The sequence below is a fragment of the Clytia hemisphaerica genome, unplaced genomic scaffold (assembly GCF_902728285.1).
Source record: "Clytia hemisphaerica strain Z4C2 unplaced genomic scaffold, Clytia hemisphaerica genome assembly, whole genome shotgun sequence".
NCBI classification, from domain to species: Eukaryota; Metazoa; Cnidaria; class Hydrozoa; order Leptothecata; family Clytiidae; genus Clytia; species Clytia hemisphaerica.
In genome coordinates, this window is record NW_027104370.1 from 1,133,948 (window position 1) to 1,205,603 (window position 71,656).

Below are 71,656 nucleotides of genomic sequence, written 5' to 3' on the forward strand. Positions count from 1 at the left end.
TAGATTGACCCGCTCCTTCAGAGCTTTAGCGTGGGCGGCCGCCAATACACCATCGGAATATCAGATAACTTCTACTCGCTTTAGGCTCCCTGCGGTGGCAAAAATCTAAAATGGTACCGTAGTTGTGAAACGACGTTTCGAAAAATTAACCGCGAAAAAATTTAGATGCTGGTCCACCGTCCACATGACAGCCAGACACTTGCAGAGATCAGACATCAGAGACACTGATTGATAAAGCATGGGGACTGGGATATTTCAGGAAAGTTTTGTTTTTACAGCATTTTTACAATGAGGCCAGCGCCAATGCAGTTCATAGTTTCTACCCACCCTACTTAGGGAGGGGGTGGGGGTCTTGGGTTTTGATGAACCAAAAGCAGGGGAAAACATAAAAGACAAACCTCCAAAATGTGATCGGCTATTGCTCATTCCGATATTTTAAATTTTCCGGCGGTTTTGCTGTTTGGGATTGTTTAGGTCAGGGTTGCTAGTAACGGCTTGTCACTGTGTCGGGTGCATACTCGGCGCCTTGGGCCCCGCAGGGTTGCTAGTATTAGTAACGGCTCGAATTTCAGTCAGGTTTAAAAAAGGGGTACTTTTACCCATATTGTAATAACATTACCCCCGTATTTTGCCAGTTTGGTATAAAAGGTTATGAATTGCGTGCTTTGTTGTGCGGCGATGGCTCAAGGGATAGAGCGCTGGCTTCCGGATCCGAAGGTCTTTCTTTGGTGGTGGTTCGAATCCCACTCGGTGCGAAAATTAGACTGGTCGAAATTGTTGAACAAATGATTGACAGGTATGAAAACTCAGTCAGAAATGAGAAACTAAGTCTCAGAAACTCAGAAGCTCAGACAGTCAGAAAAGAGAAGGACGGGATCAGAGATAAGGATCACATTTCGGAGGTTTGTCTTTTATGTTTTCCAAAAGCAGGTGGGGTGTTAAAAGTATGATCTCTGGCCAGTTTTAAAGAGCATGTCATGGTTGCCCCCAAGGAAAATTTCCAACATAAAACTCTGCCCCTAAGATCCGTTTTCCACCACAAAAAAAGCCAGAAAAACAGGTAGCTAAATATACGTAATGTAAATATGGCCAGTTTTCAATGATTTTGCCCCTGAACTGTAGATATATTATCAAAATTTTGCCCCTGCCCTTGTAATCCAGGAGCTGGAGCTCAACTACTTTTTGCTTTTACTAATTCTGATGGGGGAAAAAGTATCGCAGTATAGATAGATATTATTATAAATTTTTTTTCTCCCGTGGGCAAACAATTTTCAAAATGTTGCAAAACGTTCGGCATTTTACCAATTTGCCATCTAGCCCGTGTCCACAGTGTTATATACCGCTGGAAAGCTAAGATCACGGGCTTTCATTTAGTAAAAACCAGAACGCTTTAGCATACATAGAAAAGAAGTTCCAAGGTTTCAAATTTCACGGAAAAATGAAACATTTGGTTTGACGTCAACGAAAGTTGCATGACTTCTGGAGTCGCTAATTCCATGTAATAAAATTTAAGATTCCTTTCGAACTTCAGCCACAATAGCCTTTTTTCCAAAGGTACTGAACTTTGTTACTTCTCAAGAGACCTGGCGCCATCTAGTCTTCCTTCTTGGCTTCGTTTGAAAATTTACAGACCCGAATAAAAAATATATACAAAACAGTTTTTAATATTTTAGATTTAGATTTTATTTATGTTTTTAATTGTTATTTCTGTGAAGCTGTAATTCGATGATAATAGCTATGGAATCGCCTTTGGGCCATATGATCTCTAATCTTGTCATATCTTAACAATCCTTTGTTATTGAATCTATTGTTTAATTTAATTCATGTTTAGATGTTTCAAACAATTAATTCCTTTCAAATTTTTTAAATATGGCAGCTTATAATAGGTACAAAAAGTCTTTTGAAATAGCTCTATTATAACGAAGCTCTATTTCTTACTCCTCGTGCATTAACACCTGGTAATTTATATCTTTGTTTATCTTTGGAATCATACATGATCAATCTAAGTATCAATCAGATTCATACTCCCTGGTCAGTAAAATGTGGTTCTTTGCATTCATTTTCGGTATTTCTGTTCTGGTCTGTAAAATATTTAGGTACCCCACAACCTAGCCCAATTGGCTAGCCCAATTGGCTACCCTGCTTTTTAGACCAACCCCTTAAGATCTCAATGATTTCTGCCATACGTTCTGAAAACTGGATCTCTGGGACAGTGTGTATCAGTTTCAAGAGCAGGGGCAATTTTTTGTAAATTTTCTGGTCTCAGTGACAAAATCACTAAAAATTGACCAATTTTGTTTTTTTTAGCAGCCTTTCCCAAATAACTGTTATGAAAAAAAATTATATACGTTTACAAACATTCCCTCTCCAAGTTGAACAATAAACTATTGCAAGAGCTCTTGAAATAAAACACTTACAGTAACAAGATTACTATAATGCCAAGATGTCAATTAATGTGATCAAAAAAGTGTGAGTTGTAAAAATAATTACCTCTAAATTATTCTGAATCTGTTATTCGTGTTTAAAACGTTGAACCATTTTGTAATAAGAAATTATGTTTTGTATGAGAAGCAATTATTGTTATTTGGTTCAATTGGTTCAATTGGTTCAGTCAGTGTATCAAATCTATCAGTTTAGTTGACACTTTGGTATCTTCATTGCGTCACAGCGAAAGGTTTGTTTTTATTTTAGTTTGTATCTTTGAAAGACCCCATCGGATTTAGGCAGGGCTGTCGGATTTAGGATTACTGACGGTACTTACCGTCAACTGTTCTAACTTGGGACTATCTGATACCGTGATTTGGTCTAATATCGACATCCCTCTTCTAATTCCGACACCCTTCTTTAGTGTTAAGAAAAATATGAAGGTCGGGAATAGCTCATGGAGACTTCTTTGCTTATCGCTCAGAGAGGAATAAATCTTTTGTCAATCAGTGATTCCGACCTTCCTAATATTAACATCTCTAAAAAGGGTGTCGAAATTAGAGGAGGGATGTCGACATTAGACCAACTTACGGTACAACATGGGACGGCAATTCATGATATTCATGATGTAATCTTTGCGCCTAAACAGTGAGGCTGGAACTTCGATTTTTGAGGATTACGATTTTACCAGCTTTTTAGCGATTTTTGCCTCGCTAACCCAAATCTCGCAACCTCTTTACCTTAAAGGAAGATCGAAATTAGAGTTTTTTAGCGTCCTAAAAAAACGCATAGTAGAAATTTTTTAATCTTCACAGGATCGATTCTCAACAACAAAATACATCTTTTGGTCTTTGGGTTTGTTTCTGACGTTTTTCCTTCAAAGAATATCGATCACTTTCCTTTTCCCCTCGAGCGCGCGAGAAAAAAATGATTAGCTCGCATTCTCGCGCGGGCGATTAAAGATGAGGCGGCAATCTTGCACTGAGGGTGCTACTTAGTCTCCGCCCTTTTTTGCGCCCCCAATAGAATGATCCAAATACGGGGGTATTCCAAATGATAAACGATGTTGTTTTGTAAGTGTTTATTTTCTAAGAGATACAAATAGTATATTGAATATTATTAACTTATTTATTTAAAGTATTTTTGAGCCCAAATTAAATATCTGGTTGAATAAAAAACAAATGATAGCAGTTCCGTTTTTCCTTAAACCCCCGGGAAAAGTTTTTTTGCCGACTTAGCTTTTTTACAAATTTCGGAAAAGAACTCCCATAGGAATTCCGATACATAACCAGATTGGTTCATTTCGGAACGGCTTCAAGAAAGTCATAATGGCAGATGATTTTAAAAGTTTCTGAGGAAATGTGTGGAATTTATCGATGTTGATGGCTTGTTGATTCTAAGAAAAAAGATAACAGGTATACCTTTTTCTAATCCTGGAATATCGAGGTTCCAGCTACACTGCTAAACAATAGATGTGACGTAACAACTTTGCCGTCATTATTGGTGGCAAAAAATTTGGCCCGCTAACCTATTTTATATTGAAACCGGGGGTTTACGAAAAAGAAAGCTTTATATATCTTGTGATGTAATATAATAAAATTAAATATCTTTTGGAAATCTATTGTAGATAATTTAAAGAATTCCAATGAAAGAATTTTTTCTTTGATTGGGAGTATTTGGACTTCTGTGTTAATCTTTTCTAATTTTTTCCAGGGGTCCTTGCTCAGAAAACATTGGGTAACGCATTTGTTTTACCACCAATAATGGCAGCCAAATGTTTTGATTTGGAGTGTCAATCAACAAAAAGATTATATCATGAATATCAAGAATTCGGCTACTATTTCACCGAACCTCCAAAGTCATTTGATTTGACTTAATAAACAGCGTATTGAAAAATACAGGAAAGCAAATTTTTTGTCAAAGAGATTCAACAGTAAGTGAAAATACAGACCAGATATCATTATCAACCAGTCCCATGTTTCGACCAATCGAACCCAATTAGAGCAGCTGAGGGTACCTCTTTATAGTACTGTAATTACCTTTTTTTCTGAATCCGTTGTCAAGGTCTGGTCTGCTTGTAATAAATATGCATCATTTAGGCATTTGACTACTTTGAATAAGTAGGAATCATCAGCAAACAAAGCAATATTTCAATCAACATGCAAGGGGCATATCGTTTATATAAACAAATAACAAGAGGCCGGGACCAAGAACTTAGCCTAGGGGGACACCTGAAGTGACCGCTATCCGCTTTGATAAAGTTACTCTTACAGCTACACATTGATTACGATTGTTCAAAAAATCTGCTATCCATTCAAGCAAGATTTTATGTATGCCATAATGTTCTTTAAGTTTAAATAAAGCTTTTTGTGACAAAACTTGTCAAAGGCTTTACTAAAGTCCAACAAAATGGAGTCTGTTTGTTCGCAATTGTTCAAAGATTGAGTTTTTTATTTATGGTTTGAATTAGCTGCGTCTCACATAAACAAAATTTTCTAAAGCCATGTTGTGTATTAGGAAGTGTATGGTCCTGAGTGATCAAAATGAGTTATTATAATTGTGCTCCATAACATAAGCGTGGAAATGATCGATGTTAGGCTGATCGGCCTATAGCTCTCAGCTTTTGATCTGTCTTTATTCCCGTCTTTATAAAGTAGAGTCACTAATGCATGTCACCAATCGCTTGGAATGGCTCCTTTGATTTCAGGTAATAAGTCTTTGTCTTTGGAGAAGACACTTGCTAATTGATTTATATTTCAGCTATGTCGTTGTCATTAATGCGTGTGATATTATCTGCATCTACAGAAGAAGAGAAAGAGAAACTCCAATAACATCGTTCCTTTTTGATTTGATGTAGCTGAAGAGTTTTTTTTTTTTTTTGCCATCATCATTCATGATACTTCGTTTTATATAGTCATTTTTTACCTTTTCACATGTTTTATTTGCTTCTTTCTCACATTTTATATATTTTTATATTTCCAATCAGTAGGGTCCTTTGGCAGTTTATATCTGCGGTAAGATCTTTTCATTTTACGGACTGCTTTTTTGCAGGCTCTGTGAAACCATGGTTATTTAATGGTTAAAACCACTTATCTAGGCATAAAATTTGTTCTTAGATTAGAACAAATAAAGTTTTCAGGATTTAGTGTAGTAGTAAAAATAATTGCATTCCCAAATCAATTTCAGAAGGTTCCACCGCCTAATTTTGATTGAAAGTGAAAGTTTGAGAACAAGAGACGAGCGGAGGTTCGAGCTACAAGTCATGGACGAATGTTCTTGTACTGTGGCAAACATGCGAAACATTCATTTGTCAAAATTGACGTCATTTCAGTCTTTGCTGTCAAACAAGGCGAGGGTGTGCTTGTTGTACATGTGTACAATTTCATGGCTTCACCCCCCCCCTTGCTCGCAGGGGGGGGGGTTAAAAGGTCTCAGGGCAACTGGTACCTACAAATAGTCTTTGGCCAGGGGCCACCTACTGAGCTAGGGGGACCTAATTTTTTACATAATGAACTGGGGGCTAAATCCTGATTGAGTACATTTTTTCAAAATTTGTGTGTTTGCAAAAACTTTCTTTAAAAAAGATTAATTTTTAGCTTTTTTCGATTTTTGAACTTTTAGGGGCCACCTAGAATATTTTTCCAATAGGGGCCACCTAAATCCTAGGGGGCACCTAAATTCTTAGGGGGGACCTAGGACCTGCTTATAAGCCATGAATTTGATATCAGTTCAGATCTTGAGTTCATGATGTCACCAAATTTTGTGGCGATTTCAAGCTTCTCATTTAAGCAAAGATTACATTTCATCAAGGCTCGTTGGAATCCTGGTGGATTCGTCTAACAATTTTTCACGATACGGTTGGGTTCTTGTTTTGGACGTTTGAATTTCCAATATTGTTTCAAAAGTTCTGTTTCGTTTTCATACCGCTCGTGATTAAACAACTTCTTGTGGTTGCTGAACCGTTTTTTAATGTAGTTTCAGCGAGAATGATGTACACCATTGGCACAGTATTGTCATTAGTATCATCAGCGATCTAACCTAAAAATCTAGATAGGAGTATTTGTGAAATAGTTGTTTTGGAGAACGCGACAGCCTATTGAATAACTAATTACTCCACAACAGTTACCTAGAGACAAGATAATTTATCACCTTTTCATGGCTCCGAATGGGGTTCTAGGTCCCCCCAACAAATTTAGGTCCCCCCTAAGTTTTAGGTCCCCCCACTTTTCAGGAAAGTTCAGGTCCCAGTTGAAATCTAAAGGTTCAGGTTCCTGCAAAAAGTACTTTCAAGGTTCAGGTCCCAGCAAAGAAAAATATTTGGCACCAAATTATTTCGATTTCAATATGTTATCTATTTTTAAATATTTCTTAAAATAAATCTAAAGAAAAATTATATATATTTTTAAAAACATATAAGAAGGTTCTGATTGAGAAAACATATGCACCCTTTAGTTCTTAATTGCCCTCTGAAATGTGCCAAAAGGCCTAACTTTTTCCATAATAGAAGGTTATTGTCTAGCATGCGGCTCAGCAAGCCACTTTGAGTGAGGGGGACAACATTTTGGAAAAAATTTCGCCCACCGGTTGGGTGACGAAGAAATTTTTTTCACTTTTTACACCCTCAAAACACCTTAAAACAATATCTTATTGGGAAGAATAGTAGTTTTTTTGTGGTTTGATTTGGTCTAAAAACCAGGTTAAAATAGTAACTCTTAAAAATGCATGGCATGGTCTACCAAAAAGTGGGGGGCCATGGACCCCCCAGCCCCCCGTTGACGGGGCCCATGTCTAGTTGTGAATCAGTTACAATTTCTTAATTATTGTAATTAGCCCCCAGAACTTTAGTGCAGCCCTTCAGGTCCCCCCACTTTTTTAGGCCCCCCTGAGTTTAAAAAATGAGACAGCTCCCACCCACTTTTAGGCCAATTTTAGATTTACACCCCCCCCCCCCAAGTAAGGGGGGGGGCGGAGCCATGCTTTTTGGGGGTTAAGGGAAAGTAATGTATGTGGAGTAATTCAATAGGCCATCGCATTCTCCAAAGTAACTATTAAAAAATTTGTTTCTATCTAGGCGGATACTCCTGACTGATCTCTGGATCTACAATCGGTGCCATAACATATTGGCACTTTTGGCTAATTTACCATTTTTCGAAAATTGAAGTTCGAACAAGAATGTCAATTTCGGGCCTTCAACTTGATTTCAACGATTATTTCGCTCTGGGAGGGATTTATTGGTTTCTAGGCTATATTTCAAGCCCTACTTGACCATTTTTGAACTTTTGGATCCTCAGATCCTAAGGTCCTAAGTCTTAACTCTAGTGTTAAAACTCAGAGTTAAAACTCTACCCTTCGAACCTACTTTAGAGCACTTGCAAATCGATTGTGGTTTCAAAACACCCCGGTGGATTTGCTTTTTGTGCCAAGTATTTCGTCACCGATTGTAGAAGGAGTAAGAAGCTCGTTTATGGTTCGTTGGATAGCTTAGAATCTCTTCTTTCTTTTAGGCGCCTTCGGTGCCACTTGATTTAGGAAGGGTGGGTTGGGTAGGAGTAAAGGGGGGGGGCTGCTTAGGTTAGGAGAATTAATTAAAGCACCTGGATGATAGGAAGGTGCCCAGTAGTAAAATCTCAAATTTTAATTCGCTGGAGGACAAAATCAAGTAAAACAGGGCCAAATTTGGAGGTTCTTGGATCACTTATTGACCAAAAATGGTCAAAAAGGAGTCAAAATCTTAAAAAAGTAGATTTTTGTCAAATCTTTGCATCTTTTTTTACTTTTTGGCTTAAAATTTTGCTGGAAAGAGTCACTTTTGATTGTTTTTTTTTGCTTAGCCATGAAGAACAATCCAATTCCTACGAGTTAGATCAAAAACGATGATTTCTAACTCAAACTGGGCATTACAGGAGGGCCTCGCCCTCCTACATAGCCCATGACCAATATACTCGTCATTGACATTGGCACTTAAAGGGTTAAGTGATTTCATTTAATAATTAAATTTCATTTCTTTTAAGATGTTGAAAACAGAAAAAATAATAAGATAATATTTTAAGACAATGTCTGACGTCAGCGAACATGATTCCGACAGCGACACAGAAATTCTTAAAAAAGAAGAACAATCTAATAAACAACAACTGAAGACCCATGTCATCTCAAGTGGACCACAAATTATAAATGCGCCTCAAGGTATAAAATAATTATGCAAGTATCAAAAAAGTGTCAAGTATTTTTCAAAATTTTGAAAATTGAAAAATGAGAAATTTTATAAAAATTATATAATGGTTTCGTTTTTCATTTTATGATACTATTAATCATTATTTTTAGATCTCTTCAGGTATTTCCTTTTGATGGTTATCTCACTATTCTATTTCTTTGGGTTTTTGCCAAACAACAACTTGCATATATTGTTTTTAAATATAGTAAATCAAAATGATAAAAAATCACATTCTTCTTCACCGTTCAACATGGTCTGATATACAGCGACTAAATATATTTTTACTGATTATCATACCTACCTGGACAGTGCCACACAATGTCAGCTCTTCCAAATTTTATCATTTTAGAATGTGATTTAAAGCTTCTTTCATTATATCTTTACTTAGTATATACGCAACCCTCAGAGACACCAACATCGACAATAACAACAGAAAAAACTGAAAGTGCTGGCAGTGCTGCGGATGGCAATGTGTTGGATGAATTGAAACATCAAGCTGAAAGTGCTGTTGCCGATCAAGAAAAACCTGAATGGCAAAAATACTTGGATCAAAACCAACAAACAGGTATAATAACAAAATTTTATTAATTTGACATCCATCACCCACTTTCAGGACCCCATGCCATAAATTGGGATGTTGAGGGGCAACCAACCTTTTTCTTTAAACTTTATTTTGAGAATTAGCACCACTTTTTGCCAATAAAATGAGCACATAAAATTTGTGAAATTCACCCGTAATTCATCATCGCAAAAATTGAGCTCCCTTGGGTATTTTCTATGTTAAAAGATAATGGTTGTTATTATTTCCTATGGAAATAGGAGATGACTCCATGCTCTTCTAAAAAATTTTAGAAAAAAAAAGCTCGAGACAGAGTACGGAGGTCAACCTTAATATAGTGATCAGGTTTTATTGAGACGATGCACGTCATCTTTGAAATTGGAGAGTTTGCTTCTTTGCTTTGTTGAGGTTTTTTTCATGGTTTCTCGTCGTAATATACAAGGAAAAACCACTCTTCCACACAGGATGGAATGAAAAGAATTGTAAAAGAAGGAAAAGTAATGAAAAATGTTACTTTGTCAATTTGTTTACAAACTTATACGGCATGAAATCTAAAAATAAGTAGGGCACAGTGTTGAAAAACTTACCCTAATAGAGGTGTTTAGTTAAAAAGATTTATAAAAATCGTATGAAATCAAGAAATTGTTTAAAAAACTGAGGACGGATGTGTCTGCCATTCGTCCGCCTGTAGACTTGCTGACGATTTTGGGTGACAGCATTGGATTGTCTAATGTTGTGGTTCATCAACCTCTTCAATTTGTATTCGAGTTGCCGAATTCCAGCCGGTTTGAGCGTCTACATTCCCGTAACCATTGCAATTTCCAACATTGAGAGCCACGTTGATTATGTTGCTTTTCGAGATCTTGCAATGTCCAGTGATAACTTGTGGTCGATGTTGATTCTTATATCTGTTACCGGTCCCTTCATGCATGTAAACTATACCGTCTATCGGCACAGGTGCACATTCATGTCCATCGAAAGTGACAAACCAACGTTTGCAACATTGATTACAATTAGTGATTCTCATACCTGAGGATACGACGACTTTCATATAAGTCGAGGTTGAATTCTTTTTGAATGAGCAGCTCTAGAAAATTGATGGAAAAACCTTTGTTTTATTAATCAAAACTTTTAGTAACACCAGGTAACACGCGTGCGCGTTGCGTTAGTTGATTGCTCTTTTTGGACCTACCCCGGTGGAGGTCCTATAAATTAACCTTTGTCCGTTCGTCTGTTCGTTCGTTATTAGCTTTCCTCATGATTGGCTCGTTAGTTTTTTCAGATTTTTTGCACAAAGATGCATAACTATAAACCCTCGAATGTGACGGAGCCCGATTTTCAAAAAAAAAATTTTTTGGGCAAATTTGGGCCAAAAAACGGCTAAAAAACGGGTTTTTTGGACATTGTGAAAAATTAGGTCGTTAATTTTTTCTTATTTTTTGCATGAAAGTAGGGTACCATCGTAGGTAAAAGATGGCTTAAGCGAATTTTTGCAAAAAAATTTTATTGGCTCAAAAAACGCATGTTTATCTATAAGAATCACTATTAATAAGCATACATCAATGTTCTTAGTCAAACTACTCAATTTTTTTATGAGATTTTTGCACAGGAGGGCTTACTTTTAAAAAAGAATATATGTGTTTCGACATGAAATTTTGGTTGCTTGGCGTGCTTTTAAAAAATAACTGGCCAAATTCGATATTTTTTTATAAGCACATTATCAATTACTTAGGTATTAGCTTTTCTCGAGATTGGCTCTTTCATTCTTTACGATTTTTTGAACAAAGATGCATAACTATAAACCCTCGAATGTGACGGAGCCCGATTTTCAAAAAAAAATTTGGGGCAAATTTGGGCCAAAAAACGGCTAAAAAATGGGTTTTTTGGACTTTGTGAAAAATTGGATCATTAATTTTTTCTGATTTTTTGCAGGAAAGTAAGGTACCATCATAGGTAAAATACGGTTCAAGCAGATTTTTGCAAAAAAATTTTAGTTGGCTCAAAAAACGCATGTTAATCTATAAGAATCACTATTAATAAGCATACATCAATGTTCTTAGTCAAATTACTCAATTCTTTTTTATGAGATAGATGTTTTTTTTGCTCATGAGGGCTTACTTTTAAAGAATATATGTGTTTAGACATGTTTTTATAGAAAAGCTGGCCAAATTCGATATTTTTTTATAAGCACACTATCAATTGCTTAGGTATTAGCTTTTCTCGAGATTGGCTCTTTTATTCTTTATGATTTTTTGCACAAAGATGCATAACTATACACCCTCGAATGTGACGGAGCTCGATTCTTGGAAAAAAAAATTTGGGGTAAATTTCAGCTAAAAAGAGATGCTCTCGAAGTCGTGAATATGAAAAAATATTTCAAGAGCATGAAATTTTGGTTTCTAAACGTGTTTTTTTATAAGAAACAAACGACTAATTTTAATAGATCGTCACTATTTGTGTTCTGAATGATTGTTTAATGGTCACGCTTATGTAGATATCAATTATATATGTGTTAAATGCATAACCAGGTAGGTCCATAAAAGTATCACTTGTTATCTTCTTTCCAACATTGCATAGTGCAGACCATTGATTTTGAACACTTTGAGGTGGCCAACAATTTTTGAGAAGATTTGCAGTGCAGGAGGGAGAGGTTAAGCAACGGCACCGAGCTGACGAACTGAGAATTACCCATGTTTCCGGGTCCAGTTCAGTTAATAGACATTGAACTTACTCACCTTTACTACTCCATGATCTTTATCATCAGCGATGTTATACCAAGCACATTCTTTCCAATTCTTTTTTGCTGCAGTCCCATCTTTTCCGTTTTTTCCATCCTTTCCATTGACTCCATCTTTTCCATTAATTCCGTTTCGACCATCTCTGCCATCCTTTCCGTCTTTTCCGATTCCGTCTTTTCCATCCTTTCCATCTCGTCCATCTCGTCCATCTTTACCACAGTAATTATTGAATCCATGCGCACTCGATCCCTGTTTTTTGATTGAAAATATTATATTTAAGTTAGGGAATTGGAAGGATCGATCTTGTCGGCAATCAGTCGCCCAAAAAGAATATTTAGTCATTCCTCCCTTTTTGGACCTACCCCGGTGGAGGTCCTATAAATTAACCGTTGTATGTTCGTTTGTTCGTTAGTTACCAGCTTTTCTCGAGATTGGCTCATTAATTTTTTCTGATTTTTTTGCACAAAGATGTTTAACTATAAACCCTCGAATGTGACGGAGCCCGATTTTCGGAAAAAAAATTTTTTGGGCAAATTTGAGCCAAAAATGAAAGTAGGGTACCATCATAGGTAAAAGATGGCTAAAGCAGATTTTTGCAAAAAAAATTTTTTGGCTCAAAAAACGCATGTTTATCTATAAGAATCACTATTAATAAGCATACATCAATATTCTTAGTCAAATTACTCAATTCTTTTTATGAGATGGATGTTTTTTTGCTACGAGGGCTTACTTTTGAAGAATATGTGTGTTTAGACATTAAATTTTGGCTGCTTGGCGTGTTTTTATAGAAAAACTGGCCAAATTCGATATTTATTTATAAGCACATTATCAATTACTTAGGTACTTTTCTCGAGGTTGGCGCTTTCATTCTTTGAGATTTTTTGCACAAAGATGCATTAAACACTCAAATTTGTCGAAGCCCGATTTAAAAATTACTCAACTTTTTTTACGAGATAGATGTTTTTTTGCTTGCTTGAATATGAAAGAATATTTAAAGAACATGAAATTTTGGTTTCTAAACGATTTTTTATAAGAAACAAACGACTACTTTTAATAGATCGTCACTATTTGGGTTTTGAATGATTGTTTAATAGTCACGCTCACGTAGATATCAATTATATATGTGTTAAATGCATAACCAGGTAGGTCCATAAAAGTATCACTTGTCTTTTATAGTTTTCCGCCAAATTTGGATTTGTTTTATTAGATTATGTTCTTTAGCGATTTAATTTGAATTGTAACATTTTCCAGTCTCTGAAGCTATCTTACGAGCTATTAAAGAAGCTTCTAATTACTTGTTACATCAGGAGATATAACAGTTTAAATTGTTTTAAGGGTTGTGAGAAAAAGAACGAAATGATTTTCATATACCTACCTTCATCATGGCTTGTGTCAGGGTCAGTATTGCCAAAAGAGTAATAACCAAAATAATTTGCCTCATTGTGAATTTAACACCTAAGCTTTATATATGTTTTATAAAAGTCGCCTGTGTCCTGCCTACCGTTCCTTTTAAAAGCTCGTAATGAAGTTTGGCTGGCAGAGGCAGCCTATTTAAAGATTCAAGGCAGTCTAGATTCAAGTGGTAGTGGGTCAGATTAAGATTGTTTTGTTTTTACTTTACGCCAACGAGTCATAACCAGTACGATAAACGAACTATTTTAGGATGTTTGTCGTTTTTTCAAGAAGCTGGGTATCTGGAATCAAAACAAACACTTAGAAACTTCTCTTTCGAGTAAAAAATAACACTACTTCTGGCTTATTGATAATACTGTAGTGCAATGAAAACTCGAATGTTTTTAGGATCAGTGACAAAAATAAGGATTTTTTTAATGTTTAGTTTTAACGGTCTTTGCAAGCTTCAAGACGCTTTTAGAAGGAAGCCTTTATATTGAAGAGGGCAAAAAAGACATATACCGTAAATCCTCGAATAAGCGCCCCGCTCGAATAAGCGCCCCCCCCTTTTAGTTAAAATGATATTATAAGCGCCCCGCTGGAATTAGCGCCCCCTTTGAATAAGCGCCCTCTCCAGGGAGGGGCGCTTATTTGAATATTGTTATTGATTGAATAAAATATTGAGTAGATACCTGTGTCTTAAAAAGAAAGAAAGCGACTAAGAATAAAATGAGAGAAATTGTCAATTGGATTTTTCCAATTTTTCTTTTATTCATCCTATTTTGAAAAATCAACCCTTTGAAACAGTTAAGTTTAAGCAGATTCCGAATTTGTTGATATACGAATTTCTGAAATAAAAAAATAAGCGCCTCGCTCGAATAAGTGCCCCGCTTGAATAAGCGCCCCCCTTAGAGCCTGAAAAATGAAATAAGCGCCCGGGCGTATTTGAGGATTTACGGTATCCAGATTTTTTGCACAGGGCTTAGAAAAATCTTGTGCAGGAAATGGTCCTTTCACACGTCCATTTTCATTTCCGGGACATTTTTCAAATAGTAATTCCTATGAACTCAATTTTCGAGAAAAAAGAGTCACCAGATCCGGAAAATAGTCCCTTAGAATTTCTTTTCTTAGTTTTACTACCAGGTACTACCACTCTCCAATTCTCTCAAAATTCACAGGTTTGAGTAAGTTTAGTCATTACTCAAACCTCAAAAAATTGTAAAAAAGTATTGGAGTTGGCCGAATAAATAAAAGTGGTATATATGTTCAAAAAGGCACATCTTTCTTTATCATAAAAAAAAAGAATATCTAAAAAACTTTTTCTTCATTTTTCACCAGGAGCGTACACTTACACGGATCCAAATGATGGGACTGTTTATGAATGGGATGAGACAAAACGGGGATGGATCCCAAAGGTACGTTGATTGATAGATTTCACATTAAATAAGTAAAAATAAATTTTTTGGCGTTATTTACACTTTTAAAAGTTCTTTCGTCTTAGACGGATTTCTGTTTCCGCGTATATAAAGAGGCTTTCCTGTCTCTGCGTAATTCACCAAAGTTTCAAGATTGTGCACTAATTTGCTGTGTAAAATCTATTTTCCGTCCCAGACGAAAAACTTTGCTTTGACGCTTTGACCACTGTAAGAGCCTAATCAGTGAAGGTACAAAATTGATCAGTGACGGTTTAAAGAGACCGGCGTCTATTACTTATCACCGATAAGGTACGAGAAATCCCATTATTAAATTCATGAGGTTTTCAATCTTCTCCATATCTTCCTTTTAAAGATCGACGAAGATTTCATAGCGATGTATCAAGCGAATTATGGGTTCACTGCGACAGGTGAACATGATCCTAATGTCAATGCAGAAACAGATGAAAAACCTGGAGCTGGAGACGAAAAGAACACAGATGATGGTAGGTTGACAGTTTGAAACTTGATGTATCAAGAATTTCGAATGGAATCCAAAATAGACTTAAGTCCCTTGGGAAGCTCCATACAAATTTTGAGAACGTCCACTTCGAAAGTTTGCTTTTTTAAGGGTATTGCGAAATAAAATAGAGTGAGTCATTTTCAACATGGGAGGTTTAGAGAAAAACACCTTTGAATCCTAACGCCACAAGAGAAGTAATTTTGAGTTTACCAGGGCTAAAGGACGACAAACATATTAAAAGTTTACTTATTAAAAGTGGTGCATTATTTACGCCAGGCCACTTATTAGCGCCAACCAGTCTATCAAAAAGCAATAAGTGCCCCCGGGCTACGGACAGAGTAGATCTATCTAGTGTTTTATATAAGATACCTGAGGCTAAGAGCCTTCCTTTTTGGACCTACCTTAAGGGGAGGGGGTCCTATGAATTAACATGTGTATGTCCGTCCGTCCGTCCGTCCGTCCGTCCGTCCGTCTGTTATTATTAAGTTTTATCGGAATTGGTTCATTAGTTTTTTCTGATATTTTGCACAATGATGCAAAATGATAATGCCCAAAATGTGACGGAGCCCGATTTTGGAAAAAAAAATTGGAGGGGGGGGGTAATTCCAGCCAGAAAACGGCTAAAATTAAAAAAAGGGTTTAAAACTGGATCATTAATTTTTTCAGATTTTTTGCACGAAAATACGATACCGTCATCGGTAGACGTGTTTTTATAGAGAAATGCTGGGTCAAAATCGATATCATTTTATAAGCATATTACCAATTACTTAGTTATTAGCTTTTCTCGAGATTGGCTCATTCATTCTTTATGATTTTTGGACCTACCCCGGTGGGGTGGAGGTCCTATAAATTAACCCATGTTCGTTCGTTCGTTAGTTAGTGTGTTAGTTACCAGCTTTTCTCGAGATTGGCTCATTAGTTTTTTCTGATTTTTGGCACAAAGGTGCATGACCATAAACCCTCGAATGTGACGGAGCCCGATTTTCTAAAAAAAATTTTTTAGGCAAATTTGGGCCAAAAAACGGCTTAAAAACGGGTTTTTTGGACTTTGTGAAAAATTGGATCATTAATTTTTTCTGATTTTTAGCATGAAAGTAGGGTACAATCATAGTTAAAGGATGGCTCAAGCAGATTTTTGCAAAAAAATTTTTTTGGCTCAAAAATCGTATTTTTATCTATAAGAACCACTTTTAATAAGAATACATCAATGTTCTTAGCCATATTATTATTATTATTTTTATTAATTTTTTTTACGATGAAAATGTCACGGTGGAGGCTAATGATTTGAGTTTTATGTAAACACTTATTATTTTTTTGGCTGAAAAACGAATCTTTATCTATAAGAATCACTATTTATGAGCATATATCAATGTTATTAGCCAAATTGTTTTTTTATTATTATTTTTTCTAACAGAAGAAAATGTCACGGTAGAGTTCGACGGTTTGAGTTTTTTTATTAAGCTGTGCATTTTTCTGATATATTTCTTTTTCAAAAATCTTTTTCAATAGTGTTGATAGTTTCTCTCAATAGATATGCTTTCATTTTCTTTATTTTTTTGTATTTTGACCAGTTATGTCTTATGTGTTTCACTGTTTCAATGTTCACTGATTAGTTTGATAACCAGGTAGGTCCATAAAAGTATCGCTTGTTTTTTTTGGTAGACAAGACCAAGAAGTCAAAAGCAGCCGATCCAAGTACTTCTAACAACAGTGAGATTGGTAAAAAGCGAAAGGCTGCGGAACAGAAAAAAGAATGGTTCGACATAGACCCTAAGAAGAACAACAATGTGTATGTGAGTGGTCTACCGGAGTCTACAAGTGAAGAGGAATTCGAAGAACTCATGTCGAAATGTGGTATCATCATGGATGACGATACTGGTAAGAAGAAAGTTATTGAACTTTTCGCGTTTCATTAAAAAAAAGCAAAATCACTGTTAAAAGAAACTAAGAATATTGTTTCTTTTTCGAATGTTTGAATTCAAACTTCATATTAATTACTCCTACGTTTAATGGTCAAAAACTGCGCCTAAGTAATACTGCGTTGATCGTTTCCGAGAAATATAAATCGAATCATTTATTATGCATCATAGAACCTTCCCAGGGGCATTGACGGACAAAGAGAGTTTGTTTGAGTTTTTTAGCATGCTGGGTGGTAAATTCAAAAGATAACATTATTCACAAAGATTTTATTTCTGGGATTGTAAACGACTCTAGTGTATTGCTTGCGTGATCCGACTCGTTCAACATAGGGTTATATACCGAATGCACCAGAAATGGGTGTATCTCTTTGAAATTCTTTTTCTCAAATTCTTTTTCTCAAATTCTATGAACTCAAAAAGAGTAAAACTTTTTTTGCATTAGAAAAAGGACAGATAAACTTAAATTTTGATGAGTCAATTATTGAATTTGGTTTATTGGATTAATAGTTATGTTCAAATGAATGGAAAACCTTTTTTCAAAAAGTACTCTAAAACTTAAAAAAACTGCCTATTTCCAGTATAGGATGTTTCAGTATGTTAAAAGTCATAGAACTCGACTTTTTCGCCATTTAAAGCTAAGTTGCCAAAAGTCCATATTTATCAGTGTTATCTTTAATTTTTAGAGTATTTTACAATTTTTGTTGCTTTCAGGTAAAAAGAAGCTCAAACTTTACAAAACACCAGACGGCAAAGTCAAAGGTGACGGCCGTTGCTGTTACTTGAAAGTATATTATTTTTTTACTGGTCTATTACAGTCCTTTGTTTAATGCGCGAGTTGAAATGTCCCTGCTTTCGATCAGCTTCTTAACTTTAATACCCAATTTCTTGATGTTTTTTTGAATCCGATTTTTGAATTTCAAGAGTAAAATCAGTTGAGTGTGAATAACGTGGTGGGAGACAGTGTCCGTTGATTCTACCAAGTAGTTCGTGCTAATTTTTTGGATACATTGCACTACCATTTCTACTCATTTTTATAATGTACCGTCGTTTTGGCTAATATACCACTTTCCAGACTACCGGGATAGCTAGTCTGAAATGCAGATTTCTACAAAACCACATCTATATAAGGAACACGAATCCGTTAGTGGATGCCAGCAGATTACGGGATAGCCGGGTGCAAATTGTAAAGAGTTTTTCTAGAGGTACAGAAAATAGCTAGTGTTGACCGGCTAACTTTCCTAAGCCGGAGTGATGTTTTTCCCACTAGAAAGTGGCAGTTGAATCTTTATCCGTAAAATGAATTTTGACCGAAACGACCTTAAATATTTGGCTCATTTTTTCTAGCACGAGTCAGTTGTATTGGCGTGCCAATTGCTGGATGAGGGTGATTTCAAAGGAAGTAAAATCAAAGTCGAACTGGTAAGAAGAACATCATTTTTTCATGTGGATCAAACGTTATGTATTATTCTTTCGAGGTTAAACATGAAGATATGTATTCTAAGGTCCCGAATAGTAGCGGGAAAGGGGTCTGAATATAAAGGGGGGTCCGAAAGTTTAAGAAACATTAAGGTCGAACTAAGAATAAATAAACGGGGGTGGGTCGGTGGGTGTAATGAGAACAGCGGGGTCCGAAAAATTAAAAACTGGGTGGGGACCCTAGAGTGTGGACGTGCAGTGAGTTATGCACGAGGTGTTTGCAAAGTCATGGGATTTAAGGTTACGTATTAAGCTATGTACGACGTTAAGTTTACGACTCGAATATGTACGGTCTAACTAACCAATTCAGTCCAATCCCTGCTGGCCAAGTATTTTCTTAGCTCCTAAACGACGCGAGTTTCAGTAATTTTATGTTTTAGTTTGTATAATCTGAGAAAAGCACATCTAGCTGATAATGTTCTTCAGATTTCCTTAACTCTAACCCATATTTGGATTAACTGGAATAGCTCAATAGTTTATCAAGATGTTTTACGAGTACTTGTTTCATGATTTTGTTATTATTTTTTTAAGGCCGTTTTTGAACTGAAAGGACAATTTGATCCAAACAAAAAACCGAAGAAGAAGAAAAAGAAGATCAAGAAAGGAAAAGGACAAGATAAGTAAGAATCTAATTCGACTGATTTTATTATATTTATGGTTAGAATGGGTCGCGGTTGTCAACTGATACGTTAAATTCTTTCAAATTATGTAAGACTTGACTAGCAGAGATAAAAGCTGAAAAACTGTTCCACTTCTCTTACTTTTGATTGATCTACTCTCATATAAGAAACTTTTCAAACTGTTAAAAATGTTTTCATATATATTCAGAGAGTTTAAAAGCTAGAAGCATTGAAATGCGCGACATTTGTAGCCTGTACCAACCTCTTTTTTCGCGGAAAAGAACGTGCAAAGTTTTTTTTTACATTTAGGCAACTAAGGCACTATTTCATGTTTAAAATATTTTCTCGCAACTCTTTTGCCTTTTTTGGTGAAGTGATGTTCTATTTTTAACACGTAAACTCTAACCGTAACACTGAAACACTGCAACACTGCAAGAATTTTCAAAAAAAATCTAAATGGCCCGCCGTAGGTGTGCAGGCTAGGAAGTTTATTACATACCATTATTAGACGCATCTACTGTAATTATTAAAGTTGTTTTCCATATTTGACCTTCTTTTGCTTTTGTTTGTTTTTAGGTTGTTAGATTGGGTTGACCGGCCAAAGAAACGAAGTAAATTTGATAGAATTGTTATCTTGAAGAACATGTTCAACGTGAAAGATTTTGAGGTTAGTGCTCGTCTTTTTTAAAAAAGCTCAAACTCTTGTTTAATAGACTGTCGGCTTTCTGCCCTATTCCAATTGTTAAAGTAGGGAAATAGTGGGCAGAAGGTTGGCGGCTAAAATCTTTGCTTGAAAAAATTTATAAGAGGTTTTATTTAGTTTATTTTAGACAGTCAACTTTCTACCTATTTTTATTCACAATTTATGAATAAACAGGGCGAAACGTTGGCCGTCTAAACCAGAGCTAAGGGTGTGTCATTGTTTAAACCATGTGATGTTTGCCCCCTCTAACTAAGTCCAAATCGAACAAAAAACTTTGCACAATTTTTGTTTTCTTTGATTTAACTAATCGATCTTATCGTTTGAGTTTGTAATGAGAATCTTGCTGACAGCACCGTCCCTCTCCCTCTCCCTCTCCCTCTCCCTCTCCCTTCCTCATGGAGCCAAAGCCCCAAAGTGATAACACGATCTCTAAAAGCACAATAAAAGAAGGATTTTGTTCACTTATTGGTTGTTATTTTCATTTGTAGCGTGACCCGTCATTGATCAATGATTTGAAAACCGATTTACGGACGGAATGCGGGAAATTCGGAGATGTCAAGAAAGTCATCATTTTCGATGTAAGTTTTCTTTCTGAGTTGATCTTTTGAGTTGTCTGAATTACTTTTGCAATTTGATGGGACTTCTTTAATGACTAAAGTCAATTCGCTTCATATGAGCACTGTTCACACGCACCTTTTAACACATTGAAACAACTCTTATTAAAGTATTTTGATTTGAAGATTTTTTGTCTCAATTTATCAGTTGTCTGCTTTGAAATAGCTTAGTCACTAATCTAGCATTTTAAACTGGCCGATGAAACAGGTTTTACCTCACTCCAGCACCTTCACGAGCGGTAGAAAAATTGTATCGATACCAATAAACTGATAATGCTCAGTAGTAGGCTTCGTCATATTACATGATTAGTAATTGAGGGTTAGTTTAAAGGTTATACTTTTACATAAGTGTTTCCTATTAGGCACATGTTTCTTATTAGGACATTGTTTGTCTATTGTTATATTGTGCAGATATAAGCAAAAAAAATGTTTTTCTTTTCCTCTTTCTAACCAATCTTGCTCCACATCCGTGTCAATTCAATATCAAAAAGCTTGTGTCTCCGTGGTTTATAAGGAACCTAGAGTCATGTCGGCTATTTGCGACCCCGGGGGGGGGGCACTCGATTTGAAAACGACCGTACGTTCGGCCAAAAATCAGGTCTCTAAAATCGGACCCTTACAGTGCAGGAAAAATTTTGAGCCTTATAGTACAATTTTTTGAATTTTTTTGCCCTTAAGCTCGTTTTACCTTTCTCTTTTTCAATACGCCCTTTCATTTCTCGTTAATGATTATTTCGGAAAATGGAAGGCCCAAATTTTTCTATGGTATAAAAATTATTGAAAAGCTATACAAAGAACTTTTATAATTATTTTAAACATTTTTAATGGGTAAAGAAATTATAACCCTAAAACAAAATATTGAAAATAATCGCACCAAAACATCGTAAAAGGGCTAGTTTAGTTCACTGAAAAGTATTTTCTACTCAAATCGAGTATACATCGAGAAATTCGACATGATGTAACTTTGTTCACAATTCGATGACATGACTCTAATTCGAAGCTAACAAGATTCTTGACCTTCATAGTGTTTACAATATTCAATTGAAGAACAACTACTTTTCAAGTCTTCAATTTTTCGCACTGCCCTCTCTAATTAGCTTGTTTGAAGTATATTTTTATAAATTTAAAATAGATTTTTAGAAATTTAGGACCAAATAACGCACATTTTATTTCAAGAGGAACTAATTTTCCAATGCGAAACTTTGAATGCTTGCTGTCACCTCAATACTGTTGTTTTTCGAATGAAATTTTCACAGAATTACTGCTTGAACAGGCTTGAATATTTATTTACTACTACCAGCAAGAATTTTTCAAAAATAATCAGGAAGGCATTCGAGGCACTCAATTTTCTTCAAATTCTTAAAGCTGTGTACTCCTTTGCATTATACCTGAAATACCCTCTCACTGTACTGCGACTCTTTTGGCAAACGCATGCGCGTAAGCAAAATTTACAAAATTTCAATGATATGCGGGCCCTAAAAATGGAAATTCAGTTTTTTTTTCACCTTTTTTTTCGTCTAGCCGCTATTCCAACATATTTAGCCTCTGGAATGGTTCAATTTCGATAGAGAGCACAGATCTCTATTTTTACGCATAAGACTTGATAGGATTTCTTATCTTACATCCGTGGCTGCGGGAAAATAGGTCTAGAGTTTTAGGATATATCAGTGTCTCTAACGGTAACACCAAAACAACAAAAAGAGGCAAACCATGTCGGAGCGCTCCAGCCTCAACCTACCTGAACAAAGCAAAGGTGTCAAACGAAGAAAACAGACGTGTAGTATATGTCCTATCATACCCCTACGACAGCGCGAGTGGTAGAAATTTCTATTTCAATATTTTTTAGATATTTCTTCGGCACATGATTTTCGGTCGAGGGTGTATTCTAGGCTAAAATTATGAGAAAAACTTCCTTCTCTAGCCCCTAATCTCCTTTGCCATAAAGTAGTAAGCATCTGATAATCTTCAACTTTTTCAAATAAACCTTTTGAGTTAATTTATGGACAAAGTTAAAATAGTAGAGGGCATTTTGTAAAATCGCTCGACTGTTTTGTTAGAAGCACTTGTTATACATTTTTGGAAAGCTAAGGGTTAGGGGAATCGAAATTACTATGTTTCCAATTTTTTTTCGGACACTTTGGTGTGATTTTCGGACAAATATGACGGTCTCAGGCAAAAATCATAGGGTTAAAAATTAATGAAAATTTTAGCTCGAGAAAACGGAGACCTGTTGTATATTTTTGGAAAGCTCTCAAAAAATTAGGATTAGAGATATATTGCAAGTATAGGTGATTTCAGTACCTAACTCGAGATATTGAGCTTCAAAAAGCGCAAAAACTGGACAAAATAGCTGTTTCTGGCTGAAAAACACGGTTTTGAAGGGTTAATATATCGAGTTAGGTACAGAAATCACCTATACTTGCAATATATCTCTAATCTTAATTTTTTGAGAGCTTTCCAAGAATATACAACAGGTCTCCGTTTTCTCGAGCTAAAATTTTCATTAATTTTTAACCCTATGATTTTTGCCTGAGACCGTCATATTTGTCCGAAAATCACACCAAAGTGTCCGAAAAAAAATTGGAAACATAGTAATTTCGATTCCCCTACCCCTTAGCTTTCCAAAAATGTTTAACAAGTGCTTCTAACAAAACAGTCAAGCGAATCCAAAAAATCGAACAAAATTCCCCCTACTAAAAGCTCAATATATCAACCATTGTCTCATTTGAATGTCCTGTTCCTCAGCTACAGAAAAAGCGGAACTGTTTTTCTTGAATTGCGAAGTGCTTAGAAGGTAGTATCGTTTAGAAATACTTTGACCGAGATGTTGTTTTTAAAGTTTGTGGTTTCTGATTCGTGATCTAAACAGTCTGACTTTTAATAATTTTGATAGAAGAAATTAATTATGTTTTTTATTTTTGGTGAGAATCCAATCCAATATCTTTAAGGTTTGGTCTTCGACATTCTTTCGATAATTTAATTATCATTTTAATCAGAACTGGGTTGTTTCTATTTATATGTCATAGTTTTTATTCATAACCTATAGTTTTGGAGGTTTTTCGTTTTCCTTACTGTAGTGAACCTATATCATATTTTCATGCCTTTATTTTCATCTTCTCCGGCTAAGCACCATGGGGCTAAGCAGAAATAACTCGACAACAGCTCAACATATCATAACGAACGAATTAACTTTCGCAAGACCCATATCCATCATTTTTATGTCGGTCAATCTATTTGTTATCGCGTTTGGGATCTTCATTAATGCTATTGTCATACATTTTTACCGGTGCCGAAAAATCTCGCAAAGCTTATTCAACTTCTTCTTAATGAACTTGGGAATCTCTAACATTGTTCAGAATCTTGGTGCGCTACCCTTTATAATCTATTTCCATAGAAACGTAGAAGATTTAGTGCCAATCGAAAGAAATAATTTGGTATGTGGGTTCGTAAGAGGGCAGCCAGTGTTTTGGTGCGGTGCTTTTGCTACTGTCTACACGATCTGTTTCATGAATATGAAATGGTACTCGATCATAACAAAACCGTTGCACAGAGAAGATAAAAAGCGACATTTAGTTTATTACATCATTGCATTTTGGCTGATTGCTTCTATTCTGATCACTCCGAATTTCCTTGTTTTCGAATATGACAGACTAAATGGTTACTGTAAACGCAACAATGACAGAATGGGTTGGGATCTGACAGTGCTGTACAAAGGTGTTCTTTTCATTTCCGGTTTGGTTATACCAATCAGCTTAATGCTTGTCATTTATACCCTTATCATACGTGAATTTTACGTCAAATCGAAGCTTGGCGTTAATGTAGAAAGCCCTGTTAAAATCAAATACCGCAAGAAAGTGGTTGTCTTTCTTGGGATTGTGATATGCGTCTTTTTGTTAAGCTGGTCACCTTTTGGAATCGTTTTCATCTTAATGGCGATGACTGATCATTTAGGAACCCCCGTCGATCCTCGATTTGACGTTCGTAATATGAGACTTTTGAAGTTGGTTACCTTGCCATGCTTCTGTGGTGCCATTTTGAATGTTGTTTGCTATGCGGTTAAAGATGTGGAGATGCGAAACTTATTCAAAGAGTTTTTCGGTTGCTCTTCCTTCGACGAGAAAAGGAAAAAGAGAAGCTGTTCAAGTTCGAACTACACGATGACAAGCGCCAGTCGAGCAAGTCGTAGTGTAACTACAGCGTAAATCTCGCTAAAATAAACTCGAGCGGGAAGTTTAATTTGTTCGAATTACAGAGAGATTCGAATTTGAAGAGAGTATTCTTACTAGAGAATCTCCTTGACAGGAACTGAGGATTAATTTAAAGGTTTTACTTTTACATAAGTATCCCGTTTCATATTAGGCACATGTTTCATATCAGGATTTTTTCTTTTCCTCTTTCTGACCAATCTTGCTCCACACCTGTGTCAATTCAATATCAAAAGCCTGCAAATTAAAATTGACGAGTAAGCAAAACATATCACTCTTATTTAATAACAAAATTTTTAAATCATAAAAAGATTCGAATAAGAGAATTTCGCAAGAATCCGCTGTATAAATCAAAGTGACGAAAAGTTTTTGTTTATTCATGATATGCACCACTGCAATGTCTTCTGACATTACATCACGGAACCAATCGCTCATTGGTTGTAAGTGACGTAAAACCAGTCAATACGTCACTTTCAACCAATCAGCTATTGGGTGGAACGGAAGACATTGCAATGGTGCATATCATGAATAGAGGCTGCACACGTTTTTTCATAGAAACATCGACAGTTTTTGAAGCCTTTGGTTGTTCTTGAAAATGTTCTTAATTTCACCATTTTTGCTGATATTCTATACACTTCATTCCAGTTCATTCTTTTATGTTGTAATATCTATCTTCGAAAATCTTTCAAAGTTCTCTCAACATACTACTTTAATGGGATAAACTTTTGCGGGGATTAAATTTCGCGGATTTCGCGGATTTGGGTGTCATCCGCAAAAATCCGCGAAATTAAAGTGGTGCGCAAACCGGCCAACATGTTGGCCAAATTTCGACCAACATCCACTGGCCAACATGTTGGCCAACAATGTTGGTCGGTTTGTGGTAGGCGCCAACATGCTCGAGAAGAAAAAAAATCTCAAAAAATGTTGGCCAACATGTTGGCCGGTTTGCGCCCCACTTAAGTCCCAATGGAAATTTACAGGGTGATTAAAAAAAAACCGAACCCCTAGATTTTTTGACGTAACTTTATTTTTATTCATCCTATCGCTATGAAGTTTCACACCCTTTTTCCTTAGTAAATTTAAAGTCTATATGTGAAATTTGAATGTTATAGCTTATATATTTATGAAGAATAAGAAGTTGTAGTTTCACAAGTGAACAGGGAATTTAATTTTGACGTCAAAAATGGAGAATTTCAGTTGAATATGAAATACCGTTAAACATGAAAATGAATGCAAGTGAGCCATAACATCAAATCAAAAAGTTAAAGAAGATTTGGTCCTTTTTAACGGTGTTTCTCACACACTGTAGCCTTTTGTATGCAATCATCTGCAATGCACCGAGATTCATTTTTTCCACGACGTCACGCCAATCCTCTCTTTAAACCAATCGATTGCATTGTCCAATATTAAATAAAGGAATTCATTCCATTCCTTTTTCTAGAATTACATAAATGTATTGGCTTACAGTACCTCTCTGTCATTGTGGATCCTTTCAGGGCATCCCTGGGGACTCTATAAATACACTGTTATGCTCCGATCACAAGAATGGTATTTTCTTTTTTGACGTCAGAAAAGAAATGGTTTGTTCATTTATGAAAATTGTACTTTTTCTTCAAACTGTCATATTTTAAGAAATGTCTGAGCTATAAACCTCAAATCTCACATGCAGGCTTCAAATCCACTAGGATATTGGTGTTGAAGATTTCATGGTGATATGATAAACAGAAAAAAAGTTACGTCAAAAATTCTAGGGGTGCGGTTTTTTTAAATCACCCTGTAGAAAGGGCCTCATCCGCGAAATGTTTCTAAACAAAACTCAAAATATGTCAAATAAATACTATTTGAATGGTTACTTGCATCAAAGAGGTGCTACTCTTATCTCCCGAATAGACGTCCCCCGCTAATTGTTACGAGAAAAAAATCCATCCCCCCGTCAATTAAATTCGAATAATTCAATATTTTTTTACAGTGTAGATAGACCTTAAACTTGTTAAAATTTTCTTTTTTGTTAGTATTGGTTCTTATTTTACGTGTTCATTTGCTAAAGTTTCTTTTTGGACCTACCTTGGAGGTCCTATAAATTAATTATCTGGTACCAGATGTGGAAATATGCTACGACACGCTTTGCTCTAAAGGTCGGGCATATTTTAACATCTGGAAGGTTTGCATTACGGAATTTGACTTGACCGCGTTTAAAAATTTTGCTCGGAGCTTGGAAACGATCAACAGCAAGCTAACATCTGATTCCAAATCGGATGCGGGTGCTAGGCCAGAAAATATAACAAATCTGATTCGCATCAGATTTGTTATACCTTAAGGGAAGAAATTTTCGCGAGAAGAAATTTTCGCGGAATTTAATTTCGCGAATGAGCCGATTTCAAAAGTTTCACGGAATTTAATTTCGCGATTAAGAAGAAGTTATCAACTTAAATTAACTTTTAACCACCACGGAGTTATTTATATTTGTTTATATTTGATAAGAAATACACGTTATAATGCTTAAAAATGAATTGTGTCCATATTATTTGGTAATACCTGGTCAAAAACAACAAAATAAAAGAAGAAGAAAAGAAATCGAATTTCGCGGGATTTAATTTCCCGATTTAACAATTTTGGTGTGTTTCGCGGAATTTAATTTCGCGAATTACACCCAAATTCGCGAAATTAAATTCCGCGAAAATTTCTTCCGCGAAAATTTCTTCTCGCGAAAATTTCTTCCCTTAAGGTATTCTCTGGGCTAGCACCATATTCGTATTTGGTTCGGAATCATATGCTGCTAGCTTGATTATGTAAACAAACATAAACAACCCCTAATTTAGCTTCATTTACATGAAAATACAACTTAAAACATGAATGTATTGCTTTTTCCTACTTACCTAGACATACTCGATAAATATTACACTAACCTTCATAGTTTATAACCTTCATAGGACCTCAAAAGTGAATTTTCAATGTGCTCTGTAAAATTACAAAATTGGCTGTTCTGTAGGCACACAAAAAGTGAAGTTAGTCGTTAATAAGATACAAACTACCTTTACAGAAGTCTGTAGATCTTTCTGAAGACAAAATTATCTGTTTTGTACACATGTTTGTACTGCTGCTAGAGACTTTGACTGACTTTGACTGCTGTCGGTCAGTCGGTTGTGTTCAGTTGTCTGGCGGTCAACAGTCGTTTTGATAGGACCGGACAAGATTATACCAACATAAAACTTACTGAAAAAGCATAAGGAACATACCTGTTACTGTTTCTTTATGATCTTTAAGTTTGGCTTTGAGAAAAATCAGTAAAAATCAGTCAACAAAACAAACAAAAAATAATCAACATTTCTGTGTAAAAAACAATCTTTAAAAGGTTGGTGCATTTACAGAAATTACACTGAATACTAAAAGTAATACTAAGAAAGCATAAAGACATTTATATTGTAAAAAAGTTCACCAAAAGAAACCAAAAAACAACCAAAATCTAACAAAAGCTCTTCACTACTTGCCCTTCTTGAATCCGAAATTTGCTTTGTCATTGAAGCGCCAAAACTATAAATAAAAATAGTTTTTGACGGTCGGCGCAGCAGACATTTTCATGCTAAATTTCTGTTCAGTCGGGACGAACATAATTCTTGAGCAAGCGAAGATATAGCCATTGAACCCGACTGTTGTCGGCACATCAAAGGGCCACTACTAAATCTCTCCGATGGTATATTGGCCCGCTCCTTTAGAGCTTTAGCGTGGGCGGCCGCCAATACGCCATCGGAATATCAGATAAATAAATTAACCGATGTCCGTTCGTCCGTTCGTCTGTTCGTTCGTTCGTTCGTCCGTCCGTCTGTTACCAGCTTCTCTCAAGATTGGCTCATTAGTTTTTTCTGATTTTTGGCACAATGATGCAAAATGGTAATGCCCAAAATGTGACGGAGCCCGATTTTCGAAAAAAAAAATCATTTCCGACCGAAAATGCCGGAAATATGCCGGAAAACCCGGTTTTTTGGCATTTTCTCGAGATTTCATCATTAGTTTTTTCAGATTTTTTGCACAAAGATGCGTATTAGCAATGCCAAAACATGGAAGAGTCCGATTTTTGAGAAAAATTCTTTTCCGGCCGAAAATGCCGGAAATATGCCGGAAATCGCCGTTTTTGCATATTTTCATCGGACTTTTTTCTTATAATTGGTTGTTTTTTCATTCAAAAACATTACTAATAGCAATGCCCACCATCATGCATGTTTCAATTTTCAATAAAACTGATTTTTGAAGCCGGAACTTTTTAAAAATCGCCGGAACAGCCGATTTTCGCCGGAAAAACAGTATTTCTTGAATTCTCGAGCTGTACTTTATATTTTTTTATGAAATTTTGCACACTGATGTAAAATGACAATACCTAAAAAGTGACGGAGCCCGATTTTCGAAAAAAAATTTTTTCCGGCCCAAAATGCCGGAAATATGCCGGAAAAACTGTTTTTTTGGCATTTTCTCGAGATTTTATCATTAGTTTTTTCTGATTTTTTGCTCAAAGATGCGTATTAATATTGTTCAAAACATGGCCGAGTTTGAGTTTTGAGGAAATTTTTTTTCCGGCCGAAAATGCCGTAAATATGCCGTAAATCGCCGTTTTTCTGGATTTTCATTGGACTTTCTCCTTACAATTGGTTGTTTTTTCATTAAAACATTACTAATAGCAATGCCCACCATCATTCATGTTTCAATTTTCAATAAAATTGATTTTTGAAGCCGGAGCTATTTAAAAATCGCCGGAAGAACCTATTTTTGCCGGATAGACAGTATTTCTTGAATTTCTCGAAAAAACCGGCTTTTTTACATTTTCTCGAATTTTCATCAAAAGTTTTTTCTGATTTTTTGCAGAAAGATGCGTATTCGCAATGCTCAAAACATGGCTGAGTTTGATTTTTTAGAATTTTTTTTTTTTTCGGTTGAAAATGCCGGAAATCGCCGTTTTTGAAGATTTTAATTAGATTTTTCTTTGTATTTCTATGTTTTTCACACAAAAACATTATTGATTACAATGCTCACCATCAAGCATGATTCAATTGTCAATAAAACTGATTTTTGCGACCAGAACTTTCTATTTATTTTTCCCCTACAACCCTTCCCTCTCCCCCCATCAACCATCAATGATGAATTTATTGCGTTATGCATTTTCTTTAAACGCTATATTTTTTGACTGATTTTTTTCTCCTCGCATTGCTATCCAACTTTCATCATCAGGTAGGTCCATTCAGCATCTAGCTTGTTTGTTGTTGAAATTGATATCAGTTAGAAAAATTCTGTTTTCAAATTACCCCCCCCCCCCCTCTTATTCCATTCCCCCGCTTATTAGAATTTAGAAAATTTTCCTACCCCCTGTTTATTCGGGAGACAAAAGTAATAATGTGTATTTGCGGAACGTGCGTTTGAGCGCGCGCAGCGCGCTCAAACGCGCGTTCCGCATCCTTTGGCAAGATCTGCTTACGCGGAACGTAAATTTGTATATGTTCGAGAAATGCTGCCGATTTGGCTCACGAAAAAACACCGAGCAAAGTAGACTTTTCTTTATTTTATAAAATAAAAGTGTTTTTAAAATTATATCGAGTTTGACTATCCAATCAAGTGCGAGATGTTTGTTTTTGTGTCGTTGCTGCTACTTTCACTTTTGCACACTTGCGAAACAAAGATGGCGATTTTTGTCAAGGCAGGATCCTGCTGATTTTTTAAGCTGGAAGGCATCTTTTGCTTCTAAAATAACGTTGCTGCTGTTCACACTTATTGTAAATTTTACTCGAGTATCATTCTTGAGGTATTTTACCACTTCCTCTGGGAGAGGAGAGCTGTCCTACCAATGTGACAATGTGTGTGGCTGTTTTTTTTTTGTGTTGTCAACTGAAATTTTCGATAAATGGTTTGACTGATGGTTGTTTACCTTGTGGCATCCATACTGCATGGCACATTTTTGTGAAGATTGATTGGAGTAACCATTCCTATTACATCAATTGATCACATTGAAAACTATTTTTATGGCTTGAGATGAAGATCACGACGATCAAAAAACAACCAAATACAAATAACTGTCAAGTCAGATTTAGATTTAAAGCAACATTTGGATTTCGAAATTATAATTTAACATTTAGACTTTATATATATTGGAAAGTGTCATGTCATGGTTAAACTTTACATTCAGCCGAACAATGATTTTTTTGTCATGTTGTCAATACCTACACTGGCTACACGGTTCAACGTATATTTGAGTAAACGCTTTTACGAAAAAGATCATACATACGCTATCGCATATTGGGTGATTGTGGTCAGTAACATTTGTTGAGGAGGTATTCTGCGAAGAACAGACACGTTATTTTTTAATGGACCTTATCAGAGATTTTGACTTTTCTGAAAAAGCGATGCATCGCGGGATTGTTTCGAGTGTCTTCCATTTTATTTTTAATCTTTTTTAAAGTCATTAGTAGAAAATTTCAAATTCACTGCTGCTGGTGGTCATTATTCAGTTCAAATTATTTCCAAATAAAATAAGCTCTTTCACAGCATTTTCCTCAAAATTCTTGAACATGTATACTGGCAAAATGAAATGCATCCGGAGAGGTTCGTGATCGCTGCCTTATAATATTGGAATGTTTCGAGGGGTTTGAAGTCATTGCATGATTTGCTTTTTTGATTGCATGAATGTATGAAAACTAGTAGTGAATTATAAATTAGTGATATTTTTGTAAAAATGGATTTTATTCTTTACCACTTTTAGTTATGACATCCATCCTAAACTATCAAAAAGTCCATATTACAATGTCACACTTACTGTAATATTTTAAAACTACAGAATCCTTCATGATTGAAATAGGGTCTTTTTTTCACAGGATACGTTTGTTGAAAAATTCTAGAAGGATCTTTTAAAACCCATTAAATTATTTTCAGTTTAAAAGCCCTGTATGAAATACTCTGTGTTACCCTTAAGATTTTTTGAAACTACTACAAAAGTATTACAAAATCGAGTACAAATGACACTTTTTTATCTGTCTTTTAATTTTTCCAACATCCTCTTCTTTGACATTATTGTTATGAATCACTGGCAATAAATTCTTGGTGAAATGTAAAGGTCTTATTAGTTTGTTTTTTAAATTCTCTATTAATAATGGAGTCGTTGATTTCTTATACATTTTGAAATTTCTTCGCTTTGCGAAAACAGAACGCTCGTTCCGCAAGCCCTTTTATGTTGATTCAACAACCAACATGCACGATTTGACTGCAAAAGTCACAAAATCGTGAAAATAATGCCACCCAATAGTGCCACCTGCGAAATTAAGTCCCCGCGAAAGTTTATCCCATTAAAGTATTATTGTAGATCGATATTCGTTACCGCAGTCGTTTATTTAAGAATGGTGGTCGGTGGGTGGTGTTGATTGAAATACTTTCATTTTTCAAAAGACAAGAATGACCACATAACTAAAAAAAAAATTTTTAACCAAAGATAAAGCTTACAGGAAGACTTCATATAAGAATTTAAACACGAAGAGAAGACCAAAATTTCAAAACTGGCTGTAATTTAAATGATTATTTTGAGCAGTTTGATAAAGAATTTAACCATTTTAATTTGAGAATAATGTTTTTTTAAGCCTGATGAAAATTACGAGAAAACGACATCAGCTTTTAGTTTAATTGGTTCTTATAATAACAGGAGAAGTATTCATTTTTTTCTCAACACTCTTTTCTTGCTTCACCTTGTGGTGTGGTTTTATCTGCAACTTGTAGTTATTGATGATAACAGGCTGGAACAACCTATATATGCATACACAAAACCTTGTTAAGAAATTGTATTCATTTTATGTATTTTGTATGTATTTGTATCCAGCTGGATATGGAGGCTGTCAAGTAGTCGAATTAAAAGTGTAGAAAGTTGAAATAAGCCAGTACGATTTAAAAAAAATAGCACAAGGAACAGGAATGACAACTGAGCAAACCGAGGAAGTCCATCTAAATAATGACAATGATAATGATAATGATGAAAAAGAAACAAGATCACAATATCAATATCGCTGGTACAATATTAATCCGAAAGCCTTTCCTGCAAAATGTTCGTATTTCTTTGAGAAAGCTCGTGTTGTTGGTTTCTCGCCAAACCTGGTAATGTTTTTGACCAGTATTGGGTTGAACAAAGCTGAAGCTGGATTCATTGGCGGTCTGAAGTAAGTAGTCTTCCATCATTTTTTTGTAACCTTGGTAACGCATGATCTCGCGTTCCTTTGAATCTTGGGGGCACCTATCCAGCATCCATCAAGCATCTATCAACGAATGCACAATGTGACGTATCTTTCTACCAATAAAATTTGATTATTTCATGGTTTAATACACTTGAAAGATTCTGCCTACCTTACATCTCCGAGATTGTTCCTTTTTTGGGGGCAAAAAGCTGTCTTTTCTTTGAAAATGACTGAAAATTTTGTCTTTTTATCATAGGATGGTTGGTATGTTATCAGGGGGTATCTTTTGGGGATACATAGCTGATAAATGGCATTGTCATCGGACAATTGTCTTGTGCGCATGCGTCATGTCATTATTGAGCATCTTGACTCAACCTCTAATTGGCCTTCACTATGGTAACGCAGAAACAAACAAATGTCCTACCAGCGTTAGTATGGGAAATACTAATGCAAGTGTGTCGATACTTAAAGATTGTATCGGTGATGAAAATTGCACCTTTGCCAATATGACCGAACGTCCGATTCTGCCAAGATTTGCAAACAACGCAACCAAAAAATTACCGGATACTAAGTTAGATACCAGATTCAACAGCTTTTTTGTGGCAATGCTTTTGATCAATATTGCAATTGCATTTGCCGAGGCGAACAGTACATCTTTTATCGATACTGGTACATTACGTCAAAGTCAGTTATCGAAAGACAGACCTATTGTGTTTGGTCGGCAGCGAATGTTTGGTTCTTTCGGATCAGGTTTTGGGATATTGGCTTCAAACATTGCTGTAGACTACTTTCCTGAATCCAACATTACCTGCTATACCGGTATTTTCGTTGTGTACGCCCTCTTTAGCTGTTTATGTTGTTTCTTCACGCTACTCTTGTATCGAGGCCTTTCTTTCAGGAAAGAGGCTAATGGTGAAGACTCGGTGGATGCGGAAGACGCTCCATTACAAGAAACAGTTGGCAAGAAACCAGAAGATGGTGAAACGAAAGGTTTTAATAAACTCCTGTTGAAGACAATATTACGCCATGATGTTTTATTTTTCTACGCAACAACGCTGATCAGCGGTCTACAATATTCCCAAGTGCTTTCTTTTCTTTTTCCTTATTTGAAAGAAATGGATGGCTCGTCTATTCATATGACGTTATCGATCGTGCTCCCCGCTATTTCTGCGAGTGTTGGATTTGCATTCTGTAAGGAAATTATTAACATTCTTGGCGGCACTTGGAATTCCATTTTATTCTCTTTTGCCATGTATTTCTTGAGATACTTTACGATGGGTTTTATGGAGAATGCGTGGCTGGTCGTTGCCGTTCAAGTTCTACATTGTTTTTCAACTACCCTTTTTCAAGCAGCCGGGTTGAATCACTTGAAAGAAACAAGCCCTTTACCCATTATGACGACCATGATATCATTATTCAACACTCTTTTATTTGGTGTAGGAACAATCATTGGTTCAAGCCTCAGTGGAGTAGTCTATGAACTGTACGGTGGTCGGGTCATGTATAAAGGCACAGGTCTTCTGGCACTAGCATGGTTTTGTGTTTCAGTCATATACGTTGCGCTTATAAGGAAACAGAAAAAACCAATGGCGGAAGATGAACACCATGAAATGTAAAACTTGGTAAATAACAGTAAAGGTTATACCTATTTTATATTGTAGGGGTATTGTTCCTCCTTTAAACACTCATGATATATTTAGTTAAAACAAAAACCATGTACAGCTTTCGTTGAAAGACTTTTGACTTTTTATTTAAGTAACAGTAGGGGGTAAACCCTTAGGATCCGTAGCATATATCTTGGGACGTAACCGCATGTGATTGGTTTGAAAGTAAATAGGATTTTGATAATTTCATTTCATTTATTAATATTTAAAGATAAAAAACTGACGTTTTGGCAAAATAGCTGAAATATATTGGTGAAATTTATTTTTATTTTTACGTGGACCGACTGAAGGCTCTTTTTTGGTAGCTTGGCCCGTAAAACAACAAATTAGATTGGCCTCGCCTAATAAGATTTTAATATAGTCAGAAAGTTTCAAATCGTTTCAAAAATATATACAAAAGAGATATACACAAAAGAACATCAGCGTGGTAGATTCTACCCCCTCCGCCTGGGGCTAATAGCACATATATCTTATATCAAACACAAGATAGAGCTACTCTGTCCCTAGCTGAAGCAAAATAATCCGTCATCTTTGATAAGTAGACCATAGTTCCACACCGGCAATTCCAAGTCCATTCTCCACCTCGTCACTTCGAGCTATTCAGGTTTTTGGACTTGCCTCGGAGGTCCTTTAAATTAACCCAAGTCCATCCATTCGTTCCGGCCAAAAATGCCGAAAATTTGATATTTTCTTGAGATTTCATCATTTGATTTTTTTGCACAAAGATGCGTATTAGCAATGCCCAAAACATGGCCGAGTCTGATTTTCGAGAAAACATTTTTTCCGGTCGAAGATGCCGAAAATATGCCGGAAATCGCCGTTTTTGCAGATCTTCATTAGACTTTTTCCTAATATTTCATTTTTTTTTCACTTAAAAACATTATTGATAACAATACCCACAATCAAGCATGATTTAATTGTCAATAGAACTGATATTTGAAGCCGGGATTGACGTCAATTTTTTTATAAGAAGAAGCTGTATTGAATTTTTTTCTGAAATTCGCTGGAACAGCCGAGAATCGCAGGGAAAATGGTTTCTCTTAAATTTCTCGAGCTGTACTTTATATTTTTTCATGAAATTTTGCACACTGGTGCATAATGGCCTTACCTAAAATGTGACGGAGCCTAATTTTTGAGAAAAAAAAGTTCTGGCCTAAAATGTCGGAAATATGCCTGAAAAAAACCGTTTTTTTTGTCGAGATCTTATTAATTTTTTTTCCGATTTTTTTATAATGCCAATCATCAGTCATGATTCAATTGTCAGTAAAACTGATTTTTGCAACCGGAACTTTCTATTTCTTTTTTTTACTCCCCTTCCCTCTCCCCCATCAACAATCAATATTGAAATTTAAGAAATTTTGCATTTTCGCTAAACACTATATACACCTTTTCGACCGTAGTCGCGCGGTGAGGCGCGTGTCGCTTAATTATTTAACTATCCAACTAAACTCGATCCAATCCTTTTTTGACACGTTTTTCTATTGTCTATAGACGCGAAAAAAGGACTGGGACGCTATCAAACTTTCATCATCAGGTCGATTCAGCATCTAGCTTGTTAATTTCGCCTTAACGAAAGTATTACAATCAGCATTCTGCGGCGGCGGCGGTGAGGAAAAAAATTAGAAAACGAATGTACTCGATACGGTGGACAAACTCACTAAATTTAATTTACAAACTACACGCTGGTACAGGCTGGTATAACCATGGACGATTTTCGCGGGTTTTCGTTGGATTACGTCATATATCTTTGTGTCTTTAGCTTCACAGTTTGGATTTTTTCTTTATTTTCTTATAAGCATATACTTTATAAGAATCAAATCAATAACACTTGATAGACGGTGACAAATTTGACTTGAGTGCCCTTGTTTGTTTAGGGGGCACTTAGGGTTCACTCCCATCAATCTGCAAGGTGTTTGTAGGTTGAAAAACACCAGTTGGTTCTTGGAACTTTCAACTCTCAGGTGGCCGAGGTAAGCTAAGGTGAATCAACTAGAATATTGCAGCTGGGCTTTTGAAGATCTTTATTTCTTGTGAGGAGGGCCGTAATGCGGTTGAATTGATCAAATATATAATATAATTAAAAACTCTTTTTGTTGTCTGATTGACCAATCAACTACTATTCAAATTAGTTTTACATTTAACAAAGGTATCGTAGTTACTATACTTTTAAGTTCGGAAGTAGGTATTTATGCTTCATGAATATTTTTCTTTGGTTTCTTTATTTTTACATATTTTCTATTCATTGAACGTTTGCACAGCAGGCAGTAGAGTAGCTTTTGTTTAAGTTGAAAACTTGGCATTTGCGACCACTGCCATGCAATGTCAAGCTGAAGCTAGAATACCTTTTATTTTTTAACTAAATTGAAGGGAACTCAACACAAGCCGCAAAATGATGGATCAAAAGTGGCTTCAAAACCGTCAGCGAACCGTCAAAGTTTACGTTTTTCTGAGTTTTGCACTTGGCTTAGAATTTTCTTTGACTTTCCATACTTAAAAAATGTATTGTACTTACGAGGTGATAGCTTAAAAGTTTTCTTCAGCGGTAATTCTGGTATCTATTACCTATCACAAAACATATTCTCACTGATCATATGTAGATGGTTCAACAAACACCTCGCGTTCCGCCTCGCAACATGCACAGGCTTAATCGTAGTTGTGATTGGGAATATTTTTTACACTATTCCAAAGTCTCCTTGGTTGGCTTGAATGCGTGAATGGGCATTTTCGGTTGCGTGAATGCGTGAAAATTGAGAAAAAAAAATGCGTGAATGCGTGAATTGAAAAAACTTGCGTGAACGTGAAAATCCATTTTTTGACTGCGTGAATGCGTGAATCTGGGCTATTTTGTGCGTGAATACGTGAATTTGCCCTTTTTTCCACTGATTGTGTGCAGTGTCCCCGATTTTCCAATGTTTCCCCGATTTTCTGAAAAATTGCGTTATTGCGTGAAACTCGAGGAAAATTTGCGTGAATGCGTGTATTGAGGGTCCGCTGGGGGGGGGGGGGGCTCTTGGTTGTTATTCGCTGGTCGTCTCGCTTCAGGAGTAGGAGGTTGTATTCGACCCATTATTGTATCAGAGCTCACCTGATCCTTTGGTTCAAAACAAGTCTTGTCGCCGATGTCGTCCATCTTTGTCGGTTTTGCTTCAAGATACAGTCTTGGGCCGTGCATCAATTTTGGATTTCTGAAAGCAGACTTTATGTTTATGGGCATACGTATTGTGTATGCAAACGGTGCTGGTTTGTTCTTGGTTTTTTTCTTCGCATTGACATTTTTCATTGTTTTATTCTTCGCCAGCGATTTATCGAACGAATTCGATTTGAAAGCTTCGATGACGTCAGAAGAGTTGATGGAATTTATCGATTCAAATGTTGATAATTTGAACATAGAATTATTATCAGATAGAATGAATTCATGCTTTTTTCCTCAAAATGAAGCGTGTCTGTAAGGGGTCCCTTAGTTGCAATGGGAATTCAATTGCACGTGTGCAATGATAATGTCATCTCTTTGTTCTTATCGTATTTTAATTGCATATTTTCTCATGCTTGATTGGATTCTTTTGAATTCTCAAAAGATTATGCACATAATTTGATTATTTTTAACTGGAAATTTCGGGCACTTCGGTCCCCTCAATGCAAATAAGAATTACATATTTGAAATCAGCTCATTTTATAGATTCACCAGTGTTGAAAACTATTTGAAAACGCACTTCTAAGAAAAGAAATTTGGGTGTCAAGTTTTCACCTAAATTAGTTATTCTTTCCGTATAGACTAAAATTGGTTTTTTAATTTTAGGAGTTAAAATCGATGTAATCGCTAAATTTCAGCTCCTAAAATTCCAGATTGTAAGCTAAATTAGATTTGTAAATATCAATCGTTTTCCAAAACTAAAAATTTCGAAACTGAAAAAAAATACTGTGCAAACACCCTTATAAAGAGATTTCTATCCACGCATCAGATTTTGAGAAACTGATTTTACGACCAATAATCACTTTTAACAAAGGGAATTTGAATAGATGATGAAGTAGCCAAAGTGAGATATTATTCTATCTGATAACAGTTCACTGGTTTGAAGCCCCTTTTGAAGTCTTCTGACGAAATTCTGACGAAGATTTCAACCGCAGAAGACAAAGAGAAACACCTTGCTTCGTCTTTTAATGGAAACGAAACAGAAATTTTGATAAACCAAAAGGAAAAAACGACCAAAACGTATGACTTCAAAACCATCCAAATTGTCAAAAAGATTTTCACGAATTATGATTTCATTTTTCGCTTTCTATTTCATATGCCTGTTTGACCTCTGGATCCCAATGTCGGTGTTGGATGACCTACATTGGAGCCTTTTGTATGTTAACCTATCTATATTTTCGTTTGGAAGGCTCCCGTATATTGTGGCTCGTGATTGTATTTATAGCGCGCGTTCCTTTCTTAGAGATGTTTAATATCACCACTGAGGAGTTATATCTCAAAAACGTTTTGGCTCTAATGGTACCGTCCGAACTCCGAAATACAAGATTTCGCAGAGAGCATACGGGTGGGTTCCAGACGGATTGGTGCGGCACTTGGATTGTTTACGGGAGCTTTTATTTTCCATTACATGCTTTACTTTGTACCATCTTGTGTCGCTGTAGCAACTGTGTTGGTAGCACTTATGGTGTGGAGAAAAAAACAATTTCGATACCCGAGGTTGATCTTCTAGATTTTTGAAGAATGTTGTATGGGAATAAAATCAGCAAAACGACAATTTTGTTTTTAAGTCTAACCATTTTATTTTAGACTTCAAGCACATCAACTGATACGTCTATAAAACGCTATGCTCATATACATGTCCCTGTCCAAGACAGGAATAAATAACCCTTGCTCAGAATTAAGTCTTACATGTTTTTTTTTTTATAAGCAAGTGTATGCCCCTTGGTCAGGCTCGTGTATGCTTAAGTTCTCAAAGCATCCAGGCACAATTTATGCTTATTATATGCTTAAGAATCATGCTTATGATTCACCCCGAGCCAAGTTTTTAATGAAATTTAAGAAATTTTGTAAAAATTTGTTCAGATTTTGGGAGCAGTGGAATGTTAGCTAGCCGTGGAATGTCTTATTTTTTACTTGACCTCTACCAAACCTTTTTAAACAGATAAAAATGACCACTTGAAAAATATTTAGGCTGACATATATGCTCGTGTTATGCTTAGGAATTCTGCAAATCTGAGCCTTCATATGCTTATAAGCGTTATGCTTATAAAAAAAAAACATGTAGTATGTTTTTTATGTAATTGCACTTACACAAGTTCAGCTGAATGTATTTAAAAATATTCTTCAAAAAGTATTACGGAATCCTGTGATAGAATCGCTTGTGAATAAAATGAATTGTATTTTGACGTCTCCGACTACCACTCGTGCCCAGAAAGATGCTATCTCCCTCTATTTGGAAAATTTCGTGGGGGTGATCCTGGTTTTGCACCAAAAATTCACATTTTGAAGAATTTTACGTCGCATTGGTTTCGCGAGCGATAATCAATCTGATTTATTTCCGTTTTCCCTTGTCTGTTAAACACAATCGTGTCTCTACTGGCAAAATGTGTGAAAGTCTGTAAAAATTCTGGGTTCAAGTGTAAAAGTTGAAGAATAACAATTAGTCCTTCTTCCTAACAATTACAACACTTTTTGTCAACAAGATTTACATCGAATTACATTTCTTTTGTTTCAGCGTAACCCAGAAGGCATTGCATCCATCCTCTTCCACGAACCTGAAATGGCCGATGAATGTATCCAGGTACTACACATTTTTTGGACCTACCTGGAGGTCCTATAAATTAACCTTTGTTCGTCCGTCCGTCCGTCTGTTACCAGCTTTTCTCGAGATTAGCTCATTAGTTTTTTCTGATTTTTAGCACAAAGATGCAAAATGGCAATACCCAAAAAGTGACGAAGCCTGATTTTCGAGAAAAAAAAACTTTCCGGCCGAAAATGCCGGAAATATACAGGAAAAACCGGTTTTTTGACATTTTCTCGCGATTTCATCATTAGTTTTTTCTGATTTTTGGCTTAAAGATGCGTATTAACAATGCCAAAAACATGGCCGAGTCCAATTTTTGAGAAAAAATTTTTTCCGGCCGAAAATGCCGGAAATATGCCGGAAATCACCTTTTTTCTCGATTTTCATTAGACTTTTTCCTTATGATTGGTTGTTTTTTCATTCAAAAACATTTTAATAGCAATGCCCACCATCAAGCATGTTTCAATTTTCAATAAAATTGATTTTTGAATCCGGAACTATTAAAAAATCGCCGGAACAACCTATTTTAGCCAGAAAGACAGTATTTCTTGAATTTCTCAAGCTGTACTTTATATTTTGTTATGAAATTTTGCACACTGATTTTGCACACTGATGCAAAATGACAATACCTAAAATGTGACGGAGCCCGATTTTCGAAAAACATTTTTTTCCGGCCGAAAATGCCGGAAATATGCCGGAAAACCATTTTTTTGACATTTTCTCGAATTTTCATCTTTAGTTTCATCTGATTTTTTGCAGAAAGATGCGTATTCGCAATGCTCAAAACATGACAGAGTTCGATTTATTGAGAACATTTTTTTTTTCCGGCCGAAAATGCCGGAAATATGCCGGATATCGCCGTTTTTGCAGATTTTCATTGGGCATTTTCCTTGCATTTCTTTGTTTTTTCTCAAAAAAAAACATCATTGATAGCAATTCCCACCATCAATCATGATTCGATTGTCAATAAAACTGATTTTTTAATAAGAAACAAACGACTAATTTTAATAGATCGTCACTATTTGTGTTCTGAATGGTTTAATGGTCACGCTCACGTAGATATTAATTATGTGTTAAATGCATAACCAGGTAGGTCCATAAAAGTATCACTTGTTTTGTAAGCAACTCAAATTTTCGCGTTAGCCCTCGGGCTGCTTGCTTAGCATTCTAGCTCATTTAAAAAAAGAATTGCTTTGACCCCTGATACTGTCGTGTGCCCGGACTCTTAGGTTCCAAGTAAACGAGAGGGTTTGAATAAATGGGGGGGGGGGTGTTGAAAAAGTATCAAAATTTTAAATAAACGGGGGGGGGGGGGGCTTAATTACCAGGGGGTTGGAAATTGTAATTACGAAAGCCCCAAAATAAGGTAAGTATTGGCTAAAATCAGGATATTTAGTGCAGAATAAGGGACCTTCTCTTTGAAAGCTGAAGAAATTCTTTAAAACTAATAAACGGGGGGGGGGAGGGGGTTTGGAAAATTTTCGAAAAATTGACAAGCGGAGGGGGGATGTTTATTTGGAACCTAAGAATATACTCGCTATTCTCAGTCCCCGGATTCTATATCCCTATTATTGGTGTCTGTACAGCAAGGCCAACAAAAAGGCCGTAAAAAAGACACAAAAGTAGAATAAATAGATGAATTAAAAGTTGTAATGTGCTGAAAAGATGATTTTAAGTGGAATATTTGAAGGCTTCTAAAAAGAAAATGGCTATAAATTGGCAAAACAAAAGTAGGTTTACACGATTTTACAAGAATGTACTCATTCAGAATATTCATGGTCAACTTGACCAAAAGTTTTAAGAATACACAAGGATATCAATCACCATCATGGAATTTAGCAACAAAGCCCAAGAATTCCGTGAGACACTATTTTAAGGCGTGCACAGTATGCATAGTAAAATCTTTTGAAACGTATCAAGTCTTCAGTTCTCTATTTCAAAAAGTCATAATTTCGATGTAATAATTCTTTCATAATTTTGATTATCTCCCATAGACGCTGAACGGGCGGTTTTATGGCGGCCGAACAATCAGCGCGGCCACGTATGACGGAGTGACGTCATACAAAATTGAAGAGACTAAAGAGGAGCTTGAAAAACGTTTGGACGAATGGGAAAAATTTATCGGCGGAGATGATGACGATGATGATGATGACGCAACAGTGACGTAATATTGATTGATGACATCATTGACGTACGACCGTTTGGATTTCATGAATGCTACCCACTTGCACTGGTCAAAGAATTTGAGGTGAACTTTATTCCTCGGGATATTTCATTGATGTAAAGTCAAAATTAGATTCGACGACGTTGTTGTGAGATACAGAGACTTTCATAAAAAAATATACGATAAACGGTTGGTCTGAATCCAGAATACATGGTATGTTTTATAAGACTTGGTGGAAAAATGACAGTGCCCACCATCACTACATTGATATCTCTCCTCTCTGTAAGAGTCATTGAAAGAATCCACTAATTCAAATTGTGGACACTGATTTTGAATTTGGAGTAATACAGCACCAAGTATTGTTGATCCATGGGAAAAATAGATAGATATTTTAAGTACATTATTTTGACATTTTGTGCTGTTTTTAGAATTTGTATAAAGTGTACAATTTATATGGAAATATGAAGTCCAATGATACTCACAGCTTTTTCCTTTATAATGATTAACTTAGCCTGGATATCCAGGCAGTAAACTATTTCACAGTCTAGTTTTTTATATTTTATGTTCTGGTTTACAGCCTGGTCCCCTAGAGCGATTTGCATTCTCAGATCAGAATGCAATCCGCTTGCTTGCGCTCACTCCGCTAAAGCCGTAAGGGCCGATCTACATTGCATTGAGAAATTTTGCAACAAAAATAGCGAAACGCACCATTTGCTAGTGAACATACAGCTTTCTGTTACATCAAAACATGAAAAAGAAGAAACGACGCGAGTTCATTTTCCAAGAAAACATGGTTGGTCATGGTGGCACATGCTAACTTGTTTATGGACTTTGGTGTAATCTTTTAGATGTTTTAAATGGCTTTAGATCTTGTAATGCTCCTTTTTATTAACTTTTGCTTGGCCTGCGCTGGGTTGGCTAGGAAGAGTTTTAGAAACATGGGTTTGCATTTTCATTCTCTCGGGAGACCAAGCTCTATAATTTTAGAACTTTGTATGTTAAGGTAATTTTTGTTTTTCTAAAATTTTGAGCTTGGATATCCAGGCTATGATTAACTAAACATTTTTTTTAACATCTGTTCCTGGGAAATTTACTTCAGCTGGTTTAAGGTAGAGTACTTTTTTTATAAGAATGGTGCTGTCCATCAGCGTGATGGCAGGGGGGCTGCCCCCTCCTAGTGGCCGATATTTTTGGAGGGCGCCGAAATATAAAGAGTGCAAAAAGACGCCTCTTATTACTAATTTCGGCGCCCCTTTGCCTTTTTTGCACCTTAGAGTTGGCAGTTTTCGACCTAAAAGAGAGAAAATACCCAAAAGTTTTCGTACTCATTTCGCTCGCGTAATTTTTACAAAAATATTTTGCGCGAAATTTGGTCGACCCACCACGCTACTGGAGCTGTCCCATTTCATTGAGAATGTTCTCGGGACGTTTTTCTTAAACAGATTCATAGCATTCTTAGCCAATCTACCAGTTATACCTCTAAAATGTAATGCAATTTCAACCTTCCCAAAACCTAAGAAAGCATGTGATATTTTTGCAGCCTTGCAGTTATTCTGAAGAAATCTCGAGAAGAAATTTTTACTTGGAATACATATGTACTGAACTTACTAATCTAATACACGTTTTTTTATAATAACATCCAAAAATTTTGAAGCGGTAGGATGTTCTTAACTTTTTGAGTTTTATGCCTAAAAATGTTCTTTTAATGTAATGTAATGTAATGTAAAATTTATTTGGTCAAGAAGGTCTAAAATTTAGGCATTGCTACAAGCATTGATGTGGACCTACTATATAAAATAATTTAAAAAATAATAGGATAATAAAATATAAAAAACTACTTCGACTATTAACAAATAAATATATTCTTAAAGTTAAATGGGCTAAAATAAATGACTTAAAAAACAGAGACTTCAGAGATTATCAGAGATTATTGCAAAAGTAATTGAATTTAGAGAATAAGGCTTGCAAAGACAAAAAGAAATTGCTGGAAATTGTGTGTTGTGTTATAGTTAAGCTGAGCGAAAAAAAAATGGATAATACTGTGAGAAATTAATAGAACATAAATATTAAAATACATATATTAAAATGCTTTTGCTAGGAAATAGGTTAATTAAAATTAAATAGAAAATATAGGTAGATGGGATTCTGCCTTATATTCTAGTTACTTGGGTATTATAGTTAGATCAGTTGAGCGAGGTAGGAACTTGGAGCTTAGAGCGAAAAAGAGGTCTTAGATGTGAAGTTTATCAAGAGGGAGATATCCTAAGTATGATGATAATCAATAATAAATAAAATCTAGGTCACGTGCAACTCCAACTGCGCCAAAGTTTATGCGATCTAAAATATCCAATTTTTTAAGAGCATCTTTAAATGAGTCATATATATGAATCACATGCTTTAAGTTTTGGTGTCAGATTGTTCCAAATCTATAATTAAACCGAGGCATTTTGTTTGGTTTGTGTAATTTCGATCATGGTGCCATTTAACGATACCGATGGAAGGGGACCAATCATTCTGATTCGACTCATGATGAGAATCTTGCACTTATCAGGGTGTATTGTGAGCGAGTTTTTGGTGGCGTAGCAGTGAAAGTTCTGTATTTCTCTTTGAAGTGATAGGATGACATTGTCGACAGAATATCCAATTTCAGATAAAAAAATTCACTCCATTTTAAGAATTAGTGAATAAGTCTACGGGGACGAAATCTTCACATCGGTCTGGGGCGCCTGTGCTGAAAAGCCGGGTGTCCCAGCAAGAGGGAGCAAGTCCTTTGTCTTTCAGGAATAACATAACAGAAAGACAAGGACCATGATGAATTGAACCTCTGTCAAGCTGTCCACCCCTACACGACGTTGCGTTCGCCAGGAATGATTGTCACGCTGCTCTCGTTTCTGCCACGTTTCATCTGGGTTTGGTCATATCAGCTACAAATTTGAAGGTGTCGCGAACCATCAAATTTTAATGAAGAAAGCGAGAAAAAAATAACATCCATATTGCATCACAGAACGTGAGAGGACTTAAGTCAAACGATAAAATCAACGAACTTTCCACTTCAATCGCTCAAAGAGGATACTTCGCAGTGTGTTTACAGGAGACCTGGAGAAGTAGTATAGAAAACATCGATCACAAAGGTATTCGTTTTCTCTTTAACGGACTTGAAAAACACCAACATCGAAGTCGCCGTGGTGAGCAAGGTGTTGGGATCGCTTTAAATCCGGACGCATTAACAGCCTGGAAAGCCGCAGGCTCTGTAATCTACAACGAATTTGGTGCCCGAATCATTGCTATTCGTTTAAAAACTAAAGTTAACAGCATTTTCCTGATATCAGCTTATGCTCCTGTCGGGGTAGCTGATGATAATGTATGGGAAGACTTTTTGATAAAGTTAGACTCTTGTATAAGCAAAAAACATCGAGACGACGTTTTAGTCATCGGTTGTGACTCAAATTCAAGTATGGGCATCTCCCAACGTAACGAAATACATCAGTCTGAATTGAACTCTATCGGAAAATTTGGACTTAAACACAGAAACAACGCTGGTATTCGATTTTCAACCTACCTCGAAACCAACAGTCTAGTGGCTCTCACGACGTATTTCCAGAAAGAAAAACGATTACGTAACGTGGACACACCCCCGTTCCAAACTGCCACATCAAATTGATCACTTCATCACCAGTAAAAGTTTTTTCAACCGATGTACCGATGCTGGAGTTACGACACCCCTCATTGATAGTGACCACCGTGCTGTTTTTGTCAAATTGCGTATACACTTGAATTTCTCTAAACGTTTCACTCGACGCCAAAGAGTGGCACGTCTCGATCAAAAACTTCTGCTTAAACCTCGAATTAAGAACATGTACTGTGAACGAGTCAACAACTTGTATCTGGAGTCAGACGATACCGATAGCTATTCTAAACTTGAACGATCTATGGAGCTTGCTGCTCTTACCACACTTCCTAAAACCATTCGACCACAACCTGGATGGTTCGCTTCCAATCAAACTCGACTAAATCAGTTAATTAAAGAGAGAAACACTGCTGTATCTCTTAAAATCCGAAAACCCACGAGGCATTCTAATGACCGCTTGAAAAAGGCCAGAAAACAATTGAAAGGAGAAATTGCTCGATCTAAAAAACAAATGGATACTTGACATATGTAAAGATATAAACAATCCTGGGTCAGGGTCGAAAGTTTACTGGGATAAAGTAAAGTTACTTAGAAAAGGACTAAATAAACCAAAAGTTTCATCCGAAAAAATGATGAAAAAGTCAGATGGATCGAAATGTGTCAACGCCGAAGAAAACGCTGAGGTGTTTCGAGACCACTTTCAAAAATTGTATGAACGTGAACCAATCTACGATACAACTGTCATTGAACTGCTCGAACGACAACCAGTGTTTGAAGGTGTCGATCATGATCCTACAGATGATGAGATTACTAAAGCAACACAATCACTTAAGAATAACGCCCCAGGAGAATCCGGTTTAACTCCTCTAATGTTCAAATCTTTAATTGCACTCCCAGAGACCTTTACTATTCTGAAACAAGTTGTATTAGAATTTTGGAACACTGAGAAACCACCAGACCAATGGAATGTCGGATTACTAAAAGTTTTACCCAAAAAAGGTGATCTGAGTTTACCTGGTAACTACCGTGGTATCATGTTACTGGAAATAGCCTATAAAATCGTAGCCAAAATTGTTCATCAGAGACTTACGCCGATATCCGAAAGCCTGGACCATGAAACACAGTGCGGATTTCGCCCAGGAAGAGGATGCACAGACGCTATTTTTACTGTTAAACTTGCATTGAAAAAGAGACGCGAACACAACCAGCAAACGTGGGTTTTATTTCTAGACCTAGTAAAAGCCTTTGATCGTGTTCCGCGTGATCTTCTCTGGCTAGTTCTCGAACGATTCGGCGTACCGCCAAAATTACTAAGTGTTATCAAAGCACTTCATCACACCATTCAAGTGAAATTTACTGTCGATTCCATATCACACATCCTTGATTGTAAAATCGGAGTGAAACAAGGTGATGTACTCGGCCCAATACTCTTTTCGATGTACATTGCTGCTATTATGATTACATGGAGGCAAACTCGCAACCACCCACAATGCATCTTTCGTACCAAAAAGGATTTCGTACTAACTGGCAGGAGACCATACACAAAAGGTGATGACTTCGAACTAGGAGATTCAGAATACGCTGATGATACAGCCGCCCTATTCGATTCAAGAGAAAGTTTAACAACTGATGCCCCTGTTATAAATACTCATTTCGACAGATTCGGCATGGAGATACATGCTGGAATTCGTGCCCTTCATGACAAAGCTTCAAAAACCGAAGTATTATTTGTTTCACGCCGCAATGCACAACCGATTGAATGTGACCGTGATGACGTAAATCTCAATGATGAAAAATTCTTCCCTGTCGTAGATAGATTTACCTATCTTGGATCTGTTATCACTGGCGATTGTTCCGATCGAGAAGATGTGCTACTTCGAGTTAAAAAAGCGGGAAATATGTTTGGTTCGTTGAAGAAATGTATCTTCGGAAATGTAAAATTAAATTTGAAAGTGAAAGGGAAGGTTTATGAATCCCTTATATTGTCGATCCTACTTTATGGATCAGAATCTTGGTGTCTGACAGAGGAGTTATATCGATGGTTGCGCTCCTTTCACAATAGATGTGTAAGAGCTATGTGTGGAGTAAATATGATTGATGTTTTTGAAAAGCATATTTCGAATGAGAATTTGTTTAATCGTCTTGATGTCAAATGTATCGATTCTTATATTGTTAAAAGGCAGTTAAGATGGGCTGGCCATGTTGTACGCATGGATATGAATCGTCTACCAAGGAAAATGATTTCGTCGTGGGTCAGTGAAAAACGACCGCGGGGTTCTCCCGAAATGACTTACGGTCGCTCTTTGTTTAAAGCTCTTAAAAAGGCTAATATTGATAAAGACAACTGGTATAATCTCGCTATGGACAGGAACAACTGGAGAGATGCTTGCAATATAATTTCTTGATTTTTTTTTCTTTACCTAGCAGCGCAATGAATATCCTAAATTTGTTAGTTTTTTTTCCTAACAATTTTTAGGCCAATTCCCCTTAGGGGATGGTACAATTTATTTATTTATTTCCCATTCAAAGTGTCGAATATAGCAGTGGAAGTTGAGTTGCTTTCAACATGATTGTGAAGGTACGGTCCAAATCGATTGATATCTTTTTCACCATTTGTGAGCATTTTGTCCTGTTCTTATATAGTTTCTTATATAAAAAACGTGTATTTAAGCATCCTTAAACTTTTGAAGTTTGTTGGCCTTTGTTGGTAAACTTAGGAAAAACTTTTCATAGAAAATTAGAAGAAAATTTGCAACTGTTATTTTTCACAAGCAGGAAATAATTAGTTGAAAAATAAATATCATATGTTTTTTAAATAATTCTATACTATAGTGTGAAAAGAAGAATGTGAAATATCTATCTTTTATCTCATGAATAAGTCATCATTTTAAATCGCTAAGTAGGATTTTATTTTAGAACTTTGATGAAACGAAAATAACTCTTGGTTACGTGGCCTTTGAACAAGAAATTCATGAAATTGAAGAAAGACATTGTTAGTTTGTTAAAATATAAATTTCTATTACGAGAAATTACTAAATAATTAAAAAAAAATATTTTTTTTCTGTATCTCACCTTTAGCGAGTAAAGTGAGATGAAATTCTCTTTCAATCTTATAATATTGTTAGTGTTAATAGATTTTTTTCTTCCCACTCAGTTTTCCAAGTTTTTAATATATTTTTATCTTTTCATTTCATTTTGAGACAGTATTTTTTGTTTTGCCAGCGTGGAGAGAAGAAGGATCATCCAAAAGGTTATTATTTTGTTCCGACGAATTTTTTCTGCAGTTTGAACGGTTAAAAAAATTTTATTTTGAGTTTGTAGCAATTCGAAAAATGTTATAGAAATAATATTTAGTACTTTTCTCTCAATGAACCCTAGTGTAACGAAAATCTTAACTTTTCTATGTTCATCATTTCTGCTGAGATTTTGCAGACTATTGTATATTCCAGTATATCTTTCCGGCAAAATTTTATTCATTTATTTTGCTGATTGGATGATTGGAATTTAGATTTAAATACGGTTATTCGACGACTTCACTATCTTATGGATAGTTTTTACAATTTATTGGGTTCCTAGCTGAAGTTCTAAAGTAAAAGAGAATTTTGCAAATTGGCCATTTTTTCAAATTTTGTGAAGTGGATCGCTCCTATACGATCAAATGAATGAGAGATACATTTCCAGAAAGTATGCCCCGAAAACGTCAAAAAGTCGAAATATAGACACTCGTACTCTCTACTTTACTACAGTGTACTTTTACTTTTACGTTTTTCACTTTTTCTCTAGTTCAGATAATATGACGACAAAGACAGGCAAAGGTGGTGTAACAATCTATTATGAAAACTGGCTTCTACGTAAAGAAGGCGTCAAACAGTGGGCGGAATATTGGGGCGTGATCCGTGGTAAATGGCTTCAATTTTACGAAAGGACAAGCGAATATAATCGACCAGAGTTACGTAAAACGTTGGAAATAACTACAAATACGAAATGCGCTTTGGTGAAACGTAACAAAAATAGATATCCGTTTTCTATCGATAACGGTAGTGGAGTTTACTACATGAAAGTTGAAACAGAACTGGAACGTTATCATTGGATTGTGTCAATCTTAACGGCTTCCTTGGGTAAACCGAAACGGGAATTACCGGAACAAGTTCCGGAAACGATGAAAGAAGCGGAAACATTCCGGAAATTAACGAAAGTGGAGAAGCAAGAAATGAGGAATAAGCTACCGCCGAAACCAAAGAAAGAACCAATCCCTGCGTCTGACATAACTAATAAGCGTCGGCGTAAATTCGCAGAGAGGCGGGAAAATAAGGTGAAGAAAAAAGAGAGAGCTCGTTTAAGAAAGTTGGGTTTGGATCCTGATGAGCACATGGAAGGAGGGTCTAACGATGACGAAGAGCTGGAAGAAATTTCAAGGCATCCTGAGCACTTCCGCAGAGCACAAAATGTAAACAAGCTAACGAGCGAAAATCTTGCGTTACATAATCGGAATAAACTATCGGTCGATGATCGTATTCGTCAACGAGAAAAGATTCTTGGCTCATCACCCAATTTCTTGAAACCGAAAACTTCCGAATTAGAATCATCGCAAAGCACGGTGGAAATCAAAGCTATGATACATCCGCCGTCAGCTTCTACAGCCAATAAGAAGCAAGAAAGAAATAGTGATTCTTCTCACTATAACCGAGCATTTGAAAACGACGATATTGAAGAATTACCGACAATTCCCGTCACTTTGAACGATGATGGATTATTGCCGAATATGGTGTTCACCGAGCTTTCCGACAGCGAACCGGAAGAGCCAACAACCGAAGAAATAAGCATAAACAGTAATAACGAGTCTTTATTAAACATTGGCGATTTCGATATGACCCAACCAAGACGCGGTAGCGCCACGATCCTGTCACGCACCGTTCTCTCTGAGAGCGGAGTACGTCAATATTCGGAGTCCCCAGATCCAATAAAAATGATGAATCGGGGCGGAAAACGCCCTACTAGTGCTAAATTATCACCGGGTGGTTTAATGGAACGCCCCATTAGTCCTTTAATGACAAGACCAATGAGTCCATTAATTGGAGGTTCGGGACGCCCAAAAAGTCCAAATAACTTGAAGAATAGTGATGACTTTGCAAGGTACTTAGATGAGACCTCCACTGTGTGAATCCTAATCGAATTCGACGAATTTCAGATATAATTTTTATTTTGTGTGGCGTGAATTTTTTTGTTAACCTTGTGTGGTATTTAGGGGGGAAAAAGAAAATTTAAAGTATGATACAACATTAGAAGAACTTGTCTTTCGTGCCAGAATCTGCAAACAAGGACTTTTTTCGAATAACTGGTATGATCAGCTAATGGTCCAATAAAATTGAGTTTTTACATTAAGAAAAAAGTTAAAATTTGGCTCAAAATTTGGTACATTATCGGAGGAAAGTGACGAAGACTTTAAAGAGGTGATGAAATTTTTACCCGTCGAAAAAAAATTTCCCGTCATTTTATTATCTGACAAAGCTTGGAATGGATTTTAAAGAGGAAATTTGGCGGATTTTTTTGTCCAAATACCCTCATTACATAAGTGCAATTTGATTTTAAGCCTTGAACAAGCCAAAGACTTATAACCAAAACAAGACGTCTAACCATTGTTTCACCTTAGTTAGATCTCATCAGATAGCGTGTTATTGTTTTTCTAATACAATAACTATATCTACAGGGTTTCCGCATAATTAGTGAACGAAAACAATCAATTTTGCCGCGTCAGCAATAAAAACAATTGTTTTGCCGAGTCAGCAAAAAAATCAATATTACTAATTTCTCAGAATTTTCGTCGAAATTTTCAAAATGGCTGAAGCAGAAAAACTTTGATTAGAAAATTAGAAACTCTGACTTCGTTATAATCTAAATGAATGTGAAAATGTTTTACTGGCAATCAAATCATCTTCGTAACAGAAAGATACAAATTGAAGTTTTATGATATGGGCTCCTCTCCTCAAGTCAAGTGCTAAAGGAAAACCGACAGCCTGATATATGAAACTGCCTTCATATCTAACAGTTGATCGTCAACACTATTGGAAATCATCTAATCAGAAAGATGAACTCAAAGATAATCAAATGATGAGCTTCAAAGACTTTAGGACACTTTTAAACTTTTGAGGACGACCTGGCTGGTCTACAGTACCCAAAAGAAAGATGAGTTAAAGAACTAATATGTTGTAAATGTTTTGATTATCATTTATTATGGCTGATCACTTTTCTACTTAACTTTGGTGTTTGCAAAACTTGCAGATATATGAAACTCTAAAAAGGCTGATTTCATAAATGGTGGAATGATTAACCCAATCTTATTCATACTCTTGACATTCAATTAAATTGATTGGAAACTTGAGAATATTTTTGGTATTTTGAATGACATAGTACATGTATACAAGATGTTGATTGACTATTTTAATATACCTATATGTGTTAATATCGATATTGGAATGAAGAAATAATAATCATGGTAGTAGACACTCAATCAGAGGGAATCGTGATATTTTACGATGGACTTGAATGATATTTTTACATACAAACATTTTTAAAACTCTATTTCACGAAAACTATATCTACGATATAAAACTGTACTTTTGGGAACCTAATAAGCTTCCCCTCCCCCACCTGCCCCCGCTAATAAATAAATTCTCCTATCTGGCTTATTCCAAACCCCCTTTTATTTAGGTACCCAAGAGTAGTTAGAGCCTTTTATGGATCTTATTTTATTAAAAGTTAATTAATTAAAATTTTTCTTTTAAACAAAGATACTATCCAGTGTATAAGTTTTTTTATTCTAAAAATTTTCGTTAATCATATATAGTTTTGAAAAGATAGAATCAATGTTTGGGTCAAAGGCTGATAATTGAATTGAAAAATTAAAGAATTTTTTTTCACTCAATTTTCAATATTTTGATCCAAACTTTTGAGGAGATTCTGACATAAAATTTTAACGAGTCTCCTGTTATTTTTAATGCCTGTTTGATCATTTCACTTTTTATGACACCTTTTGATAAAAATTACAGTACCATAAAAATGTGAAAAATTCAATGAAAAATGATGGGATTGTTTTGACTCATCACTTTCTATTTAGAAAATAAGTACCTTTAAGGGAACTTAGAATTTAAACGAAACTCGCCAAAGTTTGTTCCTGCCAAAATTGATATTTTGCTCACTCGCCAAAATAAGTTCCCGCCAAAATTAAATTTTTTGTTTCCTTACCTAAATAATCCTGAAATTCATCAAAATTGCTCAAAATAAGGCAAAATAGAAAAGATTTACGCTGTCATTCACACAAAATTAAAAAAATTCACTATTCGCCAAAATAAGTTCCCACCAAATTTAAAAAAATTTAGGATATTTGCTGCCTGCCATAATTAGTTCCCGCCAGAAAAGGTTCCCTCAAGGTATTTGAAAATATTCAGAACTTTTCAACCATTTCCAGTCTCTTTGTTTTCAGTCTTTTTGTAAAAAAATGTCTGGACACAAATGAACAAAGTAACTCATGCATGTAACATATCTTTAACCAGGACCCTAGTTAACTGGCATAACACAATCTAACCAAAAAATACAAAATCATTAATTTATTGTTTGGTAATACTGAGAAACAAACAAAAAACAATTTTCAAGTACACACAAAACATAATAGACAAAAATAGGCAATTCTTTTGAAAATAGATTACCCGATTTAATTTTTTCTGAGGATTAATTGACGATTGAAAATGATACTTAGATGAGAAAGTATAGACAATAAGTCCCTTACGCTACATTAAAATAGTTACACAAACAAATAATTTTGGTATTTAAACAGTCAGAGCATTTCACAATATTAGGAACTACCTCCAGAATTACCTCTCAAAATTAATTCTATTATGATGACTGACTGATTAATTTAGAATATAGTTTGCTTCTGTTTGCTTTCTTTAATTTGTTAAAATTACCTAGCCAAAGAATTCATCTATATAAGTTTGTTCAAGATTATCTACTGTAAGCAATAGTTTTTTCATTTGCCAGAAACTAGTCTTGCGAAATTAAAAATCTGGCGCACTGTTTTAAAGGTAATATCCAAGCTTTCAATACTCTTTCCATTTTTAGCCAATTGAATGTACTGTACGTTATTTTTGTAAATCTCAGATTCTGTCCATGAGATGGCAGATGGCACTTATTTAGTCAATGACCCAGGCATAATCAAATGTATATTTTAGTCCATTTTCTACAAATGACATACATCACAATTTTACGGTTGGGCACTGAATATTTTCATATATATACTGATGCAATAACCATCACAATTTCAGTTTGTAGCCTGCTGTGAGCTCTGTCTCTAGTGACAGTGTGAACAATACATTATCCAAATTTTAAGATATTCCAAATATGTTAGTGTTAGTAGCAATCTTTTCATCATCGCTGTTGATAATTCTAATCTACCAAGTCTACCAGCCAAGCCACATATATCAAGATATCCGAAGAATCCATCCAGTGACAAATTGATTCGGTGTTATAATAAAATAGCCAGAAAATTAAAGTTATGATTCAAAAAACATCATTGCGACAAAATATTTTTCAGCGTTGGGTGTTAGATGTTCAATTCTAATCACAATACATCTTGTCTGTTGAAGATATCCTTGATTTGAAGTCGCCCATCTGTTTTTGAAATGCTTTTTCAAGGGAGGCAGGATATATATACAGAAATTTATGGTTGATTGTTTTGATGTTTTTTTTTATATTATATATTTTACACACCTAAATAAATTGAAAAAAGTTATATCGAAATCAAATGAGTGATATTAAACCGAATACTTTTCATCTGAACAAACATAAAGCCAGGTAAACTAACTGAAAACCTTAATTTCCAACAAAACACAGTCTGACAGTTCACAAAAAATAGCACAAAAACATTGAGCCAGGCCAGTCTGAAAAGAGCCAGGCCACAAAAAAGAATGGTATGGACTTAAAGTTTGGTCATATTACAATGCAAAGAAAATTATTTTAATCATCAAAAAATTCTCTAACATAGTATTTCAAAGCCATTCTTTGGGTCATTATAGCAAATACACAGAAACCAGTCAGCCATCTTGATTTTGCGAAATTCCTTCCTTCTGGCCAAAGTTCAAGGTTCAAAGAGCAGAAATGCAAAGAATAATTATTCTAAAATCAAACCAATCCAATTTGTTGACATATTTCATGATAATTACCATAATTAGCAAAATTACATGGACAAGTAGTTCCAAATTTGGTGGCCTTCGAGTTTTGGCGGCCATTTTTTTAAATCTTGTCGGCAACTAACGTGCGGATCAAAGGAAATTTATTTTTATTGTTCGAACAAAGAGATAATTTTGCATAATTATGCGCTTAGACGTCTTGTTTTGGTTATAAGTCTTTGAACAAGCACAAGTTTTGGAAAATAAATGAAATCGTGATGAGATAAATTACTTTAATGGGATAAACTTTCGCGGGGATTAAATTTCGCGGATTTCGCGGATTTGGGTGTCATCCGTGAAAATCCGCGAAATTAAGTTCCAATGGAAATTTGGAAAGGCCTGATCCGCGAAATATTTCTAAACAAAACTCAAAATTTTTATTATATTTGACATAATAAATACTATTTGAATGTTTACTTGCATCAAAGAGGCGCAAATAATGTGTATTTCAACAACCAACATGCATGATTTGACAGTAAAAGTCACAAAATGGTGAAAATATTGCCACCCAATAGTGCCACCTGCAGAATTAAGTCCCCGCGAAATTTTTGTTTAATCCTTGCGAAAGTTTATCCCATTAAAGTAGATGGTAGATTCGCTGGAGTTCGGTATTCGGGATTAAAGTCGGGATTCGAAAAACGTCAATAAAGATTTACTGACTAATGCTATTAGTGAGGTTAAGTAAATCGGTAAAATCACGACGACGAACGAAAATTTAACAGGCTAGTGAGTTTCAACCAATCAAATTTCGTATTTCCACTAGCCTATTACATTTTTCGTCCGTCGTCGTGATTATCCCGGTATACTTAACCTCACTATTAACTTCAAATGAAACACAGATGAGAGACTTTATTATAAGGATTAAGAATTTGGAAAATAAATTCAAAAAAGGGCGTGGTTATTTCGTTATTTAGGGAAATTCCCTATTTAGATATTCAGCAATTTTTCAACAGTGTAACTTTGAAATGCTCTCCAGGCTTGGAAAATTGCTCAATTGACTCCAAACCAAAAACGGATGCAAGCTGACAGGTATAGAAACAATGTCCACCAATTAAGAAACTTCAAAAGGGCGTGGTTTTTTTCGTGTTTTAGGGAAATTCCCCATTTCGGGATTCAAAATAGTTAATTTTTCAACTTTGGAGTGTTTTAGAATCTTGGGAAATGACTTTAAAGACCCCAAACCAAAAACGGATGCAAGGTTGCATGAATATAAACAATGCTGAATAAGTGGCATGCCTAGAGAGGGCGTAGTTTTTGCGTGTTTTAAGAAAATCCCCTAAAATCTTGATTTTCACCGTTTAAACCATTTTCGGCAGGCAAACTTTGAAATACTCTCCAGGCTTGGGAAATTGCTCAATTGACTCCATAAACCAACAAAAACGGATGCAAGCTGACAGGTATAGAAACAATGCCCACCAATTACTGTAAGAGACTTCAAAAGGGCGTAGTTTTTCCGTGTTTTATGGAAATTCCCCATTTCGGGATTCAAAATAGCTAATTTTTCAACTTTTGACTTTGAGTGTTTTAGAAACTTGGGAAATGACTTTAAAGACCCTAAACCAAAAACGGATGCAAGGTTGCATGAATATAAACAATGCTGAATAAGTGGCATGCCTAGAGAGGGCGTAGTTTTTTGCATGTTTTAGGGAAATTCCCTAAAATATTAATTTTCACCATTTAAACCATTTTCATCATTGTAATGACAAATGAAATTCTTTCACAGCAAACTACAACAAGCCAAAAGAAATTTAACGGGATAATCATCCAATGCAAACATGGAAACATTTTGAATGAAAATCAGACTGACGCCCTTATCATTAAGACAAATAAGAACTTTATTCCATCAAAATTAGTAAGCAAATTTTTTGAAAGATCTATATGCACTTCTTCTTAATCCTTCTTCATTCAAAGTACTTTTTTGTTAACATTTTCTTGACTTTGAAAAATAAGGTTACCAAAATACCGCAGGAAGTTTTAGTCTTATAATTAATATATCCTTAATAAATAATAACGTTACTTTATTTAACAAGGTTAGATTTACCTCCTGGGGAAAAGATTTCGGCTTTTCAACAGAATCTTTGACAAAAATTCCAAATATGAATGTGTATTTAACTGAGGCAGGCAACCAAAAAGTGTTCATCGTGTCAAAACAAGGCGGTAGGGCTTGATTATTAGATTTTTATAACTTTCTCTAGCTTATTTGTATTTACCTCTTTTTAAATTCTTCTTTCATTAATAAAATTCCCAACACCTTGTGGCCTTTCTCCTCATAGTTGCGATGAAATTCTATGGAGATTCCACCAATGGTGAACTATTGTTCAACTATTGCATTGAATTTCAAATGGAGATGAAATTCCAAAAAAGTTAATTTTCCATCAGGGCTGAAATAGTTTATCATTCAAATTTCAGGAAGATTCGATGAGCTCTCTTTGGTGATAAATGCCCTCTGACCGACTGGTGCATAGGCAGTGTCGGTCTCATTGAACAAAACGGAATCAAGAGCGATCTTCAAAGATGTAGTTGAGTCCTTCAAGACGAAAAACCTGAAGATTATCACATCTAGCTGTCCATCTGAACATTTGGGCTCTGTAAATTCCATGAAAAAAAAACTCTTCAAATGAAGAAGACTTACTGGTTACTGTTAGGTTCCAAATAAACGGGGGGGGGGGTTCTAGATTTTAATAAACGGGGGGGACCTAATTGCCGGGGGGGGGGGGTCGGAAATTGTACTTCTGAAACCCAAAAATAAGGTAAAAATAGGCTAAAATCAGGCTATTTAGAGCAAAATAAGGGGCCTTCTCTTTGACAGCTGAAAATATTCTTAGAGATTAATAAACGGGGGGTCCTAATAAGGTCCGGGGGGATTGAAAAATTTTCGAAAAATTAACAAGCGGGGGGCCGTTTATTTGGAACCTAAAAGTATGATTTTAAAAATAAAATAAAATGAAAATACATGTCCTATTTTAATTTACTTTAACAAATTAATTTTCTAATTGAATTCATTCATCAAGCTTAGAGTGGAATTTCGAGAGTATTAAAAAATCAAGTTATACCAATTTGGAGAACTTGCGGTGAACAATTAATAACCACATACCTTTTTGGACACTCTTAATTTCTATGCCTGTCAGCTTGCATCCATTTTTGGTTTGGAGTCAATTGAGCAAAGCCTGGAGAGTATTTCAAAGTTTGCCTGCTGAAAATGGTTTAAACGGTGAAAATCAAGATTTTAGGGGATTTCTCTAAGACACGCAAAAACTACGCCCTCTCTAGGTATGCAACTTACTCAGCATTGTTTATATTCATGTGAGCTTGCATCCGTTTTTGGTTTGGGGTCTTTTTCATTTCCCAAGATTCTAGAAAATTCAAAAGTTTAAAAATTAGCTATTTTGAATCCCGAAATGGGGAATTTTCCTAAAGCACGAAAAAAACACGCCCTTTTGAAGTTACTTAATTGGTGGACATTGTTTCTATACCTGTCAGCTTGCATCCGTTTTTGGTTTGGAGTCAATTGAGCAATTTCCCAAGCCTTGAGAGCATTTCAAAGTTCCACTGTTCAAAAATGGTGTAATTTCGAAATAGGGAATTTCCCTAAATAACGAAATAGCTACGCCCTTTTTTGGAATTTATTTTCCAAATTCTTAATCTTCATAATAAAGTCTCTCATGAATCTGTTTTTTATTTGAAGTTAATAGTATTAGTCCACAGATCTGTAAAGCCCGAAGGGCTAGATTTGCGGCCTTTATCGAAAAGTGAAGCAAGTTTTGGTAGGATTTCCTACCAAAGAAATCACGTAACAACAAGCAATTTCACTGGTTTGAGAGATGCGAAATAGCGTTTAACGCCTAATTTTTTTGATCTCGTGCTCTGAAAACAATTAAAATGCTAGATCCTATCCATCGGCACGAAATTTAAAAAGTCAAATTTTTGCTTCACTTTTTTTTGCTGGAGAAAGCTTAAAGTTGCCTATCTAGTCCTTCGGGCATTAGTCAGTAAATTTTTATTGACGTTTTTCGAATCCCGAATACCGAACTCCAGCGAATCTACTAAATTAGATTCGGCGGAAATTCTCAATTTGATAGCGGAAAAAGGAAAGAAAGAACTTAACTTGCAGGGTAAACCCGCCCAAACTTCTTCTTTTCCATAATTTTTAATATTTGCCACTTACAAAATACAAAGTTCTACTTGATGTAGCCCACAAAACTGTGGCATGAAGACTTTTGCGAAGAAGAGTATTTCAACTTTGAAGAGCTTAGTTTCGGCGAAGAAAAAACATTTTGAATATTTTTTGCAGTAGATGGTGTATCTTTTATAGAACTAAAATTATTTTTTAGAAAATTTTTCCAAAAAATTTAAAACAGTTCAATTATTTGCGGACAGTTTGAAAAAACTTCGAAACAAAAACGTTAATTACCCATTAAAACTTAGCACTTTTTATAAACGAGGGTGATGCAACATATTATTAACGTTTTTTTTAAGTTCATAATGTCATTTTTGCAATTAAATTCTTAATCGCTCTTAAGGGATTTGATTAAAAAGCTATTTATAAAGGCAATTCTTTGTTGAAAGTGTAAAAGAACCTAAAACATAACTTTTAAGTTCAAATACTAAAATCAATTTTCTGACTATGGTGAGCCCTTAAGGAAATCAAAACAGATTTATATCATTAGTGTTTTTTCAAATTCGTAATTGTCGTAATTTTAGCAATCTTTCGACCTTGTGAAAGTTTGTACGCCTAAAGTAATTAAATTAAAACCCTGAAATTGACCGATCTTCTAGTTGACTAATTTCTTTTTTAGACACAATAAGTCTTAGATCATACTAATCATATAGGATTCAAATGGCAAGGCAATGATGGTTATTTTCAACTGGATTTCAAAGTATATTGTTTACAGCACAACATTTCTAAGATCCTTTTTCCTAATGTATACGCCCAGTGGGGGATAAATTTTTCTGCCAGATTGTAACGTGGTGTTTTAGAAGTCAATATCTTAAAGCAGATACTAAAGATTCAGCCAATCAGATCTCAATACAAAATTTACAAAAAGCATTGATTTAGATACAAAAAATATTTCCTAAAAAATAAAGATTAACCCAATCAAGACTCCATCGCAAGAGGGGTTTCCTCTGTCTCGTTTAAGGGGTTTTCCCCCTTACTGTCCTTTTCACGAGTTTCCCCTACACCATCTTTCGTTACCGGGTGATTATACTTGCACGTGGTTCCTAGTTCACACTCACCACGTTTAAACCTTTTACATGGAAATTGTTTATGAAAATCAGGATCAGTTTTCTTCAGCGTTCGTTTCCCTTGGAGAGCATGACGTTTTTCCGCTAAACTCGAAAACTGGGTCGACTGCTTTGCCCTGTAACAAGAATAGTTTGAATATGAGGCGAGATCGATCATACTTCTTGTTTAAAGAAGTTTAGATCGGTCAGCACTTGAAAACATCATCAAACCATGAAGAACAAGCTCCATGTTGAATGGGCCTGTCTGATAGACAATACACGCTTTTCTTTTTATAAGAATATTGTCTACTTTGCACGAGGGTCTTGAAAGTATTCTTAAGAAATTGCCAAAATTGAGGGTGAAATATTCTTAACGTATTCTTACTTTTTTAGACTTGACTTTTTTACAAACATGATCAATGATCAATTTGAGAGTTTTGGACTTTTGAATGAACATTTAGAACTAAAATTACATTTCTGCCTCAAAGTTCAAACAAAGGAAGCAGTTTTTTTCTGTTAACCCAAATAAAAAATGACTGTATTCTTATCAAATTCTGTGAAACTCACCCTAGAGGGTATTCTTAGGTTATTCTTACAATTTGGCCAATTTTCACCCTGATATTCTTGTAGAAGATATTCTTATTAAAAAAAGCGTGTATAGAAAATAAAGATAGAACATACAAAACATAGCAACAGTAATAAAAAATATAAATTAGAAAGTCAGAAAAAATACCAAGCCAATCGCGAGAAATGCTTATATTCCCTAAAAATGACAGAAGGGAATTTCCCCAAATAAGAAAGTCTGATTTTTACGGCGAAAAACAACTTTCTGAAAAAACGGCTTCAGCAACATTTTAGAAAACCTTGTCCTCTATCTTTCAGCCAAATTTTCATTTCACACAAAGTACAAAAAACCTTAATTTTAGGCATTGTTTGGCCCAAATTTGCCCAAAAAATTATTTTTTCGAAAATTGGACTCCATTTGCAGATCAATCAGATTGAAGACATCATTTTACATCATTGTATAAAAAATCATACCAAGCCAATCGCGAGAGGTAAAAGGGAATTTCCCTAAATAAGAAAAACCGATTTTTACGGCGAAAAAACAACTCTCCGAAAAAAAATCTGACGTTACAAAGTTGCACTGCAATGCAATGGTTTCGAACCCAGGAACAAATAAAATCTGACGTTTTGTTTTTGAATTGCGTATAATTTTACGCGTTCGAATAGCAGACAATGCCAGGGTATTATTTAGCGCTATCAGTAAGTATCAAATAGCTGATAATACGCAGGAAACGAGGTTGAAACGGGACATACACAAGTTAATTTATAGGACCCCCTGAAGGTAGGTCCAAACCCGAGAAAATCTGGTAACAGACGAACGAATTGACGGACGGACGGACGGACAGACAGAAAGAAAAACAGAGAAGTATCATAATATTTCAAAATGAAATAACCATCGAATTTCAATATAAATCCATAGAGGAAGAATCGAAACTCGACAGTTTGCTGGAAAATAGTGTGCCACAAAAGAACTTATACCCCAGAAACAAACAGCTGTTTATTATGCTTCCTATAGACGCCAACCCTTAAGACCCGTAGCATCTTTCGTGGGACTCAACTGCATGTGATTGGTTCGTATCGAAAGTAGATAGGATTTTTTGAGAGGGGGCCCACAAATTAGGCTAGGAAAAAAAAAAAACTGACGCCGTAGGCAAAACTCATAAGTCCCAAAATGAGTAAAAAGTTGACGATTTTTCAAATGAACAATGATTAACATCGGATAGAGCATGAAAATCTGAGAAAAAATATATACTACTACAAGTCTTGTATCCAAACATATAAAGAATACAGGCTTTTAAAGTTCAAAATTCTGTCAGTTAGAGTACGATTGATGTCAAATTTTGTCTAAAACGCAACAGATTTCACAGGTTTTGGAACTTTGAATTTAACTTTTTGTATGTTTGAGTAGACGACATGTAATATACTTTTTTATTTTTTTATAGTTATTAATCAATTGTCGTTTGATTTGACTAAACTTGGCATTGTCCAGGTCCATAAAATCAATCATCTCTTATCTTCTTTTTGTCCAAAAAAATTGAGACGATTCAACTTCAGCCGTTCTTTTGTTTATGAATTCCCCCCTTTTCACCTCACCAATTCAAATTTGTATCATTTTTCGTTTTGAATGAGATATCAGTAAGGGGTGATAAACGTTTTAATAATTATTTTCACCGCTTAAATTTCCAATTTCGTAATTAATAAAAAAATAATAATTTTAATATCACTGTTGTATCAAAACGACATCTTTGAAAACAAGATTGGGCGAGAATCGTATCAGAAAACGAAAAAAGAAAACGAACCTGTCTTCGAACAAAAATGTTCAAAGTTTGTGTACTCTTTTTAATCATCAAAAACGTTGGTGTAGAAATTGCATCTGCTAAGAATCTGGTGCTCGTCGGTAAGTATAAACAGACAACACTCCTACAGCTCTCTACGGACACCAAAACTCCAACAATGCTTTTCAAAATGTCATTACGAGAAGCAATGTTACTCATTGGCAATTGTACAAACAACACTTCATCATTGCAACTTTTTCAATCGATTTGCTCGACAAGCGAATCTAGCAGACGATACAAACTCCAATGTTTATTCCGAGATACGAAGCTGCCAAGACCTGGCTGATACGGGCATAACAAGTACAGGCGCGTATGAGATCAATCTGTTGGGAGATGAGCAACGAATGGTGCGTTGCCATTTTGATTCAGACGGAGCCTGGTTGGTCTTTCAAAGGAATTTGGATGCAAAGACGAACTTCCAGGTTGGCTGGCAATCTTATAAACACGGATTTGGTGACCCTCAAGGTAATAATTTATTAGTTTATTTCAGAGCTTTGACTTCAGGGGAAAACCGAGAAACCCAAAAATAAGTTTTGAACTTTTAGATAAAATATATCCATGAAGTGTTTTCTAATTTTCAAGAAGGGTCAAGTTGTAATTTCTTTGGGAAAATATTTATTGTGTTCCGCGTTTGCAGAATTGTTTTTTAAAATCCGTTTTCATTAGGAAGTTACTGGTTGGGCAACGAAATAGTGCACAAGATCAGTATCAAAACACAACAAAAGATTAAAATCATCTTGAAATCATTTGATGGAGATGTCAAAGAATGGATTTATGCAAAATTTCACATCGAGAGTGAGTCAGCAAATTACACGCTGAGAGCTAAAAGCCGTATCACTGGTGGTAGTGATATATTGAATGATGCAAAAGGCAGAGAGTTCACAACATTAGGGTTTGACAATGACGTGTCCTCGTACATTAACTGTGCCGAAGAGCTCAACCGTGGTGGCTTCTGGTACGGAAACTGCGGAAGCTTCACACCGAACGCCCTATGGGTAAACGCATCCAACTTAAACAGAGGCGACAAAAGTGGCATACGATATTCACGGTGGAAGCAAAACCAGATTTTGAAGAGTACAGAAATGATGATTCGTGATCCATAAAGAATGATTGGCAATTGCACTAGATACAATTTCTTATAAGCCTACTCACTAATAAAAATATTTGGAGAACAACACTTGCCTCATTAAGTAACGATAATTAAACGTAATCTATCGATGGTATAGCATCATTTCTAAAACGAGGCAAGTTTGTCTCCGACATAACTTATGAGAAGAACTATACCATATGCACCAAAGTCTCGGGCGAGTTTCAATTTATGAGAAGAAACTATATATGCACGGGTGAGTTTCAGGCAATCAAGAAAAAATGAAACTAAACGGATAGTACAGTATATGGCCCCAAAACGGAGACAGCCCCCCCAAAACGGAGGTCGGCATTAAAAGGATGATTCTGACTTGACGATTTATCAGAATTAGACGATTTTTGTTTATTTTGAAAGAATGATGGTTATACTTAAAAATGAGCATGTTTTTGGTGGTTTGAGACAGGCTCAAAATAACATAAATATAAAAACGGAAAATTCTGTCATTTTTTCGTAAAATATAGGAGAAAAATACCTTTAAAGCTTGATATTTTCAGTTTCAGTTAAGCTTTTTTTCTAAAATTTTCCCAGAATATTCCATACATGAATGAAGGAACCATTTTCAAAAGAGATTGGTTTCCAGAAACTTGATTAAGACGTTGTTAAATCAAAATTTTCATTTCTAAAATTTCTAAATTTTCAGTTTGGACTTTGCATCATCGAAAATCTTGAAATATTTTACAAAAATCATAAATTTTACATCCATCGGTTCGTAAATTTAAGGGAAAATACAAATATGTTCATAGTTTCTACCCCTATTACTACTGGGCTTAATAATTTGATTTTAACTGCACCTATACGTTTGGGGGCCCCAAACCTGCGTTTTAAGAACCAGGGGTATACTGTAAAAATTATATCAAACAAAATTATGCCCAAAAACCTCTAAATCACATTTTCAAACTATGGTCTAAATTTTGTATTCATACCTTGAAAAAATCTCGAGAAATCGCTAAAATTGCAAACCTCCGTTTTGGGGGCTATTAGAAAGAAGCTACCTATCTTTAAGCAATTGAAAAATATTGTTGAAATTGAAAATTTTGAAAAAGAACTTCCGGGAAATAAAGTAGAGATGTTAAAGTTTTTCATGATGCAAAAATTTTTGTAAAACCTCTTTTCCTCTAGATTTGAAAGAAATTTTAAATTTGATCGACGTTTTGGGGGCCACATACTGTAGTATATATTTTTAGTTTTTACTCGAGAAGTAGAAATTGAATATTATGTGAATTATTTTTAAAAGTCTTAATTAGCGAATTCGCAAAACATTATTTAGTCCACTAAAACAATACTTGATGGCTTGTCCCAGCCCAGCAAATTTTTTTATACTCGCTGATAATACTTCTCGTCAAAAAGTCACCTATTATTAGAAAACGTTAGTATCATACCTTGCTTTTGGTCCCCAGTCTGCTTCAGGGTTGATGGGGAAGCGTGTCAATTTCATTTGCTTTGATTTGGGAGTGGCTTCTTTCAATATTTCGAAGGATGCTTCTAATTCAGGATCCTTCTCAAGAATGATGTGCGCCGGAGCCCGTTCCGTGATCTTTTTACGGTTGATCGGGTGAAGTTTGACCCAACATCGTAAAATGTCCCAAATAACTAGGAGAAAATAAGAGTTGCATACTTTTTATAAATTTTACCATTTTAAAAATAATTCCCTTTTTCTTAAAATCTTTCAAATCATGTTTAGTCTAGTTTACAATTATTTTTAATGAATGCAGAAGATTGAATCTTAAGCCAATTGATATTAACGTTGGTTAAAATTCAACGCAAGCTCGGTGATTAAAATCATAAATTGACGTTTACACGTCGTTAGTTGGTTAATCGCATGATGGGTTATTTTTTCTCATTTGGCGCGCCTTCAAAGAGGGCAATTAATCGTTTACAATATAAAGTTTAATGTTTTTTCTTTCGTTTTTTTTTTATTGAACATTTTAATTTCATTCGAAATTCATTTTGTGAGAAAGAAAACTATGAACAACAATAATAACAAGCTAGATGCTGATTGGACCTACCTGATGATGAAAGTTAGATAGCAATCCGAAAAGAAAAATGAAAAAAATCAGTCAGAAAATATAGCGTTTAACGAAGATACACAACGCAATAAATTCATCATTGATTGTCGATTGGGGGAGAGGGAAGGGTTGTAGGGAAAAAATAAATAGGAAGTTCTGGTTGAAAAAATCAGTTTTATTGACAATTGAATCATGCTTGATGGTGAGCATTGTTATCAATAATGTTTTTGTGTGAAAAACATAGAAATATAAGGAAAAAATCCAATGAAAATCTGCAAAAACGGCGATTTCCGGCATTTTCAACCGGAAAAAATTTTTTCTCAAAAATCGTACTCGGCCATGTTTTGAGCATTGCGAATACGCATTTTTCTGCAAAAAATCTGAAAAAACTAAAAATGAAAATTCGAGAAAATGTCAAAAAACCCATTTTTCCGACATATTTCCGGCATTTTCGGCCGGAAAAAAGGTTTTTCGAAAATCGGGCTCCGTCACATTTTAGGTATTGTCATATTGCATCAGTGTGCAAAATTTCATAAAAAAATATAAAGTACAGCTCGAGAAATTCAAGAAATACTGTCTTTCCGGCGAAAATAGGTTGTTCCGGCGACTTTTAAAATAGTTCCGGCTTCAAAAATCAATTTTATTGAAAATTGAAACATGCTTGATGGTGGGAATTGCTATTAATAATGTTTTTGAATGAAACAAGTGATACTTTTATGGACCTACATGGCTACCAAAACTAACCAATGAACATTGAAACAATGAAACACATAAGACATAACTGGTCAAAATACAAAAATATATAAAATGAAAGCATATCTATTGGTAGAAATTATCAATACTATTGAAAAAGACTTATGAAAAAAAAGTGAAAAAGTTATTAAACGCTTTTCTTTATAAAAACAATACACTATCAGAAAAACGCACAGCTTAATAAAGGTTTCTAGAAAACAAAAACGGCGATTTCCGGCATTTTCGGCCGGAAAAAAAAATTTCTCAAAAAATCGAACTCTGTCATGTTTTGAGTATAGCGCATACGCATCTTTCTGCAAAAAATCAGAAAACACTAAGGATGAAAATTCGAGAAAATGTCAAAAAACCGGTTTTTCCGGCATATTCCCGGCATTTTCAGCCGGAAAAAAATGTTTTTCGAAAATCGGGCTCTGTCACATTTTATTTATTGTCATTTTGCATCAGTGTGCAAAATTTCATAAAAAAATATAAAGTACAGCTCGAGAAATTCAAGAAATACTGTCTTTCCGGCGAATATAGGTTGTTCCGGCGATTTTTTAATAGTTCCGGCTTCAAAAATCAATTTTATTGAAAATTGAAACATGCTTGATGGTGGGCATTGCCATTAATATTGTTTTTGAATGAAAAAACAACCAATTATAAGGAAGAAGTCCAATGAAAATCTAGAAAAACGGCGATTTCCGACATATTTCAGGCATTTTCGACCGGAAAAGATTTTTTCTCAAAAATCGGACTCGGCCATGTTTTGAGCATTGTTAATACGCATCTTTGAGCAAAAAAATCAGAAAAAACTTATGATAAAATCTCGAGAAAATGCCAAAAAACCGGTTTTTCCGGCATATTTCCGGCATTTTCGGCCGGAAATGATTTTTTTTCGAAAATCGGGCTCCGTCACATTTTGGGCATTACCATTTTGTATCATTGGGCCAAAAATCAGAAAAAACTAATGAGCCAATCTCGAGAAAAGCTGGTAACAGACGGACGGACGGACGGACGTACGGACAAAGGTTAATTTATAGGACCTCCAGGTAGGTCCAATAAAAGAAACAAGTGATACTTTTATGGACCTACCAGGTTATGCATTTAACACATATATAATTGATATCTCTAAACAATCATTAAATCATTAAACAATCATTCAGAACACAAACAGTGACGATCCATTAAAATTAGTCATTTGTTTCTTATAAAAAAAACGTTTAGAAACCAAAATTTCATGCTCTTGAAATATTCTTTCATATATAAGACTTTGTGAGCAAAAAAAAGATCTATCGCATAAAAAAATTGATTAATTCAACTAAGAACATTGATGTATGCTTATTAATAGTGATTCTTATAGTTAACATTTTTTTTTTCAGCCAACAAAATGAAAAAAATCTGCTTGAGCCATCTTTTACCTATGATGGTACCCTACTTTCATGCAAAAAATCAGAAAAAGTTAATGATCCAATTTTTCACAAAGTCCAAAAAACCTGTTTTTAGCCGTTTTTTGGCCCAAATTTGCCCGAAAATTTTTTTTTCGAAATTCGGGCTCCGTTACATTCGAGGGTTTATAGTTATGCATCTTTGTGCAAAAAATCATAAAGAATCAAAGAGCCAATCTCGAGAAAAGCTAATAACGAACGAACGAACAGACAAAGGTTAATTTATAGGACCTCCACCCCACCGGGGTAGGTCCAAAAAATAAAGAGAAGAGAAAAAATGATACTGTCAGCATAATTTTCTTTCACAACGGAAAAATAGTAGCGAAACCCATTGTGCGATTAGCTCGTAATCACATTATAACTCGTGCAATTCGAAAATTGCACGAGTTATAATGTGATTACATATACTAATTTAATATATATTTAATTTTCTCCAAATCATAATCTAGGGTTACCTGACGTAGGTGCATCTGTCTTGATTCCTGATTCGTGCGCATGCGTGCTCGATACTTTGTATCCCGCGTGCAACAGTGCAGACCTGAACTGTGCGTGTGATGGTGTCACTGAATGAAGGGTATTGCACAGACTATCCAAAACGTAATACAACGGTCTGTCGGCTAGCTCCTCTTGCATTATACTCAGTACTCCTGAAAGACAAAGAGAAGGAAAAATGATCAATTTCAACCCTATGACTATGAGCCCTAGGGGGTAGAACCTACCACGATGGTGTTCTTTTTTGTTTATCTCGGAGGAAATTTTTTGAAACGATTTGAGTCATAGGTCTTTTATCTTTGAAAGTCTTCAAACAGAATCTGAATATCTTTACTGGTTCGACTGTGAGAGATACGCTTTTTCTGACAGGTTGAAATTTTGTTCACCAACAAAATTTTTTTTCTGCCTGAAAGTTGTCTCATGATGGAGAACATCTGTACCGATTTTTAAGGCCATAAACTTTCCTAGATAAAAATAATAGAGGGTGGTAGATTACAAAAAGGGGCTACAAAAATCAAAAAAGCTTGGGACTAACAGGGTTAAAGCCATATTTGAATACCTCTATCTACCGTAGGCCAAAATGGCCGAAATGAACTGATTGCACCCTCGTAAGGGCTTTGCGCTGGGTTAGAAGTAAAAACATTCAAAGTTTTAGACTATTATAGAAGAACGCAGTGGTCCTGATTACCCATGATTCTTTATGACCGTGAAATTGTGTATCATTGAATGGCGTCAATTACGGTATCTGTTAGTCTGAATCGCAGACCTCTACAAAACCTTAGGTAGTATAGGTCTGCTTAATGATCTACCAACCGCTTACCGGTTCGGTTTTTTTTAATTCGGTGTATTTTACAGAATCTTGGCGAGTTAATAATTTGGTTGACATTGATGTGAACGCAAAAACGATCGTTTCGAACGTTTTCAATAGAATGTTTACATTCGAAATTCGAATCCCAGACCAGAAAAACAAAACAGAAAGAAACAGAAAAAACAATCTGATGCGCGCATTTTGTACAGTCTGTAGATTATTTTTGACTTTTGCTTTTATAAGATATCTGGTCTGTAAATTTATCTTTTCCTTCAACTCTTCGGTCGAAACTAAAAAATACAAATATGAACAAAAAAGTGAAAGAAAACAACCAAAAACACTCAAATTTATTCAAAAGAATTGAAGCCAAGTACACGAAAAAGATAAACACAAAGGCCACACAGTATTGAAAAGTGAAATGCCAAAGCTGAAGAAAAGTTCTTTGTTTTGTTTTAACATTTAACAAGGGGATAACAACCCTGGTAAACTAACTCGGGTAAAACTAGGGAACACTCCCTTTTGTAGAATCATAAAGAAGTAATGTCTGAAATATTCAATATAACCCCCAAAATGTACTGTATATACATAACTGAAATACCTTGAAATAATCTGCAACATATCTGTAGAACTGACAAAACAATTATCTGGAGCCAAAGTGACCAACGTGCAACGAATCAGTGCGGTAAAAAATTATACACTCATACAAGTCCAAAATCAAGCATCAAAATTTAGTTTTATGAAGCAAAATTTTGTTGGTGCACACAGAAGATACATCAGGGCACTTAAATTCAATAAATCTAACTTCTCATCTTTTACACAATCTCCACATTAAACAAGAAAGGAGGAAGAAAAAAAAGCAAACTTCCTTCCGCCTACTTTTTTTTCGAAATCCAAATATATTTTCCAATCTATGATTCGGTGCCTCACAGAAAATTTAAACATTACGTAGTGTTATATTTGTAGACACTCGCCAGCTAAAAATGTCTTTAGCCGTATATCGGCTAAAGGCGGCAAATCTCTGGACAAAGGAAATATCGCTTATTAAGCATCCTCTATAAGGAGCACGAATCCGTTAGTGGATGTCAGCAGCCTAGGTATCTGTGGAATGATTTCGGATTTTTGAAGTCATCCACGCCGGTGAACTTGAGACCAATCTGTTGCAAGGCATGCGTGCAAGGACTCATCATCATAATCATCCTTCGATCTAGGTCTGTGGAGACCGGAAACATTTGTCGGAAAATGTCGGAAACATATAATAACCCTCCCTCCACAGCTCACGATCGACCATCGCTGTCTCCTAATCTCCCAACTCAAGCCCTGTTTTTTTTTTAATATCTAAAAAGCTATTTTTTCTCAGACGGCAGGACACCAGAGTAGCAGATCAGATATAACTTCATGTAAGGGCTACTTATAAAAATGGAACTTGAAATAGTTCTAAAAACACTATCATATAGTGAAATATTAACAAAATGGACGAATAGCTACCGTTGATTCGGTCGTATGTTGCATAGCTTTCTTTCTCGTTTGTAACTTCCGTTTGTAAATTGGCCAAGAACGCCGTGTCATGGATCGGGTCTGACCATACAGGGCCACCGATTTTAAAGTTATATCCACATTGGATGCACGTCTGACCGACAGGTGGCCCACTGGCCGGATTGAATTTCTTGCTGTCTCCAACTTCGACACTTTTTCCAACTAAATTTAAACAAGAGAAACAATTCATGATATGCACCACTGCAGAGTCTCCTGTGAACTTTTAAAATTTTCAACCCAATACGTCACTTAAACAATAGAAAAAGTGACGTATTGGGTGAAACAAAAATAGAAACGTTGCATAATTTCGTGAAGTCATTGCAGTTGTGCATATTTTGAATTGGTTGATCAGTATGTTCCTGGAAGAGATCTAGCAGTACAGTGGGGCTTTCGCATGTCTTTACACGTACGCGAACCTTGCGTGTCAGAGAC

General features: G+C 35.4%; 7 protein-coding genes across 7 annotated transcripts in view; 5 read left to right on the plus strand and 2 right to left on the minus strand.

Annotated features, from left to right (window-relative positions):
• The first annotated feature begins 8,435 nt into the window (after positions 1-8,435).
• On the plus strand, positions 8,436-43,067 carry LOC136818417 (17S U2 SnRNP complex component HTATSF1-like). Its single transcript, XM_067074752.1, has 12 exons — positions 8,436-8,607; positions 9,024-9,200; positions 14,663-14,739; positions 15,113-15,242; positions 16,922-17,137; positions 17,890-17,963; positions 18,523-18,597; positions 19,186-19,274; positions 19,851-19,941; positions 20,466-20,555; positions 40,358-40,423; positions 42,421-43,067. Exons 1-12 carry the CDS (start codon positions 8,478-8,480, stop codon positions 42,592-42,594), a joined length of 1,389 nt encoding a protein of 462 aa, XP_066930853.1. The 5' UTR covers positions 8,436-8,477; the 3' UTR covers positions 42,595-43,067.
• Positions 9,693-13,481, minus strand: LOC136818456 (collagen triple helix repeat-containing protein 1-like). Its single transcript, XM_067074795.1, has 3 exons — positions 13,308-13,481; positions 11,930-12,181; positions 9,693-10,281 (listed from the first exon to the last, which is right to left on the minus strand). The coding sequence occupies exons 1-3, from the start codon at positions 13,371-13,373 to the stop codon at positions 9,922-9,924; spliced, it is 678 nt and encodes a 225-aa protein (XP_066930896.1). The 5' UTR covers positions 13,374-13,481; the 3' UTR covers positions 9,693-9,921.
• Positions 32,636-34,703, plus strand: LOC136818502 (major facilitator superfamily domain-containing protein 6-A-like). The gene is made up of 2 exons (XM_067074845.1): positions 32,636-32,973; positions 33,245-34,703. The coding sequence occupies exons 1-2, from the start codon at positions 32,732-32,734 to the stop codon at positions 34,602-34,604; spliced, it is 1,602 nt and encodes a 533-aa protein (XP_066930946.1). The 5' UTR covers positions 32,636-32,731; the 3' UTR covers positions 34,605-34,703.
• Positions 43,068-44,619: 1,552 nt separating the features above from the next.
• LOC136818488 (craniofacial development protein 2-like) lies at positions 44,620-46,251 on the plus strand. Its single transcript, XM_067074823.1, has 2 exons — positions 44,620-44,631; positions 45,595-46,251. The coding sequence occupies exons 1-2, from the start codon at positions 44,620-44,622 to the stop codon at positions 46,249-46,251; spliced, it is 669 nt and encodes a 222-aa protein (XP_066930924.1).
• Positions 46,252-49,381: 3,130 nt separating this feature from the next.
• Positions 49,382-51,460, plus strand: LOC136818441 (uncharacterized). Its single transcript, XM_067074782.1, has 2 exons — positions 49,382-49,468; positions 50,002-51,460. Exon 2 carries the CDS (start codon positions 50,012-50,014, stop codon positions 51,377-51,379), a length of 1,368 nt encoding a protein of 455 aa, XP_066930883.1. The 5' UTR covers positions 49,382-49,468; positions 50,002-50,011; the 3' UTR covers positions 51,380-51,460.
• An 8,926-nt stretch (positions 51,461-60,386) lies between these two features.
• Positions 60,387-71,656, minus strand: part of LOC136818510 (tRNA (guanine(26)-N(2))-dimethyltransferase-like) — a 19,906-nt gene continuing 8,636 nt past the window's right edge. Inside the window, exons 4-7 of the mRNA XM_067074853.1 lie at positions 71,177-71,386; positions 68,847-69,038; positions 65,588-65,798; positions 60,387-60,799 (exon numbers count right to left, since the gene is read on the minus strand). Of these exons, the coding sequence (XP_066930954.1) occupies positions 60,535-60,799; positions 65,588-65,798; positions 68,847-69,038; positions 71,177-71,386 (878 nt within the window). The 3' untranslated portion in view covers positions 60,387-60,534. The remainder of the gene's footprint in view (positions 60,800-65,587; positions 65,799-68,846; positions 69,039-71,176; positions 71,387-71,656) is intronic.
• LOC136818511 (ficolin-2-like) lies at positions 63,154-64,255 on the plus strand. Its single transcript, XM_067074854.1, has 2 exons — positions 63,154-63,526; positions 63,728-64,255. The coding sequence occupies exons 1-2, from the start codon at positions 63,406-63,408 to the stop codon at positions 64,162-64,164; spliced, it is 558 nt and encodes a 185-aa protein (XP_066930955.1). The 5' UTR covers positions 63,154-63,405; the 3' UTR covers positions 64,165-64,255.

Coding starts and splice junctions, on each gene's coding strand:
- LOC136818417 (XM_067074752.1), top strand. CDS start 8,478: ATGTCTGACGTCAGCGAACATGATTCCGACAGCGACACAGAAATTCTT. Junction 19,275..19,850: donor AAAGGAAAAGGACAAGATAA/GTAAGAATCTAA, acceptor GTTTGTTTTTAG/GTTGTTAGATTGGGTTGACC. Junction 20,556..40,357: donor AGAAAGTCATCATTTTCGAT/GTAAGTTTTCTT, acceptor CTTTTGTTTCAG/CGTAACCCAGAAGGCATTGC.
- LOC136818456 (XM_067074795.1), bottom strand. CDS start 13,373: ATGAGGCAAATTATTTTGGTTATTACTCTTTTGGCAATACTGACCCTG. Junction 12,182..13,307: donor TGACACAAGCCATGATGAAG/GTAGGTATATGA, acceptor ATCAAAAAACAG/GGATCGAGTGCGCATGGATT. Junction 10,282..11,929: donor AAGATCATGGAGTAGTAAAG/GTGAGTAAGTTC, acceptor TCAATTTTCTAG/AGCTGCTCATTCAAAAAGAA.
- LOC136818502 (XM_067074845.1), top strand. CDS start 32,732: ATGACAACTGAGCAAACCGAGGAAGTCCATCTAAATAATGACAATGAT. Junction 32,974..33,244: donor GGATTCATTGGCGGTCTGAA/GTAAGTAGTCTT, acceptor TTTTTATCATAG/GATGGTTGGTATGTTATCAG.
- LOC136818441 (XM_067074782.1), top strand. CDS start 50,012: ATGACGACAAAGACAGGCAAAGGTGGTGTAACAATCTATTATGAAAAC.
- LOC136818511 (XM_067074854.1), top strand. CDS start 63,406: ATGGTGCGTTGCCATTTTGATTCAGACGGAGCCTGGTTGGTCTTTCAA. Junction 63,527..63,727: donor CGGATTTGGTGACCCTCAAG/GTAATAATTTAT, acceptor CGTTTTCATTAG/GAAGTTACTGGTTGGGCAAC.